Source organism: Dendrobium catenatum, unplaced genomic scaffold (assembly GCF_001605985.2).
Source record: "Dendrobium catenatum unplaced genomic scaffold, ASM160598v2 fragScaff_scaffold_231, whole genome shotgun sequence".
NCBI lineage: Eukaryota > Viridiplantae > Streptophyta > Magnoliopsida > Asparagales > Orchidaceae > Dendrobium > Dendrobium catenatum.
Genome location: NW_021318693.1, coordinates 1,801,536 through 1,873,624, shown reverse-complemented (window position 1 = coordinate 1,873,624; position 72,089 = coordinate 1,801,536). Strand labels below are relative to the sequence as shown.

Sequence of the window (72,089 nt, the reverse complement as noted above, 5' to 3'; positions counted from 1 at the left end):
AGATCAAATTAAATTGGTAATTGGCATAAGAAATCGATAAAGCCACTCCATTAAGTAATAATTTGAATGAAAATAACACAATTTGACCTATTCCAATCCTTATGTAAAAAAAGGGAGCATAAAAAAATTATTTATTTACATTTTTAATATTTATTTATATAACATTTAAATATTTATATATCAAAATTATTCAAAAATTAACACCGATGTATAATATGTTGGAATATCTGAATTCTTATTATTTTTTTTAATGGTGTAATAGAGATGTTATCACTATTAAAATGCATCATATAACCAAGATGGAATTCGATGCTTAGTTCCCATTGGCTGCCGCCATTCAAGCGTGGTCTAACTTCGGCGACTCTCTTCAAAATTTCTTGTTTCCTTAGAGCTCAACCTGATTCATCTTCGTCAAGAACTCCTACTCTTGCATTTCGAGCTCTAATTTCTTTAGCTAATAGCCTTATATATATATATATATATATATATATTCTCAACAAAAGTTTTAAACAAATATTCAAATTAAAATTATTTAAAAAATACATTTAAAATTTAATTAAAAAGGGGCTCCAAATGATGTCATATTCAAGAACACCATGTAACATGCACCCAGGGCGCAGGGCAGGACACTGGCGTTGCAGCCGACGGTAGGTGGCCGGCATGCTGGTGGGACTAAATTAGTCTTGGCCCAATTTTGGGCTCAAACAAGACTATTTCTACATATTTTGGGCTCCGAGACTATTTTTTGATGTTTACGACTCAATTTTTACACTAAGGGAGCATTTACAAATCTTTTGAACAATTTAAAATATTTTGGAGTAAAATACTTCAACATTACTAAATTAGTCTTGGCCCAATTTTGGGCTCAAACAAGACTATTTCTACATATTTTGGGCTCCGAGACTATTTTTTGATGTTTACGACTCAATTTTTACACTAAGGGAGCATTTACAAATCTTTTGAACAATTTAAAATATTTTGGAGTAAAATACTTCAACATTATTTACTCCAGTCGATGCCTAGACCTTTTGGAATACTTAAGTTATAGTTAATGATATTTTACTTAGTTCATGGTCACAAGGTGAGGTACATGATGATGTATGAGGAGCGGTCATGTCTAGTTATTATCTAAAAATTATAGTTTTATGTTAGAACATTTTGGAAAGCTCGTGTATAAATTTTTGGGCTTATGAGCTTCAATGTATGAAAAATAGGGGGGCAACTGATATGTTACTAAAAATCACCATGATCATGAATGAATCTCGAGACATAATTGAATTGAAAACTTTCAAAATTAAATTTGGATCCATCAAAACTCTAATATCAGGAAACTTATAGTTAAACTAAATGTCTTGACAAGATGAACCCAACGACACCAAAATCAATCCAATCTGAGCCCAAATGGGTGGGCTCAAATTAAGGGCTTAAAGTATATTTGAAAGCTTATGAGCATTAATTAGATGACCAAAGATATTCAAATTAAGCATGCTTATAGTTGAATCGAGTGGCTCGACGAGATGAATCCAATGAATTTATGATCACTCAATTCTGACTTCATCAAGGCACTTAAATGTTAAATAAACACTTTATGATCAAGGGAATCAATATGGATCATAGGATAAAGTGTTTTGGATTCTATCTCAAATTATCAAAATGCCCATACAAAAAAGCCTAAAAATAGAGCTCATTCTCCACATAAGAGGGGAGAAGAATAGAAAGATCTAGAGAGAGCTCACTTCCATTATTCAGCCCTCACCGTCGACGATCAGCACGAGTTATTTTCGTCAACAATTAGAATCACCACCAACGATCAACATTAGGAATCATCACCATCTCCAAAATACTAACAATATTTAACCCTATTGTTAGGCATATTTGTCCTCCTGTGGACATATGTTTCTTATTATCTCAATTGAATAAATCAACCTTTGTTGTAAGGTGTTAAGTGCCCCTTTGTGGACGCATGATTTATGTACTCTTCCTCAGAGAAAATCAGACATTTGTTTAAATCCCCTCTTCTTCAATGGTGAAGAATGAAGAATTCTTGTATCACTTACTATATAGTGGAACTTTCAACTAGGCCAAGCCACGAGATTTTTTCCCCTTCCAGGTTTTCCACATAAAATTTTTTTGGTCTTACTACTTTTATCTATGTGTGCTGAATTTTTAGTCGTAAAGGTCAAACAAGAAATAGTTATTAATTAAAAATTCATTTAAATATTACCTTTTAATTTTTTTTGCCCAAAAAATAAATAAATAAAACATCAAGCTTGAACATCACTAACATCCTAGGAATAATAGAGTCCAAAAGATTGAAAAAATGAAACCTTGAATAAAATGCTACCCCCCTCATTGAGTAAGATGAATAAAACAAAGAAAGCATAAAGACATACAATCACTATGTAGTAGTATAAGAAAGTAGAAAGAGTCTAATCACAAATGCTTATGAGAGAAAGTCTCACTATGACAAATAGATGGAAGGCATCTAAGATTTCAACAAGTAGAGATGCTATCTTGTACTTGCTCAAAATTTAGCTATTAGGTGGCTCATTCATATTCAATTGGAGTTAGAATAGAATCTATGGGTGCCTTTCCCATTATATCAACTCCTAGAAACTTTGGAGGTTTCAAAGTTGACTCTTTCATAACCCACTTCGGTAATCATATAACATTTAGTTCATTGATGCTATTTGACGACATTAACCTTCTCAATTAAGTATCATTTCATGTCGAAGAGATTTTTGGGGACTATTATTTGCAAGAGTTTACTGTTATCTTAGCTTAGGAAATCCTTACATCCATATCCAAGGAGATCGTTATTTATATATATGAAGGTGTAAGTAGAAAAAATTATTGGGACTCGTCTAATTGCTAAAATTTATAATTCAATACAGAGGTTATAACCTCCAAGAATTTCGATGGATTTCACAGTAGTGAAAGTGCAAAGCTTGATATTGTCTCATCTTTTTAGGCAATTAACATAGTAGAGACATGTGACATTAGGGCTCAAAATATCTCTAAATAACGAGAATACTAATATATTCGAGTATTGTCAATTCAGACTATAGTGAGTTACTTTTGTGATCTTGAATATTATATAGTATTTTGAAGACGATGAATAACACAATTATTATTAGTTATATTTTATTCAAAGTTTCATTGATGAAGAGCACCTGCTTTATTAAGAGCTATCTGGAATATTAAAGAGCATTTTCTAATCCCTAATAAGAGTGTGCTACTAATATGAAAGATGTTTTATCCAGTTCATGAATAGAGCTAATAAGCATCAAATACCACATAAAAGTTCTCATAAATTTTTTCAATCATAAAGAATATCTCCTCGAACGAACTAAAAATAGTAGCGTTTAAAAATTTTTGTGAGGGTCAGCTTTGACCTTACCTAAGAAATTACTAGATAGTAGATAGTGAAATCAATAGATGCTTGTGGCATATAGAATTCTAGATTTTAATAGGGTCCCTTTAGCTCATCTTAAGTTGCACAAAACCTTCAAACTTGAAACTAAATAAATAAATAAAAATCAAATGTGTTATCTACATAGATAATTTTAATAATTATATTATTTGTCCATTTGATTCTTTCATTGATGATTAGTCAAATTATTCAAATAAAAAACCTCTTCAAGAAAAGTTGTAATAGCATGACATATTGCAACCTCTCATTGTTAGGTTGAATTTTGGGTCAGTAGCCAAGAAAAATAATATTAATGATAATTAATGATATTTGGACAATTTCCTTCTCTCTTAGCTAGTATGATTTTACTCAATTATCATAATAATTTCAACTAAAAAATAAGTATTTCATGTCTTGGTAAATAAGTAAATAAAAAGAAAAAAATAATGACATAAACCATACATTAATCAAGATGGATATCAAAATTCTTATTTTTATGATATTATGAATCGTACTAATATCAACACAAATTTATTAAAATAATTAGCACTATAAGGCTTCGTTTGGGATAGCTTTCTTGCTGCCTTCTAAATCAGTTTTTTAATACAAAGTTTATTGAATTGAAAATTTTTGTACCAAAAAGCTACTTTAAAAAACATAAGAAAGTTGTTGGGACAGCTTTCTTATTGTTTTCTAAAGCAATTTTTTAGTTCAATTAATTTTTGTATTAAAAAATTATTTTAAAAAACAGTAAAAAAGCTCTCCCAGACGTAGCCTAAGTCAAATAATACTAAGAGTATCTCCTTTCATTAGAGTTGTGTCTCATTACATACTTGAATTTAAATGAACCAAATTGAATATTGACTTGTTTGTTAGTTTTTACTCATTATCATACTCATTTATTGTTTAGCAAATAGATGATTCAATTTCTTACCTAATACTTTATTTTACTTCTCGAGCCTATTTTTTTTATTTTATGACTTCAAAATAATGTATGTTATTAAAAATATAGATATGACGAAGATATTATAAAAATGATTAAATATATAACGATTTTATTAGTATTTGAACTAAATACTATCTAATTAATCATGATTATTGATACATCGTCAAAAAATTATCTTGATTGTGCACAAATCTCGAGGCTAAATCAAGTTGGAAACTTCCAAAACTAAAATTAGGAGCATCTGAACTTTGATTTCAGCAAACTTACAGTCAAACTGAGTGTCTCGAGAATATGAACCCAACGACACCAAATCCAACCCAATCTGAGCTCAAATGGGTCCAAATCAAGGGTTAGAAGCGTTGTTAGAAGATTCAAACAACAATTTGGATTACTAAACGGTTTTCAAACATAACATGCTTATAGTTGAATCGAGCGACTCGACGAGACAAATCCAACAAGCCTAAGATCACTAAATTCCGACATCACTAAGACATTCAAATGCCCATCAAATGGTTCATGATCAAGAGATTCAACATCGGCCGTCCATCAAACCACTTCCCATTTACCCTTGATCTCTCACCTATTTATGGGTAATGCCACTCCAAAAATCTATAAATAGACCTCTCATTTCTCTTAAAAGGGGATCCAAGCAAGAAGAAGAGGAGAAGAGAAGATAAAGATGAGAAGGAAGAAGCTCATCCTCGACCACCGCCTAATTTCGTCGGACCACCACCTGAGGCCCTCGCCTTCGCCGGACCACCACCTGAGGCCCTCGCCTTCGTTGGACCACTACCTAAGGCTCTCGCACTCGCTGGATAACCACCTTAGGCCCTCACCCTTGCTGGATCCCCACCTAAAGGCCTGAACTCCGCCAGACCAACGCTTGAGGCCCTAAACTCCGCCAAACCATCAACTGACGCCAGAATTCTGCCAAGTCGCTGTCGGACTACTAACTGACGCCCCAACTTCCAAGTGACGCCATATTTTACACTAGGCTTCAACCATACGGTTGACATTTGTAATCTGATCGCCCTCTGGGACGAGTCAGCCCACTTTAATCAACTCAAATTCTAGTGAAATCATTTCAACTGGGCTAGGCCCAGTGGTTTTTTCCCTTTCCAGGGTTTTCCATGTAAAAAATCTTGCGTTCTCTGTATGTGAGTTAGATATCCGTGAAACGCTAAGACGTAAAATTATAACTCTATCGCCGCGTATATTCTAACCCGCAACAATTATATAAATTCAATCATATCTAGCATATATTTGAAATATATCATTTGTTATTAACAAAACGGTTTGTTTGCATCAAATCATACGGGCTAATGCATAACACATTGGTTGAATTTTTTTTCTTTTTTCTTTTTTGAAAATTCTAATAATCCAAATTTGATCGTCGTCCGAAAAATAAAAATAACGTATAATCCTTCATGATTGTCAATATTTTGTGTAAGTTTGTCTAATTATAAAATGCTGATTGGCATATTATGTGAGTCTCGATTAGCATCAAGAAAATAATAAGTGGCTAGTATTTTCTTTTTTTTTAACTTATTTAAAGGGCTTATTAGGTTGTCTTTTATTTTTTATTTTTTATAGTTGTATATTCATATTTTTTTAAAAAAATTATTATTTATCTATTTATTTATTTATTTCTATTAATCTGAGAAGATGTTACACAATAATTTGAACCCGGCTTTCAATTATCATGCTTTGGTAACCTAATATTTGAAAAATAAATAAATAAATAAATAAATATATATATATATATATATAGTATTAAAATATAAAAGATTACAAATATCAAATGACAAATATTTGATAATAAAGAAATAAAAATTATATTCTTTTTTATTTAAATACTTATTATTTTTTATATTTTGTGATTTAAGCTTCATTGTCTAATTTAATTTCGTCTGCGAATATGCTAAAAATTTCTCCTTTGCGCTCTCTATTTAAACGTTAGCTCTTCGTCCTCTACATGGTGGTGAAGAAAGGGTCTAAATTCTTTTAGGCGAGCTTGCTCGACATTAATGGCGGAAGCATACTGGTCAAGGAGCATAAATAGCTCCGAACTCTGGAAAGGGGATGATAGCTTCTTTAGGTCTCTGAAGGTTGAAGACGACGAGGAGGCGCTGAAATGGGCTTCGCTCGAAGGGCACCCGACCTTGAACAGGATGAGGAAGGGGATCCTCAACAATGGTCAAGATGCCTCGGAGATCAACATCCAGAGTCTTGGGTTTCAAGAGAGAAAGAACTTGTTGGAGAGGTTGATGAGAGTTGCCGAGGAAGACCACGAGAGCTTTCTTCTCAAGCTCAAGAATCGAATCGACAAGTAAGATTTAAAGAAGCAGAGGTTTCATAAGAACAAAGAGATGAAATAAATGTTTAATAACGATTTGTTTTTTGAATGTGAAAAGACTCATAAGGTTGTTTGCACATTGTTCTGTATTTGAACATATTTTTATTTTATTTTTTTATAGGGAATAGACAGGAAATAAGTAGGATTATTCAAAATTTTATACATTTTTTTTGTTTGGAAAGCTTTTCGTTTACATCTTACAAGAATTTTTTTATCTGAACTCCAGAGTAGGAATTGAATTCCCGACAATTGAGGTGAGGTACGAGAACTTGAGTATTAGTGGTGAAGCTTATGTAGGCAGCAGAGGTTTGCCTTCCTTCTTCAGCTCACTTGTCAATACCGTGGAGGTATGAAGAAGGATTTAATTCTGTGTGTTCTTTGTAAATTTATAAGCGATTTCAGTGCTGAAACCGTTTTTCTTTGGTTATTAATTTTTTTCAGCCGTTGACAAATTATCTCCACATACTACCGAGAACGAAGAGACCTATAACAATCCTTAATGATATTAGTGGAATTATCAAACCGCGAAGGTCTCTTCCCTTATATCAACTCTTATAAGATCTATCATTCATTCAGTTTATTATCTGATTAATCACACAACTTTATAAAATAAATATAATCTCCAGGTTGACATTGCTTCTAGGTCCCCCAGCTTCAGGGAAGACCACATTGTTGTTGGCGCTTGCTGGAAAGCTAAGTTCTGACCTTAAGGTACTCAATCCTATCTTCTATTTTTATTCCTTTTTGTATTAACGTAATTTATTATTATTATTATTATTATTATTATTATTATTTAACAAGTGGATTTTATATGAACAAAATGATGCAGGTTTTGGGAAAAGTAACTTACAATGGCCATGAAATGGATGAATTTGTGCCACAGAGAACAGCAGCTTACATAAGTCAGCAAGATGTTCATATTGCAGAGATGACAGTGAGAGAAACACTTTCTTTTTCTGCGAGGCTTCAAGGAATCGGTTCACGGTATGGTAGGTACAATATCAATGCAGATAATTGGGAAAATGGGTTGTTCTTTAATACCTAAGTCACTTGTATTTATTTTTATGAATCTATACCACAGAGATGTTAACTGAGCTAGCAAGAAGAGAGAAGGCAGCAAACATCAAACCAGACCCTGACATAGATGCCTTCATGAAGGTTAGATAAACAGAAATGCCACTAATTGCTCGTCTTTACAACGGTTATCATCATCAAGAGCACCTTTATTCCAATGATATAGGCTCAACTTTATGAAAGCATCATGAATGACTTTTTTATTAGATTTAAATGAGAATTGACTCTTAATAGAACATAAATGGATTCACATAGCTGACCCTACAAGGTGAGATAAAGACTTGATGACGTTGTTGTCGTTGTGTATGAATTATTCTCTATTTATCCCTAACGAATGTTGCAGATCCATGTCAGAGTTAGAAATAGTCACATATGAATGAGAAATAAGAGTTGAGTTTTAAGTATAACACATGTTTGTTTAATCTTATGGGTTGATTGATGTCCCTCTAATAATGTAATGGGTTTTACTTGCATCACTGGTGTTTTCCCTTCTAACAAGGAGTATTAGAGTAAATTGTTCAGTTGAGATCAAATGTTCTATCTAGTTTATAGTTTTAAGTCACATTAGAGTGGCAAGTTTAGTCCCATATAAGTTATTTGAAAAATATATTGGTGTTAAGGCACATAAGAATATTTGGTTTAGTCTCATATCAAATAGTTGAAAAATATGTTAGTATTGTCAAATAGTTCACTCGTATCCATAGATTGAACCTCTTATATTAAAAATGAATATTACCACTTGTGTATCAAGCCCAACTTGAGTTCTCCTTTGGTTCTCACTCCAAAACAAGAGATGTCAAAGTTGCTGGTTCGGCTAAATTCAAGTGGTTCATTCAGTTTATGGCTCCCATGGATAATTAATGGCTTTTACATTGGTTGAAAAAAGATAAAGAGCAGGTAACTTTCATGATGGTTCATATGGTTAAATGGTTTCCTAGTGCATAATAATTGATGGTGTTAAAAAGCTTTCATTTGAGGGGTAATGATTACAAATGTGGAAAGGTCTCACATGAGTTGAAATTGTTTAGGTATGTGAGAGACTGAGAGTATTAGGTTTAATCTCCTATTAGATAGTTGAAAAATACATTGGTGTTGAAATACCAGCTAGTTGGCCTTTGACTATTGGTTTAAGTTTCTTTGGTTGAAAATGAGTTTAACCGATCAGATATTAGGCCCAACTTCGGTCCTCTTTTGGTTTGTACTCCTAAATTTTGACAACTTCTATCATAGTTGAGCAAAGTTGAAGATTTGATAACTTCAGATGAATGGGCTCCTTTTATATGACATTTGATGGTGATAAAAATATTTGTTTGAGATGATGCGATGAACCAGAAGTACTCTAATATGAGGGAGATAGTTGAGATTCATATAACAGTTAAAAATAGTTCCATCTTGTTAGTGAAATAAGAGTTCAATTCTTAATATCCTAACAGTAACCCTTGTTGATTGGCTTAGGATTTCAGGTTGATAGCTATGTCTTGGGCTCAACTTGGCCCCTCAATAATTCACCCTTCCAAAGTGTCAAAACTATTTCATGCGAACTCCCGCTAGTTCTATCAGTTAGCTAGATTATAGGATTTAGAAGAGTCTATTATACATGATGTTTTTTTTTTTATATATATAGTGGTTTTTCATAGGACTGTGAGTGCCATAATGAATGTACTCTGTTTTCTTATCTTCCACTTCTAACTTTCTCCGCTGCTCGAGGTTTGTGCATTGCTTATGAACATTAGTGTCCATAAATAAAATGAATGTATGGTTGACGCTTTCAGGTTCTGTTTTATTTTCTTGCAGGCAGCTGCAATGGAAGGGAAGAAGAATGGAGTAATTACAGATTATATACTAAAGGTAACTTCTTGTGGTTTTCATGAAGGCATATAAAACTTTCATTTAGGGTCAATTTGTTTCACTGAAAGCTATTAGAAGTGATTGGATTCCATTTCTATAAGTATGTCAAGCATTTGATTGATTGAAATTGAACAGAATTGAGTTTTGATTCTCAGACTTCAAAAAGGCATATGTGAGTTTCAATCTTGAGGACTAGTAAGTCACCTTTAATTTTACTTCTAAAAATAATTGAGTAATATTAAAATATTGAGCTGATGATTTATGATAAATAAAAATAAGAATAAAAAAATTTAATATGAGTGTGGATAAAAATGAAACCCATTGTTGCTCAAATAGAACAGAGCTGGGTTAATAAGTGAACCATCACAAATCAAATAAATACTCCTATAACTTAAATGTATCATAGTTCTCGAACTGAAATCCAAACACTTACAAGCAAAGAAACAAATTGCCCCTTAAAGGAACTTTGTCAAGTTTCTTAGATCTAACAAAAGAAATCAAAATGAGCTTCCCCTTTTTTGTCTTAAAACAACAGATTCTAGGACTGGATATTTGTGCTGACACCTTGCTAGGAGATGAAATGTTAAGGGGCGTCTCAGGTGGGCAAAAGAAGCGTGTCACCACAGGTAGAATAATCAAATTGATGCATAGCTGTTCTTGTTGTTTGACATATCAATTCAAAATTTCAATTAGTACACAAGTAATAAAGTTATATGACTGATATGAAATGTGTAAATAATCATATAGGTGAAATGATGGTTGGCCCAGCACAAGCATTATTTATGGATGAGATTTCAACTGGATTGGATAGCTCCACAACATTCCAAATAGTTAATGCGATACGGCAAGCGATCCACATTCTTGGTGGAACAGGAGTTATCTCCCTACTCCAACCAGCACCTGAGACATATGAGCTCTTCGATGACATCATTCTCTTATCAGATGGGCAGATAGTATATCAAGGACCCACTGCAAATGTGCTTGAATTCTTTGAGTTGATTGGCTTCAAATGCCCCAAGAGAAAAGGTGTTGCGGACTTCTTGCAAGAAGTATGTTACACCCAATAAGAATTCTTACAACTCTTAAATTCTTCTTCATAATCATCATCATTATCGAGTTGCAAATACTATGCGGGATCAGCTTTAGGAATCCTTAACCATTTACTGTTGTTGTTACACAAGGTGCTAACTCCAATCTAAGCAAAACTTTAGTATCCATAGCCAATGCACCTTTTGCCCTTCCCCCCATTTATTCAGATTGATCCTATGTACCTTGTCGAGGAACTGTCTACTCTCATTTTTCATTACCAAAATAGCCAGTCAATTTTGTATAATGTTGTCCTCAGTAAATACTATTCTTGCTGCCTGTCCAATGAAATCATTTTCCAATTCTCATATCAAAACACTTTAATTCCTATTTCCTACTTGATGCTAGTTAGTTTTCTTGTTAAATTCATAGGTGACATCCAGGAAAGACCAAGAGCAATATTGGGCAAAACCCAACAAACCTTACAGATTTGTTACTGTAAGGGAATTTGCAACTGCATTTCATTCATTTCATGTTGGGGAAAAGCTAGGAAGAGATATTTCTTTTCCATTTGACAGGAGAAAGAGCCATCCTGCTGCACTGACTACTTCAAAGTATGGTGTGAGAAAGATAGAACTTCTGAAAGCTTGTGCTGCAAGAGAATGGTTGCTAATGAAAAGGAACTCCTTTGTCTATGTATTCAGGGCATTTCAAGTGAGTTGAACATCACTTATGAAATGTCAAGTCATGAATTTTACACAATCATTTACGCTTTAACAACAACAACAAGCCTTTATTCACTACATGAATCATTTTTTTCTATTATGTCTTATTCAAAGTCAAATTCTCATTTTAATCTAATAAAGAAAAATCATTTCTAATGAATTTTGTTTTGCAGATCGCAATCATGGCATTAATTGTGATGACAATGTTCTTGAGAAGCAACATGCACCGTAACACTATAAAGGACGGATTGACTTATATGGGGCCTCTTTACTTTTCACTTGTCATTTCCATGTTTAATGGACTCTCTGAGATTACCTTGACTGTAGTCAAGCTACCTGTTTTCTTTAAACAAAGAGACTACCTCTTCTATCCTTCTTGGGCTTATGCTTTACCTTTATGGATTTTGAGGATTCCAGTCTCATTTTTGGAAGTCGCAATCTGGGTACTTCTCAATTACTTTGTCATTGGATTTGATCCAGCTGCAGCAAGGTGAGAATTGACTACATTTGCACGCTCAAATAAGTCTTATAGTTGAGAAGTAACACTTTGATACTCTTGCACAGATTCTTCAAGCAATATCTGCTGCTTGTTCTAGTCCATCAGTTGTCTTCTGGATTATTTCGTTTCATCGCCGTAATTGGTCGAACCCTTGTCATTGCAAACACAATAGCAGCTTTCACACTGCTTTTGATTGTAGTTTTGGGTGGATACATCTTGGCACATGGTAGGTTATTTCATTCAAGATATTGCCATTTAGTTTTAAAGGATTTATCAACAGGGATGACTGAAAATAAAGATTCTTAAAATTGATCCAAATAGTTATAACAAGGTTAATGATGATGAAACAACTAAGATTAAGTTGTAACATTCTAGATTAATCAATTTTGCCCTTTCTTTGGGCAGGTAATGTGAACAAATGGTGGGCATGGGGATTCTGGATGTCACCTCTCATGTACTCACAAAATGCTATTTTTGTGAATGAATTCTTGGGAAAGAGCTGGAGCCAAGTAAGATGATTTTTAATGAAAAATTTGACCGAGGATATCTAAAGCTAAATTTTGCTTAGACGGTTGGACAACTTTCCCAGAGTTGCAAGATATTAGCTTTTAGTCAGTAAAAAATAGCCATCTTCAATGATCTTGATTGATGTCTTATAAAATGGAAGGGATGTCTTGCAATTTGAAGATGCTTTTCACTTCTAGAAGAAATGTCTTGCATCTTAATTCTTTTTCCGTTTTGAACTGCAAAGCAAGTATAAAATCCGATAATAGGAGAAGAAAACAAATGAAAATGAACTTGATATCTAATTTTTCTATTGCAGATCATACCTGGAACAAATCAGACGCTTGGCTTCAGTACCTTGAAAGCTCGTGGAATGTTTGTAGAAGCAAAATGGTATTGGATTGGTGTCACAGCTTCAATTGGATATCTCATTCTTTTCAACTTTCTGTTCACTACTGCTCTCGCCTTTCTCAAATGTGAGGGATCTCTTAACATGTTTAAACCTCATAAACTTAAACTTAATCTTCCAATTATAGTCTAAAGTGTATTTTCTATAATTCGTGAAGCATCTAGCGGCAGTCACACTACTATATCTGAACAGCCTGTGAGGGAAAAACAAATGAATATTAAAGGAGCTAAAAAGGCAGATATTCATGGGAGGAAAACTAATCACCAAACTGCATCAATGTCACCTCCTACTGAAATGGAGCAAAGTTTCCTATATGATTCAGATAACTATAAAAAATCTGATGTTGGCCAAGCAACTGAAAGGAAAGGAATGGTGCTTCCATTTATACCAGTTTGCCTCACCTTTGACAATATAAGATACTCGGTTGATATGCCCATGGTAACATTTTGTGTCTAGTAACTAATAAATCTATACATGAGCTGTAAATCTCACTCTATTTGATGGAAATGCTGATTTCATATAAATTTATGCATATAGGAAATGAAAGTACATGGTATCGAGGATGATAAATTGGTGCTACTAAAGAGTGTGAGTGGTTCTTTCAGGTCTGGAGTTCTTACAGCTTTAATGGGTGTTAGTGGAGCAGGAAAGACTACTCTTATGGATGTATTGGCCGGTAGAAAATCAGGAGGATACATAGAGGGAAACATAACCATATCAGGGTATCCTAAGAAACAAGAAACTTTTGCTCGTGTGTCGGGTTACTGCGAACAAAATGACATCCACTCTCCTAATTTGACAGTTCATGAATCTCTTATTTATTCAGCTTGGCTTCGCCTATCTGCTGAAGTTGACCCTAAAAAAAGACAAGTAAGTTGACCTTAATTTTACTTTATTCTACCTTCTTATTTCCTTAGTTCATGTTAAATAAGTATTGGATATACAAAGCAGATTTTTATTAAAGAGGTCATGGAGTTAGTAGAGCTAACTCCATTGATGGAAGCATTAGTTGGATTGCCAGGTGTGAGTGGATTGTCCACTGAGCAACGTAAGAGATTAACCATTGCAGTTGAGCTAGTTGCTAATCCATCCATCATATTCATGGATGAGCCTACCTCCGGCCTTGATGCTAGATCAGCAGCTATTGTTATGAGAACGGTAAGAAATACAGTAGACACTGGAAGGACAGTTGTTTGCACAATTCACCAACCCAGTATTGATATATTTGAAGCTTTTGACGAGGTAAACAATAACTATATATGCAAATAAGTTTATTGAAGATGTTTTTTCCCCTGCTAAGATCATTTTATTTAGTCTAACCTTGTGCTTTATTCCTAAACTTTGCTTATTTCTAGCTCTTCCTCATGAAAAGAGGAGGTCAAGAGATATATGTTGGGCCATTAGGGAAAAATTCCTGCCACCTTATCACATATTTTGAGGTAATGTAACAAAATGGTTTATTTAAGTTATTTAAAATGAATACTAAAATAAGTATAATTTTTTAAAGAAAATCATTTGTACTTTCTAGGAAATTCGAGGAGTCAGTAAGATTAAAGATGGTTACAATCCAGCTACATGGATGTTGGAAGTGACTACAACAGCACAAGAGGATGATTTAGGAGTTGATTTGAACGAAATATACAAGAACTCAAACTTGTATCAGTAAGTGGCTAAGTTGCTTAATGCCTTAATTTTCCTCCAATAGATATCATTCCTATTTTAACTTCAGCAATGAAATTTGCGTAACAGGAGGAACAGAGCACTGATAAGAGAACTAAGTAAACCACGTCCTGGAACAGTTGATCTCTATTTTCCGACGACGTATTCACAATCTTTTTCAACTCAATGCATAGCTTGCCTTTGGAAACAACGCTTGTCATATTGGAGAAACCCTTCATATACTACATTGAGGTTTTTCTTCACTATTATGATAGCCTTCATGTTTGGAGGAATCTTCTGGGGTCTTGGCAAAAAAAGGTATATGACACTTTTGAACAGGAGTGTCAATTTTGGGTCACGGGTCGGGTTCGGGTCAAACCCAAAACTGACCCAATATTATTTAGGTCAACCCGAACCCAACCCGTTTTTGCGAACGGATCGGTTTTCCGGACACGAATCGGACTCGCTTCGGGTCCGGGTCAAACCGACACGAATCGAATGACCTAGTGCCAACAAAAAACTGCTAGTTTTCGGGTCCAAAAATGGGTCTATCTCCGCTTTTCGGTTCAAAAAAGGGTAAAAACGGGTCAATTTCGGATTGCTGGGTCAAAACGGGTCAATTTCGGATCAAAGGGTCAACCCGAACCCTACCTGATTTTTGAAACGAATCAAATATTTGAACCCGAACCCGACCCGTTTCGGGTTGACCCTAACCCGAAATTTTCAGGTCGGGTTCGAGTCGGGTTTTCAGGTCGTGTCAAATATTGACACCCCTACTTTTGAATAAGAATTGATATGAATACTTCTTTATACAAAGAGTTACATCAAAACCATTAATCTGACTTTCTATTTGAATGATTTTAGAGGAAAACCACAGGATTTATTCAATGCAATGGGTTCTATGTATGCTGCTGTTCTATTCATGGGTATATCATATTCTTCATCAATAAGGCCAGTTGTGTCTATTGAGCGAACAGTGTTCTATAGAGAAAAGGCAGCAGGAATGTACTCAGCATTTCCATATGCCTTTGGACAAGTAATTTTTACCTTACCACACAACTCTTCTCTTCTGTATTTGTCATCGAAGCTATATTTTATGTTTGTATGTTTCTTATAGTTTCTTTCTTCAAACAATATATAGGTTACAATTGAGTTCCCTTATGTCTTGGTTCAGACAATAGCATACTCTACCATAGTATATTCTATGATTGGCTTTGAATGGACTTCTGCTAAGTTCTTATGGTATCTCTTCTTCATGTACTTCACACTACTATACTTCACTTTCTATGGTATGCTGGCAGTTGGTGTGACCCGCAATGTCCAGGTAGCTGGTATAATTTCTTCTGCATTTTATAGCATATGGAACCTTTTCTCGGGATTTGTTATCCCGCGACCGGTAAGTCGAATCTCTATCCTTCATATCTCTCTCTCTCTCTCTGATGTTTTTACTCTTAATGATGGTTTTTTTATATGCAGAGGATGCCTTTTTGGTGGAGATGGTATTCCTGGGCTTGCCCTGTTGCATGGACATTGTATGGACTGCTCATATCACAGTATGGAGATGTCCATGAACCTTTAGAGACAAATGAAACAGTTGCAGAGTTTATGACAAGTTATTTTGGATATCGGCGCGATTTCTTAGGTTTCGTCGCATTTATGGTCATTGGATTTGCACTTTTCTTTGCTCTTTTATTTGCAACTGCAATCAAATTGCTGAATTTCCAAAAAAGATGAACACAACTTTTTCAGTGTAAATTTCTGTTGTCTGATAATCACTTTATGTAGCTTTGTTGTTCCTTCTGCTCTCAGCTTAGTTCTTTTTGTCTATTTACAAGAAGTTGTTAGTATTTATTTTCTCTTTTAATTTCTAATTTGTAATGAAAGAGAAATTGTATGAGTTTCAATTGAATAAGATTTTAAGTTTCTTATTCAATTGTTGCAGCCAGAACATAGTTCAATGAATGCTTAATAGCCTATGGTTCCTGCAGGAAACTGTTGTCAAAGGTAGAAGAAAGTATGTTCTGCTTGTCTATGCAAACTTTTTACTGTTGGTGCTTCCAGTAGAGGTGTTATCTGTTCCAGTAGTGAGCAAGAAGCTGATCAAACCATTTAGGCTTTGTTTGATTTGAAGTGAAACAAGAAGGAAATTAAATTCAAATAATTTGCAAATTAATTATTAATCTACCTTTAAAATTTTGAACCTTTCAATTCTCATTTTATGATAATGCAAAATAAATAAATAAAAAAAATTGTTCCATGCTAATTAAATTACTAGATAATTGACTGTTACTCACTAAATTATGATACATCCATTTACAATCATTTGGGATAACAGTTACATTAATTAAAAAAACCAATTAAGAATGACAATGTAGTGTATAATATCAACAATTATCTACATTATATTAGACAAAATTATATTCTTTTAATTAGTTCTCTCATTACTTCTGTTCATAGAATCTTCAATATATGGGATAGGCTGAACTGAAAGATTGCATTCATGTCTATTGTATATTATGATTGTTCTGAGGATATGATAGAAATATGTATATATATGTTTTGATGCTAAATAAAATGAAATATTGTTTACGTTTTATTATTTTTAGTATATGATGTTATTAGTGGCATTGGTATATAATAAGAAGTACATCCTCTAACCTCCCTCCTTCAACTATGTCTTTTGACTATTGTCTCTTGACCACGGTATTTTTTATCATCATCACCAGACTATAATCTTTGGCATCCATCCTCCAACTATGGATCTGCAACCACCGTCGCCCAACAATCTTTGTTACTCGACTACAGTTCTTCAACCTATAAATTGGTGTGTGTTGCATGCTAGGCCTACCGGGATTTTCACTGGCCTAAGGACAATGCTTCCTTGTCACAAAAAAAAAAAGTTATTCAACCTATAATAACCTGAAATAGGGGGAGATTGAACTAAATTGGTTCAACCAACCTAATTCTCATCATTTCTCGTGCCCTATTATGGAAATCTTATGCCTTAAAGGTAGGAATCAAGAGTTAGGGCATGGAATGTGCGAGAGGAAAAATTATTAGGTCAGGTGACCTGACGTAGCTCTACGTTCGGACGCCAATAACATGTCGCCACGTGCTATTACTTTTTATCGCGCGGCCCGACGACTTGACCCGGGATTGCTATGTTTGTGTATTGCTCGGTATTGCTCTAGGTATTGCACGATATTGCTAGGTATTGCTCTGTATTGCTTGACAATAATGAAAAATATCGCTCTGTGAAGACCAATACCGAGCAATACCGAGAAAATCTTGGTATTACTCGGTATTGGTCTTCACAGAATGGTATTTCTCATTATTGTCGAGCAAAATCGACCAATACCGAGCAAATACCGAGCAATACCTAGCAATACGCGAACATAGCAATCTCGGCTCCATTCCGGGTCGGGGTTGACGGGCCGCGCGGTAAATAGTGAGAACACATGGCACTATTTTATTGGGGTCTGAATGTAGAGCTATGTCAGGTGACTAGACCAAATAAAAGTTCGGTGAGGGAGAGAGAGAGAGAGAGAGAGAGAGCGGCGACAATAAAGAGAGCTGAAGGTCGATTCGTGCTGCTTTAAGCAAGATCGAGAGGACAGCTTGCGAGCTAGCTTTCTGCAATTTTTATTGAGGATTAAAGACTCTTTGCACACGTTGGAGAGGAAGAAACTGAAGCTAGGTTTCGATTTTGGTTGTGGATTAAGGATCGAAGTAGATAACAGCTGGATGAACACGATCTTGCAAGAGCTGCCTTGGCACTTTCAAAATGTTTTCCTCTTAGACCTCCTTGAATGCTAATACGAAGTACCCACTCGGAGGTGCGTGAGAGAGGATGATAACTATGGCAAAGCTAGCCTACTTTTATGACATGCAAGTGCTCCAGTCCACCGCCATCTTCGTCTTCTTCGAATAGGTGGAAGGCTGATTGGCGATGATCCTTATTCCACATCTTTCATCCTCGGGGTGGAAGGAGTCATTTGTAATTTTGGCTTTAGATTGGGGTGGAGGATGTAAGGTCTAAAGATGGAACTTTTATTATATCCAGTGAACGTACGCAGAGGAACCTTCGGTTTTAGGCAAAAAAGCGCATGTACCGAGTTTTTTGAAAAAACTCGGTACACCTCGGTACTCGGTACAGGTGCTTTTTTTGCCTAAAACCGAACGTTCCTCTGCGTACGTTCACTGGATAAAATAAAAGTTCCTAAAGATGGGGTGATTTTTTCATTTTTGAATACATTAATAATTCTCAAGATGATTATGAATCTAATCTAAAAGTGTGAAATCTTTTAAGTAAAAGAAGTTAAACTCCTAATTATCAAGGCGTCTTTTGGTGTAATGATTGTAATTTCATTAAAAAAAAACTCTGCAGTTAAGCATGCTCGTCTCGAAGAAATCCTAGGATGGGTAACCTCTTTGGAAGTTACACCAACAATATAAAATTGTGAGGCCAATAGATCAAAGCAAACAATATCTCGATAAATAAGAGTTTGGGCCGTAACAATTGGTATCAGAGCAATACACCAGCTGAAAGATGGGAACTAAGTGTCATACAAGATAAAGTGTTACGCTATAGGAGCCACATCTTGAATTCTATATGAGACAAAGTGCTACATGGTGGGAGTGGGGAGTCACAACTTGAACTTGTAGGTACCACCTATAGAATCATATATGCTTGGTGGATGATTCTGGGATAAAAATATTGACGAGGACGTCAGTTACTTAAGTGTGATAGATTATGAAACCCCTTAAGTAAAAGAAACTAAACTCTTAAACAACAAAATTTCTTTTGGTATAATGGTTAAATTTTCATTAAGAAACTTCGTAGTTAAGCGTGCTCATCCTGGAGAAATCTTGGGATGGGTGATCTCCTAGGAAATACAACAACATAACAAAACTGCGAGGCCCTTAGGCCAAAGCAGACAATATCTCGATAGTTAAGAATTTGAGCTATCAAAAATGGTATCAAAGTAATATACCAGCCGAAAGATGGGAACTAAGTATCATAAAAGACAAATTATGTCATATGAGCCACTCTTGAACCCTACGGGAGTCACAACTTGAACTTGTAAGGGTCACATTTAGAATCCTATCTGCATGGTGGCTAATTATGGGATAAGGATACTGACGTAAACATTAGTTATTTAAGTATGAGAGATTGTGAAACCTCTTAAGTAAAATAAACTAAAATTTTAAATATTGAGACATCTTTTGGTGTAATGGTGAAAATTTTATTAAAAAATTATGTAATTAAGCGTGCTCATCATGAAAAAATCTTAAGATGAGTGACCTCCTAAGAAATTACACCAATAGGATAAAACTATGAGGCCCTTCGGCCAAAGCGAATAATATTTCGATAGTTAATAGTTTGGGCTATCATACAAAGAGAGATGGGAAATCACCTTATAAGTTGATGGATACCGACGTGATCTCAATTCAAGGGTTTGTAGTGTACCATGTGTTGGCATGAGAGGAGCAACATTATGATCAGAATATTCAACTGCTTATGATTCATATTTATTAAATGACTTTTTATTAAGGGTTCAATGTGACAATAAAAAAACATGGAAAATTATTTTAAAATGAAAATTTAAATTTCTATTAGAACAGGAGTGCTTCGGTATTGTGCTTGTAGAGTTGCGGCACTAAGCTTGAGAGCACAATAATGTTAGAAATTATAACTGTGGTATTAGAGGCTTTATTTTATAGTAGTTTTGAATTCAACATGCAATGCTGCAGTCGTAGGGTATTAATCGTATTTATATATATATTTATTGTAAAATCCTAAGCACTAAAGTACCTCAATGCCACCACCACCCCCATTTGTTCTTGGCTTGCCATGGAAGAAGTGAGGGAAAGGGAGAGGAAGAGAAGAGAGGGAAGAGAGAGAAAGTCAGGTTTTGGTTATTTTTATCCATTACTTCAGTTGGAAAAAGTCTTCTGATTGTTGTAAGTAACACAAATCTCACTTTAATTTTTAATGATTTTGAGTTTGACGAATTTAATCTTTCTTAAATCAACAACAACAACAACAACATCAAGCCTTTATCCCACTACGTGGGGTCGGCTACATGAATCCTTTTTCTCCATTGTGTCCTATTAAAAGTCAAATTCTCGTTTAAATCTAATAAAGAAAGGTCATTCCTAATATCGCATATATGTATAAGTTAAAAGATTGTATATTTTCACAATCTTTCTTAAATCAATAAAAATATATTTTCTCTTGATTTATCACACTTTTAAAGTGTAACTTTTCGTATACGATATATATGAATTTGATGGACATTTTGATTGTAGTGTCATTAAATTTTATTGGGTAAAATGAAATTTATGATTTTTTTGAAAATATAAACTAGATTTTTTAGTATTGTATAGATTTAAATATTTCATGTTGCATTTTATATATTAAAGAGAGATTGATACAACTAATATGAAATCAATATAGTGTTTGCATGTAATCAAGGAAGGTTGGGTGTGAACATTATAATTAATATGGATTGAATATTAAAACGATAATACTTTATACATGAGATGGGCTGAAGACCTTTCATTTAAAGATGATTTGTGATGTTATTCTAGTTGTAGCTTGTAACAGATGACTGATTGCGTTGATGGGCAAAAGGTGTCGACTCTTAATAATTTATTGAAATGCACACGTAAGAATAATGATAAATATGATTTAATGATAATGATGATGATATAATGATACAATGAATACAAAATTAAATAATAAAATACCACATTAAAGTTGTATGTACAACTTTGTTGAATCATATGCTGATGCATACATACATACATTGATAGCATTGATCGATAAATTAGAAATGTGTTTGCATATATAGCATATAAATGGTTAAATGTACTGCTTTTATATAATATATAATGGATAAGATTGACAAGATTGATGATAATGATACATGTATGTTCATGATTTATAGTATAGATGTATTGGTCACTAGTTTATTAATTACTGATATATTTATGCTGTTGCACCTGTTGTTGATTTATGAATTTAAGCATGTTATTTTTTACCTGTTGTTATTGATCATATTGTATCATACCAGTGATAACTTACTATTGATGATATTGAATGCTATTGATTCTATTGATTGAGATGAGTGTACATATTGATTTCTTAAATCTTGTATTAAAAGTTTTAATAAGTTTTGAATTTTCGTTGGGCTTAGTTAGCTTATTATGTGTTTTTATTGATTTCAAGTCATGGAAGGGGCCATGACTTTATGCAGTGAGGTGGATTAAGATCTTCAAGTTTTCTCCTTTCTTTTATTTTTATTTTGTAATCAAGAGCTATTTATAAACTTATTAATTGTTAGTGATCTCCTGGCTATTATAAATGCGATCTTAAGGAATGAATATATTGAAATATTTTAATGTGTATGATATTTAAATACTTTTATTGGATATATATTGATTATTTATAGAATCTCTCGTATATGATTTAAAAAGATATATTAGATAATCCTTTCAATTTTGATTTTTTGGGGCATGACAAAGTGTGCCCTCCCTTATTAGGGGCACATGCATTACTTGATTGTATGTTCTAATTATTAATAATATATAGTAGAATGTGCTTATTCATTCATAATATTTCAACTGATCATCTTGACACGATTTGATAATTAGCTTTGTCATATTAATTGTTACACAAATTCCTAAAAAATTTTATGGATTTGGTTCTAAGTTTCTTTTTTTTTTTTTTTTTTGTGGATAATTATTTCTCATACAAATCATGAGTTATGTAATATAAATAATTTGGGCTTTGTTTTGTGATAAAATTTATTAAGATATATTAATGCAATACAAAATATATTATATATGCTTTTGTGTCTAACGCATTTAAGGTCGATATTCAACCTTTTTGGATACTGGCTAGCCAACCGACAAGTCCATAGAGGAATGACTCTATGAGAAATCAATGAATTTTCTTGTGATTGGTGCCTACCTTTCTCAATAGGGTATCACAGTAAATCTACTACAAATAACTATGCATTGATATAAAGAGAAAAAATGTTATTAAGGAGTCATTGTTGGATGTATAAATTATTGCATGCCTTTAAGTTAATGTGCATTGAATTTTAATGTGATGATTATTAGTTTGCATGCATAATTTTTATGAACTTTGCTCTGTATAAACTTTATTAAATGATTTATACATTCAATAATCTCATCTTTTATACCTTGTTTGCAATTATTGTGGCCCACTTTATTTATTTTTCAGTCATGACATTATCTTTGTGTTGACTAACAAAAAAAAAAATGAAACAAAGAAATTTGAAAGCAACCGCCTCCAAGCCGGCCCCATCTCACCAAAATGATACATCTCTTCGCGCAATAACCGTTGCTTCATGATAAAAAGAAAGGGAGAATCGAAGATGGTACTTACACTTTTGCTCTTGCTCATTCGGTTCCTTCATTTCTATTCGACTTCATTGCTTTGCTCGAGAGGGAGAGATCGCACGGATCACTCCTTTGGTTCCTTCATTGTTGTCCGACTTAGCTTGAAGGGAGGCGGAGATTGCACAGTCACTCCTTCCGCTCCCTCCTTGATGTTCGACTTCGCTTATCCGACCCCGACGTCCGACTCCCACGCTCGACCCGCACCCGACGCCGCCGTTCCGTCTTCTCGCAGCTCCCCGTTGCTATTCGGCGTCGTTTCTTCGGCCCCTTGCCGTCCGACCTCGCTGCTTCACGGGAGGAGTAGAGATTGCACAGGTCGCTCCTTCGGCTCCTTAGTGGCTGTCCGAACCCCTCTCCCCCCCATGCGTGACCTCCAAGCCATGCCTGATCGGGCTCTACCCGATCCCCTCCTCCCTCTCTTTGTTTATATATATAATTTATATTTATATATAAATAAATAAAAAAAACATAAATAAACATAATAATAATAATAAAAGACCTTTTTAAGCAAATGTCGAATACTCTAGCCGTTGTACCTTAGGTCCGACTGGGATGGTTTGAAATCGAAGACCTGTGCCGTTGAGTTTTAATCCGGGCAGATAGTTTTAAAATTGAATACCTCGCACAGTCGATCTTAGATTCGGTGAGATTGTTTAAAATCGAAGACCCTATGCCGTTGACCTTAGGTCTGGGTAGGAAGAAATTACGGCAATGCCGTCCCGATTTCTCCCTCGGTGGGGAGGTGATGCCAGGAGGCTGCCGAAATTTCAAAAAAAAAAGAACCTTTTGGAACAATTTTAGAGCAATTAAATTTGAATTTTTTTAATTAATCAATTAAAAATTGATTAAAATTATTCAATAAAAAATTGATTGATAAATTAATTAGATAGAATTCATTAGTTTTTTAAAATACGAGCAAATTAAATCTGAGAGCATTTGAAAATCCAAAAATTTTAAAATTATGTGAGCATTTTAAATGAAAATTCTGGATCCGAGAATTTTAAAATATGAGATCAAAACTTTAAAAAATTTTAGAACCGTTTGTATTCAAGATCTATCAGTTAAAAAATCGAGAATACTAGAATTTAATTGTTAGTTAGAGCAATTATAAAACAAATGCAATAAAAAGGAAGAGGAGGGAGAAAAGTTTTCACTAAATAACATATACAATGTTGCTTTCCAACTCTACAAACTTTCAAACACTCAACACAACTCTCAATTCAAACAAAAGCTCTCAAACTCTCCACAATACATAACTCTACACAACACATTATGCAAGCTCTCCAAAAGTCTCTCATGTACGAGCTCCTGTAACAAATAAATTAAATTAATTTAGCATTACAATTAAATCAACATTAAATTTAATGCTAAAGCAGAGAATACTGCAGTAAACTTCAGTACAATGATACAAAAAAAGTAATATATAAAATAGAAAGGAAAACTACTGTAGCAAAAGAACATTAGTGTTACAACGATAATTGACCAAACTAGTAAGTACAACTGCTAACAAACAACCAATTGAAAACCATAATGGTATAGTTTCAAACAACTATTGCCCACTCAAATAATCAACTTGAAATTCTTGGACAGCCTTATTTATAGGAACTTGGTTGTAAGACCCACTACACGGCAACTTTCATAGGAAAGTCGTAAGCCCGATCTTAGGGGAAAGTCTTAGGTAAAAAATTAACCTAACGCCAACCCCCATTTAAAACACCCGGCCACTTCTAATAGAAGTTATAAGTCCGACCTCCGAGGAAAATATTTAGGTGATAATACAATCCTAAACCCTCTCACTCGGGCATCCTAGCCTATAGGGTTAGGTTGTAAGACCCACCAATGGGCTGCCTTCAGTAAAGGTCGTAAGTCCCACTAATTCGGGCTACTTTCTAAGAAAGCTATAAGACCCACATTTAGGAGACTTGTTAAATGAATTGCAATGACCATAAAACCCAAATCTAATTAAAAAAAAAAATCAAAATTTAAATATATGGGCATCTTAGCTTATAGGGCTAAGTTGTAAGACCCGTTATCGGGCTACTTCTAAGTGAAGCCGTAAGTCCCATGTTTTAGAAAAGTTGTTAAATAAATAATAATAATCCTAAACCCCAAACAATCAATTCAAATCAATGGACAGCCTTGTTTATAAGAGCTTGGTTGTAAGACCCACTACCCGGCAAGTTTCGTAGGAAAACAGTAAGCCCGATCTTAGAGGAAAGTTTTAGGTAAAATTAACCTAACTCCTAACCCCCAATTAAAATTACCCGGCCACTTCTAATAGAAGTCATAAGTCCAACCTCTAAGGGAAATGTTTAGGTGATAATACAACCCTAAACCCCTCATTTGGGCATCATAGTCTATAGGGCTAGGTTGTAAGACCCATCACTCGACCACTTAGCTTAAAGTGCTAGGTCGTAAGACCCATCATTAGGCAACTTCTAAGTAAGAACTAAGACCTAATTCAAATCCAATTCAAGCCAAATTTAAACTTTTGAACATCTTATTCTATAGGATTAGGTTGTAAGACTCACTAATGGGCTACTTTCTACGAAAGTCATAAGTCCCAATTTAAATCAAATACTTAGGTTACTTTCTACGAAGGTAGTAAATCCCAATCTAAATATAAATCTCCGGGGAACTTCTAAGTGACCCACATTTTAGGAAAATTGTTAAATAAATAGAAATGATCCTCAACCCCTAATAATATAATTCAAATTATTGGGCATCTTAATCTAAATGATTAAATTATAAGACCCGCCTTTTTAGGCTATTTCCTAAGGAAAATCATAAGTCCTACCAATCAATTAAAATATTGGGCAGCCTTGTTTATAAGAGCTTTGTTATAAGACCCACTATCCGACAACTTTCGTAGGAAAGTAGTAAGTCCGATCTTAGGGGAACTTTTTAGGTAAAATTGACCTAACTCCTAACCCCCAATTAAAACCCCCGGCCACTTCTAATAGAAGTCATAAATCTGACCTCTAAGGAAAATGTTTAGGAGATAATAAGACCCTAGATTCCTCACTTAGGCATCCTAGTCTATAGGACTTGGTTGTAAGACCCACAACTTGGGCCACTTAGCTTAAAGTGCTAAGTCGTAAGACCCATCATTAGGTAACTTCTAAGGAAGTAATAAGACCTACCCATTTGAAATATTTGGGCTACTTTCAGTAAAGGTCGTAAGTCCCACTAATTCGGGCTACTTTCTACGAAAGCTATAAGACCCTCATTTAGGAGAATTTTTAAATGAATTGCAATGACCATAAAATCCAAATCTAATTAAAAAAAATCAAATTTAAAATCTCTGGGTAGCCTCGCTATAGAGTTAGGTTGTAATACCCATCTTTGGATAACTCATAAATAGAGCACTAAGCCCCATTCCAAATTAAATCCCCGGGCTACTTTCTACAAAAGTTGTAAGTCCCAACCTAAATTTAAATACCTGGGTTACTTCCTAAAGAAGCCATAAGACCCGCTCCAAATCATATTCCTGGACTACTTCTAGACGAAGTCATAAATCTCAAACTAAATAAATCTTTGGGTATTTTAATAGGTCTAAACCCCAAAACACCAAACAAAAAAATTAAAATTAAAACTCACATTTAACCACTTTAGTCTACTCGGGATCCCTGAGAGGAGGCAACCCATGAATGCTAATCAGATTCCCTATACACTATGGTCAATAATTGTTAGTGTTGGTAGTCTGAAATCTATGGTATACCCGGGACGACGGAACCATGGGATCTTGATCGGGTTTACCTCCATTTTCCCCATTATTGAGACTAAAACTTAACTAAATTTTTATTCATCCTTAATCGAGAGTTCTCTCTTATGTAGTAAGAGGGGTAATTAACTATGAGTGCTTGCGCTCATAGGAAGTAAATGCCCTAGATCTAATTAAACACTGATACTATCCTCATGGAAAATCTGGTTAATTTTAATCTAACTTAAGGGAAATGGAATCCTACAGCTGCAAAGAGGGATTCGTGCATTCGTGCCATTTTTCTTGAGCCAACCCTTTTGCTCATATTTATGCCAATGCTTATTTTTAAAATTTTACTCATAAGGGTTTGATCTATTGAGTTTGTTTCTTGAAAACTTATACCTTTCATTTCATGGTTTCAGGTTAATATTTGTACAACTTCTGGAGGAGCTTTTGGTTCATGCTTGATGTTCATCTTGAGAGTTATTTAAGGTAAAATTATGTAATCAACTTAAGAGTATAACTTGATTTCATTTATATTTTGATTGATATTTGGTAGGTGTTTTGGGGTTAGTGCTTTGATAATTTTATTGGTGGATACAAATTATCGAAGTCTTATAATTCCATCGATTTATAATTAATTTATAAATTTTGTTCAACTTGCACCTTACCATGATTCTTATGATTTTCTTATAGGCCTAGTGGCGGGGGGTGACAAAGTAGTATTAGAGCCTAGGTTTGATCTTTTAGCCTTAATCCTAATAAGGGTATTCTATGGCTAAGATTTTAACTCATCAATATTAACGTTACTTAGAAGGTGTCGATAATAATGTTTGAGAATTTGAGGATTAGTATTTTCATACTCTTAGTGTTGATTTTGCGATCCAACTTAATGGATGCTTCCTGTGATTAATAGGTTATGTGTTGAGAATGCCTAGGTTTTTTCAATTTAATAATATGGAAATTTTGGAGGATTTGTGTTTGAGACTTAATGAAATTGGAGATTTACCACTAGGGATGCAATTTTTGTATATTAGAAATTTTAAATGCCATCAATTTTCTTTGGACTTAAGTTAATACATAGAGAAAGTAAATGCCATCAGTGCCTATTCACTTAATCACTTACAATCGCTCCCAACATCAGCATTGAGATTTATGTTAGTTTATTTTAATCTTTAGTCTACTCTTCTAAAAGAAGTACGATTAAACATAACAACAACAACAACAACAATAACAACATCAAGTCTTCGTCCCACTACGTGGGGTCGGCTACATGAATTTTTTTCTCTATTGTATCTTATTAAAAGTCAAATTCTCGTCTAAATCTAGTAAAGAATGATCATTTCTAATATTTTCCAAGTGAACAATATTTTTAAGGCAACTCTTATGCCACCGAGTTCTTTTAAATTCAGACACACAATATGTTATATACAATATATATTTATTACATTGAATCAATGTCTTTTCCTACTGAAAGATATTATTTGTAACTGATGATGAACACTAGTGGAATCATTTCAACCACTATGATTTTTCCCTTTCTTGAAATTTCCATATAAAAAACTATGATGTTTCTTACAGTTCTAGCACTATTATTTTATATGTGTTAGATCCTTACATAAAACTAAAATGTCAATTTAGTCTAGCATTGTAATTATTCTAACACGTGGTAAGATTTATATCAAACTATAAGATAAAATGTTTAGTATTATAAGATAAATATTTGAAAATAAAAGAAATTTAAATATAAATTAAAATAATGTTAAAATTTAAAAAATTTTAATATATTCTAATTTTAATTATTTTACCTTGAGTGGACTTAGGGCATCTTCAACCGAAAATCTCATTTTTTCACTCTAAAATGTCGTGAAACTAAAAAATGTCGTGATTCATCTCCAATCGAACTCAATTTTGCCCCCTTTTGCAAATATAACGATCGTTCACTTCTTTCGCGTGTTTCTTCAACAAGTTCGGTAGAGACAGAAAAATGGTGAAGATGAACAGTGCAACTTCAATATTGACGTCACACTATTCACGCGCAGCCAAATAACAAAAGATTTACCATTTGGTTGGAGCTCACGAGCGACGTCATTTTTTTTTGGGAAAAATTGGGGCAAAGCCCGTATATTAATCACCAAGGTTACAATAATTAAAAATTACAAGTATAGAAAAACTATACCAAGACCAGAAGATAAAGTCAGAATACAGGAAAAAAGGAAGAAAATCCTAAGGACTCAGGATAACGGTCTACATCTCATAGACATCAAATTCATCATCATAATAGCCACAAACCACGAAAGCCACAATGACACTGGTTGCCTAAGTTGCAGGGCCTTCACAGTGCCCGAAAAACGCCATCCTAGTTGCCAAAAGACCCTCCTAGGAGGCGTAAGAGATGTAGACCTGCACATCATTGTCCCAAAATACTGCAACTGCAAAATTCCAGCAAAGAAGAAGTTGGGCAGAATTCTCCATGCAAAAATATTAATCAGAAAGAAGCCTGGACGGTCAAAGAAAACGGCCAACAGGTTCCCAGAAATAAACTCCAAAAAACTTTATATCAAATTAACAATGGTCATTGTAATAGTTCCGCATCGGCTAGCCCAGAATTTCCAAAAACAATGATTTGATCTTCTCCAAACACTTCCAGTTTCTAACTTTTGCACGAATAGCATGAATGATAACATTTTTTAAATCAGTGGGACTTCTCCATTCACCAGAAAACCTCATGTTATTTCTTTCTCACCATAGAAAGTAAACCAAAGCAACCAGTGTAAGGAAGCAGAAATTTCATTCATTTCTGCCATGAATTCTCAAATTCCCCAAGTAATCATATGCTTGTAGAATATTTGGTCTAAGATAGAAAGTGGCCATGGAGGGAAAAAGGCCGGTAAGGATAGAAAAAGAGAAATCACATTCAAAAAATACATGAGAATGCGTTTCTAAATGTCCAGAGCAAAAACCACATCCAAAATCCACCGTAATACCTCTCAGAATGATATTATCAGCCGTCTTTAACTTCCCTAACAGAGTCATCCAAGCAAAGCAAGAAAAACGTAAAGCATAACCTTTATGCCAAATGTACTTACTCCAAACCACATCCTCCAAATTACTGTGAAGTAGAGATATAAAATTACGGGAAGAAGGCTTAGGAGAGCCATCCCAATAAAGCACCGGTTGCACCTCCTCAATAACAGTGTTCAAAATAATAGATTTGACATTAACAGGAACACATTCAGGAATAGTCCAATTGTTATGATGAATGAAGTCTTTAACCCAAGAATGAGCTAAACTAGGGGAATAAAACCTATCAGCAACCGGCTTGTTATCACACCACGGGTCCCATAAGAAAGAAAGATTACAGTTTCGGTGCACAGAGAAAGAAATCGCAGAGTTGATGCAAGCAGCAGTGCGGCAAAAAAGTTTCCAAATTTGAGAAGCTGAGGTCGGGGGCAACTTCCAAATGCTTAGTTTCTAACTTCCAGTTTCTAACTTTTACGGAGCGACGTCATTCAAATGCTTAGAATTAGGTTGTAGATGCCCTTAGGGCATCTCCAACCGAAAAACTTCATTTTTCACGGCAAAGTAACGCAAAACTCCAAAATGGCGCGGTGATGCTCCAATCGAACGTCATTTTAGGTGTTTTTGAGAAGGTAACGATCGCTTTCCCTTTCGCACGTTTTTCCGGTTGAGAGCAAAAAATGGCGTGAGTGAACAGTGCGACGCCAATATTGACGTCGCACTGTTCACCTGCGATTAAATGGAGGAAATTTTCACGTTCGGTTGGAGCGACGGAACGACTTCATACACTCGTTTAGCGTTCGGTTGGAGATGACCTTAGATGATAAAAAGCGTGTCTGGCCTCGCTATATAAAAGGCGTGGTTGGGCGTAACGTGGCTCCATCATGATGCCGCCACGCGAGCGAAAGAATGCGGGAGCGCTGCTTTGTGCCTCTTCGGGCACGAGAACTGCCGCATTTCCGTATCATTGCCTTCCCACACTACCATGAGAGTAATCTCCTCTGCTACTTTGCTTCTATGCCGATCGCTCTCTGGTGGAACCCTAGGCCGCCGATCTTGCACGCTTCAGTCAACTCGAGCTCGTTGCTACTGCGATCGATCTCATTCCTCCGCAGAAAGGCGAAATCCAGGTGAATCATGAATGTATCATTCTTCCCACTCAAGTTCAGATTGGCTCTTGAAATTTATGATGGCTTCTTGTTTTCTTTTGCTTCATGTATCCAGTCGATATTTATTTTCGAGGCGAAGGTAAGCGTAAGCAGCAGTGGTGCTGCAGTTGTTGTGTTGCGTGCGCAGTGTTGATACTTGATTTCTTATGAATACTAAAACATCGGTATCATACTGCACGGTTTGATATTTTTGGCTTGTGGTGTACAATTCGAAAATTTGTTTAGCTGTAGCATGTGATTTTGTTCCTGCCTGCGGCTGGTCAAATGAGAATTTTTTTGGCTCCGTTTATTTCAAGACGATAAATTGGAAGTTTTCGAGGCTACCAAATGCTTTGGAAATTAAAAAGAGATTATTTTGTACAGAGGATGCGAGGAGAAAATTGCTGGTTAATTATAAGGATATCTAGGTTGATGAACGCAGAGTATTCTTGCAGAAGTTCCTTTAATTTGGGAAGCAATGTGTTTATTTAGATTAAAAGTGTTTATAGCAGCTTGACTACACATAGTTTATAAAGCGTTCTATGGTTATTTATCACTCCAACTGAATGCTGTCCATTACACCTTTGAAAGAAAATCATTATGATTCCAATTGCATATCTATTACTCGACAATTTAGTTATAGATATTCTGTTTTTGGATCCATGTGCTTTCCAGTTCTTGCTCCTGCAACAGAAGAAATAAGATGCAACAGTTCTAACTTAAATGTACTACTCACACAATATAAAATTATTCCATTCCATTTTATGCAGCTAGCCAAACTATGATTAGAGGGGCATCTTAAGAAATCAAAGTAACCTTTTTTATGTGCTGACAAGCTTGGAGCACTGTTATATGACAACAGAAAACTGTATATGATACTAAAAAAAGTGCATTATGAGCTCGTACAAGCAGAATATTATAGCTATAAACTGACATTGAAGGAAGTTATCTTTTCTTTATTTTTGGGAAGCCATGGGTTCCTCCTCATTGATACTTATTTTACATTATCTTTTTTTTTTCTTTATTGTCTTTAGCTTTCTATGGCGCCTTTTTATTCCTTTGAAATATTCTTCAAAAGAATTTTCTTGATCAAATAGTTTTGAGGGAGACATTTCCGTGTTATTTTATGACGAGAAAATAAACAGCTGCTTGGACGTTAATTTTTTTCTTTTGCATCGCATGCGAACTAAGAATTTTGTAGCAAGGACTGCACAAACCTTTTAATGTGGAATAGGCTTGGAAGATACTATTGCTTCCTTAATGTAGTTATCCTGGTTGGATATTGTTAAAATATGAAGGGAAAAAACTGCATATGTTCATGTTCACAAATGATAGAAAGTGTAAACAATTTATATCTTAAGTTGTATGTTTAGCAATATTTGCTAAAGTGCAAGCTCTTTCATGGCAATAGCTAGCAGCTTTGCATGGAAGGACTTGCTTAAAAGAGGTAGGTGGAAGTGTATTTGTGGCCTTATATGGAATGCATAGGCATGTTTGGCAGGGGTCAAGCGGTGAAGCATCTGTTTATCTTGTAGGGAGCAGCTAGCAGGTTATCAAGCATCTTCAAGAGGCAACAAGCTGCAATCTGGTGGTTTGAAGGGAGCTAGAGTGTGCTAGCATGGCTAGTAGAAGAGAGGTTATTGAATTGAATTATGTGAGCAGTAAGGGGCTATCCGACATCTAATCGAACGTCGATGCAGTGGCCCTTACACACTTGTCGTGATTTTTAGGCCATACAATGTGTCACTTTCAGGGAACGACCTAGCATTAAAACAATGTACTAAATGATTCATGTCATGATTATTTTGACAAGTTTTACGCTGGTTGTGGACTACCTAATGTTGCTCTTCACTTTTCTCATTCAGGACTTGAGACCTGACAACAACACTGTTAAGCCCGTGGAATATCTCTAAGCCTAAAAATTTAGGATTTGGGAACATATATTGAGAAAAACTTACCACTTCGCTTGAGAAAGATAAAGGAAGAAAAATCTAAGCTTTTCGGTGTTGATGAAACCTACTATACTGGATATACTAGCCCCTATGTGCGCTCGACAATTGGCTTAGCACGTGCGGCTTCCTGCTTGCAATTGACTTCTCTAATGCACGCGTAGTGCGTTCAGCCTCGCTCGTACACTTATGTACTTCACCTTTGCCCTAGCAAATTCACGCTGCTTGCTTGTTCGCCCTCTATTTTTAAGAGGAGCATATGTCGTTGCAACTTGTAATAATCAAACAACACCTATGGGGACAAGTGTCGATTTGGATATGTATTAAGATGTATGTTTATAATAGTTGTTATTAATTTTTATTTAAATCCTTTTAATTTATATATTAATTGATAATAATTGTTATTATTAGTATTATTATTATTATTTTAAATTAATTTAATTCTAAGTTATTACACTTCTTCTATCGTACCTGTTGTTAGACGGTTTCCATGCTTCCTTTCAATGTCTAAAAAATTGGCACAAATATAGCTTGAAGCTGGCCTGGAATAATTTGTTTTCAACTTTTCATTGTTACTTTTAAGTTAGTTCGTTATCAAGTCATGCATAGCATTTCATCCTTCACTTTACTTGGCAATTTGTAATTGCAAAACATTTGTTTTTTTGGTATAATTTATTCCATTTTAATTATTGTAGTTTTAACCTTTTTTTTTTCTTTGTTTCCTTCTGTTTGTAACTATGAATATGGTACGAGAAGTTGAATCTAAATACTGTATGTTTTAAATATGATCTTAAACTTATTTCTCAAGTTAATGCTTCTTATTTTCAATGTTATGCTCGCGAAAGGTCCACTTGTTCTTTACAAGAGTATGGTTGAAGATGGGAAGCTTCAGCATGACACTTTTCAAGAAAAGGTAGCTATGGAATTTGAAGATCTACTTCTCAGACTGGAGCATTATGAAAAGGAGATGGAAGAGTATCATGTAAGTTTCTAGAGTAGCCGTAAGGGATTGTATATTCTCTAAAACTTAGTAAATCTAGAGCTATTTGTTTTGGTATTAAAATTTGTATTTGATGCAGAAAAAGCTTGCTAACTGGGAAAATGTTAGAGAGAATGAGAGTCGCAGGCTTATGTTGGAAGAAGCTGAACTTAGGCATAAAGATGGTGAATGGACAAGATCAAATTACAGAGAAAGTTGGTTTTTGGAGAGATGGATGCTAAGGTGGACTATGTTGAACTTCTAGGATTTTTCACCCTGTTTCTTCATTGCACCTTTTTTCAAGCGAATATATGTGAAGTTATAGTATGTTTTAATGTCTTTAATATGGAATACTCACTTGACAATGATTTCTGCACAGTTTGAGACGGTGGGGTTATCTATCATTATTTGTAAAATCATCAATTTTAATTTAAGATATTCACATTTAATTTCTGAATTTTATGTTAAAATTTTGAATATTCTGCAAATATATAAATTATCATATCCATCACTGAAAAAAAACTAACATAAAAGAGCATGAAACTGAAACCAAAGTCCAATTTTAAAATCATGCCCGATTTTATCCAATTTATTTTATTGTTTTTGCTGCAGGCCAACTGCATCCTTATGACCTTGAAAAACCGTAGAAATGGTACCAATTTGCATTGCCAAAATCATTATGTTTTCTCCTGCTTCTATGATTCGAAAAAAAAATGGTATCATAGCAATTTTTATTTGAAAAGGAATTGCCATTCATCGTGGACTTGCATTTTTATTCTCTGTTATTTTTTTCGTACGGCTGATAAATTATTTTTGTTGTTAAGGATTATAACAGCAAAGGGCTGCCTTTTCTAAATGCCCTTTGATTTAATATTTTTGATTGCCCAAATCAGCACTATTAATGTAAATTTGAGAATTATATCTGGACGCAGCAGTTTTCCATTTTATGAACATTTAAAAATGTGAACAAATTCTGTAATTTTTTATAAAAAATTAATGACTTACGTTGTCAAACTTAAATGGAAACCTTGGAGGGAGACATGATCATGTGCTTGAGAGGTATATTTATATTTGGAATTCAACTTTTGATCTTCAGAAGGATTTGGCGAAACCCTCTAATAGAAGATCAGGTCTATACAGTTTCAGCTTGGTTATTCTGATTTAGTTATCGTTTTTAAGGTCTCTAGAGAGGTATAATTATGTGTAAAATTCTTTTCACTTGAATCCTACCAGACGGGATCTGCTTGAATTTCTTCTGCCGTCAAATGCCACTCGTTTTTTTTAGGTTTTTTTTTTTGTCTTTCTGAAGAAAGGTTCGTATCATTAACTCTGTGTTCTTTTAGCTACAATTTTGTAGATTTCGTTAAAATTTATGCTTAATGGCTCAGGAGGAGAAGAGGGAATCCAGAACCTGGAGTTGGAAGAATGGTCTCATATCTTAATCGGGAGAGGAAGATTGATTCACTAGCCGGAGAACGGCCTGTTCTTCCTCAAGCTCCGAAAGGAATTTATTTGTATGGAAATGTTGGGAGTGGTGCGTTATCATTCTGACACATTGAAACATGCACGATAGGCTTTAAAGATCTGATAGCATATTTCTTATGCTCAGGAGTTGGATTTCATCTTATAAATTACATCAGATGTAGATTTTTCTGTTTGAACATATAATTTTATCTAACGAGATTTAGTTTATAAACTCTATGTAGGATTGCTTTACGATTAATTTTGATATTAGACTCTTTTTTTTTTTCTGCTTTTATTATTTAAAACAATCACACTGTCCTATCTTTTCAATACTAAGGCAGATTCGATAATCACTATGTATGACAGCTGTTGTGATTATCTTAGTTTGCTGCACTATGCAGGTAAGACAATGCTGATGGACATGTTTTACTCGGCAACTGAAGGGATTGTAAAACATCGGCGGAGGTTTCATTTTCATGAGGTTGATGCCTTGACATATATATTTTTAATAAAATAAATCTGATTGTGGGCATGCCATCTTTTACTAATTCAGTTTATTTTGAATCTGTTCACTTCACTGGGTATTGAAAGGATTGTGAGCAATTAAGGATGCATCAGCTGAGGATCTCACTCAAATTGAGAAGTGAATTAATTCTAGGCTATTTGTATCCCCATTTCATCATCCAATTTATTTGAGGTCAATTTTAAGATTCCTTCTTCCACCATTCATTCATTTTGAATGACAGAGATAGTATTTACTTTAGCTTACACAATTCCTTTGTTTTTCCTACCAAAAATAATTATATATCCTTTTCTAATTTGTATATATTATATTCTCAAGAGCGTCCAAATCGTGTACAGCCTTATCTTAAATCTTTGCTACTTCCACTTTTCTTGTTAGATAATCTTTTTGTTTCGGCATTCTTCCGAATTTTTCTACATATCCTTCATAATTATATTAATCCTGCATTCCTTAGTTTCTAAATATTTTATCTATTATTCTAATTATTCACTTCATAATAGATTTCACCTATCATAATAATGTCATCTACAAATAGCATACACTGAAATATATCTCCTTCGTATAAGAACCAAAATAACTAATAAAAAAGATCATGCATTTTAATGCAATCCTTGATTTTATCTTAGATTCGTGAGAAATGTTTTTAGTCCCTGAACAATGACTTGTAATACTAGACATTTTCTTATTAAATTTATGAAACTTTGATATGCTTCTTGATCTACATCAAGAAGGGGGAAGACGTCTTTTGAGTAGGTGTGGACTCCTTAAAGAAGAAGAGAGACTAGAAAGGGAGAAACTAGAAATCTTATTTCATGAATTCAATTATAGCATTTAAGGTTTATTTGTAGTGTTTACATAAACTAGTTATTATTAAAGGTTTAGACCAGCTAGTTTCATATAAGTAAAATAAAAAAACTAAAACTCGGTTTGGGATTGGTTTGTTAACGGTTTAGACCACAAGTTGTTGTAGCCGATCGGTTGTTGTAGTGCTCCCAATCTTTTTAAGATTTGCTTCACTCTTCTTCTATGATAGACTTTAAATACTTTCTTATGTTGATATCGATTTTCTGAATTGTTCATCCATTTTTGACATTGTTGTTGTACTATCTTTGAATTCAATAGAATATATTGTTGTTTGACACTCCCATCACTGTGAAAAATAAACTTATCCTCAAGGTTGAGAAATTGAAAAGAAATAGAAAGAATTTTTGTGCATAACCCTTGGTACCAAGTAGCTGCAAGTTCTTCAAGATGAAAGGAAGCTATGCTAGCGTGATGATAATCTAGAGTGTGAAAAATAACCTTATCCTCAAGGTTGAGAGATAGAAAAGAAACATAAAGAATTTTTGTGCATAACCCTTGGTACCAAGTAGCCGCAAGTTCTTCAAGATGAAATGAAGCTATGCTAGCGTGATGATAATCTGGAGTGTTTTGAAAATCAAAGTTTTCTTGTGCTTTAAAGGTCCATGTTTCAACGTCGAATCCATTAAAGTGAGTAAGTTCAATTTTCATTGATTTAAGAGAAAGAGTGATGTGAAACCATGCACGTAAAGAATAACTGTTTAGGGATGCTAATATTTGATTACTAAAGCTTTACTAGTTATAGACTTCTTGTTCTCCCAAATTAGGCTTTTAGAATTATCAATTAGAAATTATGTAAGGCATGCGGTTACAACTAGATTAACAAGAGGCTTACAATTTAACAACATTAAATAAAGAAAGTAATGTTACGGCGAAAACACTAATCCACGGTTTAACAAAGAGATTTGCTCACCTTGAGTCCCTCACTCACACTAGTGGTGGAAATACTTTAGTGGAGGAAGATTGAGAACAAGCTTAACGATGCCACTAGAAGACAAATGATGCCCAAGGTGTAGTTCGTTGGAGAGGTGGCCGGCTGCGGGGAATCCACGAGTTGACTAGTGAGTATCCAACGCCCGATAGGAATGTGCTCTTTGATGGAGGGTACCAACGTGAAAATGATGCGATTTAAATAATCTCCCACGGAAGCATCCATGTCTAGATTCACGTCGAAGAAATGAGATTTGAGAATGTTTGTTCGTCCTTGATCATTATATAAGAAGCCATGGTCGACTTCTGGATCGGCCATGCATAGCGTTGGTGGCGGTTGGAGAAGAATATGCTTGAGATTTGTGAGGATGATGGGAGATGACTTGGGGAGGGTGAGGGGCGGCTAGGGTTAGGATTTCTTTTGGGTTAAGCCATGTGGTTTGGGGTAGAAGGTCAGAGGAAAAATTTGAAGTCTAAATTTCAAATTTTCATTAGAGAGGGAGAGCCAATTTGAAATTAAAATCAACCCAATTGAGGGTTAATGGGGTCGGCGGTTACTAGGGAATTTAGGGAGGGATTAAATGTTGCCTAGGTGGCAAAGTGGAGAGAGAGGGGGGGGGGTCAGTGAGGATTTAAATTTTGTGTCTAGGCTCAATGTAAGTGGGGCCCACTTGATTGAATAAGTTATTAAGTCAAATTCTGAATTAAATTCAAATTTGATTAGAGTTCAATAGTTTCCTAATTGGGTTTATCATTTAGGGAGGGATTTGAAATTCAAATTTCAAATTGAATTTCAACTAGGAAACTTCCTAAATGAAAATTAGAAAATTCAAATTCGAAGGCATGGCCTTGGGTTGGCCGGCGGGTGGGACTCAATGGGGGCCGGCGGAATGGGGGCCAGCGGCTTGTTGTTGGCTCAGGTGGAAGGGGGGTGGGGGATTTGGGTCGGGCGAGTGATGGAGGGCGGGATCCGGCGGCTAAGGGAAGAGGGAGGTGGCTAAGAGAAACGGGAAGAAAAGAAAGAAAATAAAAAGAACCAAGAGCTCCCACGAATGGGGCTGTTGGGTAGTCTGTGTGAGCCTCTCCAAGGCTACTCCTCTCCTCTACAACTCACAAAGAGATCATGAGCAAAAGCTGAAATTTTTTTCATATCAATAATCATCATCCCCGAATACAATAGAAATGACACATATATATATATAGGTCTCACCAAAAAGAAAAGAAACAAAAACTAAAATGCCCTCGGGGCTACAACATCAAATGACCACCCATAAGGGTAAAACAGTAAAATCTGAAAATAAAATAAACTACTACATAAAATGACTCAAAAATATAAGCTCCTGATCGTAGCCGTCGATCTCCGGTGTCTCCAATGGTACACGTGTCGAAATCTCTGACTGATGTCCTCATCAAAGAGAAACTTGTAGGAGATAGTGGCAGCTATGGAAAATGGATTTGATCGGTGGAACCAAGGATGCCATTGGAGGAGGAATGATCTTTATGGAGTGGAGAAGGTGGGCAGTCAATGCACAATCTATCAAGTTTTTTTTGTCAAAAGAGTGCATGAAAGCTTGAAATTGTTGAAGTGATGAGCCATTGGAGGCAAATTGACATTTTCTTGTTGTAGAGATTTTTGGATTTTGGAGAATCATAATTCTTTGTTGATTTGCATTGTTCGGAGAGCTTCTACCAAATCTACATTTTTCATCTTGACGTGTCTTTGGTGGCTGCTGAAAGGGAATAAAAGATGTGGTTCTTGATAACAAGAATCAATACCTGATGCGCCCTTGAAAGAATCTGAAGGTTTGATTCAGTTTGCAGTGGAAAGAAATGGAAATCAGCAGCTTGTAGACTGTAGGATAGGAGAGACAGAGGTTCCCAGCTTCTTGAATTGGTCGATGTTTGGCCGGGTGGAGGGCCGGCTGTTCTTGTAAACTGCAGGTATTCAATTTTAGATGGCTGCAGTTCAATTGACAAGCAGCAAGAGAGTGATATGGCGAGAAATTTGGTGTTTTCTGAAGCTAAAAAATGTGGAATGTATGGTTCTTGAGGCTGAAGGATTTGTGGCTGGTGGAAGGTGATTGTTCTTGAAATTCTTGCAGCTGTTTGGAGATTCAAACATGTAGAAATTTGAAAACTGCACTAGTTCTGGATGCAAGATTCAGGGCTGGTCTTTGTGGGGGCTGTTTGTGCTGTGACTGTTGCTGAAGGGCTCACAAAAAAAAAAAAAAAAAGCGTTAGAGATGTTGTGGCTTGTTAAAATCTACTGTGAAAACAAAAAAAAAGAAGTATAAGAATTTTCACATCATATCTGCACACTTTGCAGATCCCCGAAATCCCAGATAAAATCATACATATCTCATATCCGTCGAAGACATCCGCGAATTCCGCTGCAACCGCTATTGCTTCTCGGATATCCTGCGGCTCTTCTTTCGAACGACCTTTGCCATCTCCGTTAAAATGAGAACGAGGCTAAGATGTTCGCTTCTTCATCGCTCTCCACATTCAAAAATCCCGCAGCCCCATCTGACTTCTTCTCTTCGAAAGTTCCTGTTGCTGGTTCGATCTCCCCCATCTCATCGCTTCCAACCACTGAAGCCGTTCGTATCTTCCAAACCATTAGACCCTGCAATCTGGATCCCAAATCGAAATTCTAGCCCCATTCGATCTTACCTTTTGTCGAGATCCTCTGGCGTCCACTTGATCCTTCCACCAAAGCCGCAAGATCCAAGCCTCAATCTTTCAATTCTCTCGGTCCAGAGAGAGAGAGAGAGGGAAGGCTTTCTCCCTACCTAGACGTAGATCCGTTCGACCCCTCCATCTGAGTCTTCTTCTTCTTGATCTCCACACGACACCTCCACATGACCACAAGCCCTCCGACCTCCTGTATTGAACACCTTCATGTCGTCGAGCTTCATAAGTCGAAAGCCCCAAACTCATCTCCTGCTCTTCTTAGTCTCCTAGCTGCAAGAGAAGAGCCTTCAAAATCCCATACCCTGCTTTCTTCCTCTTCTCCATCACCGAACCCTCAGCCGACTCGCTTTGGCCTGATACCTCAAGCCAGACAAACTCTTCTTCCAACCTTCCGCCTTTACCTCCTATACCCGAACCCGAACCCAATTAAAAGATCTCTCCCTTCATAGCAAAACCTACTCAAAAGCCCACTTAAACTAAGCCCAAACATCCCATTGCACTCCAGCATCCCATTTAAGCTTATCTTCATAAAAAATTTTGATTGGTATGTTTTTTTTTTATTGAGTTTAGTTAATGTAATTACTTATCTATTCTTATTAAATAATGCTAATAGAAGTTGTATTATCATTATCATTAATATATATTGATGTAGAACAGAGGGGGTCGGCCAAAAGAGGGGAAAAAGGGAAGGCGTCCACATACGGTGAATGTGTCCACATACGTTGATGTGTCCATATACGATGAATGTGGACTTAAGGTATTTCCAAAGTTGAATTATTAAGATAAGGAAAGGGGGATTATGACAGATCTTTAATTAAATTTAAATCGGGAGAAATAAGGAAAGCCTCCTAATATAATTCATCCTAAAGAAAGAATTTCAAATTCAAATTAATTTAAATTTGAATTTAAAAACTTTCCAAACTTAAGATGCATATAATAAGGAATGCCTTTAATAATCAATTTGAAAAGTGGAGGGAAAGAGGAAATAGGAAGGGGGTAGGGCCGGCGGCTAGCATGATTATGGGTGAATGATATGAGGGGTTAAAGGTGACTATATTTAGAATCTTAAAATAGGAAAGTGGATTTAAATATACTCATATTTAAAAAAAAAAATTTACATGATTTGAGGGACTTTCCTAAAATTGTTTTCCTCATTTAGGAAGTAAAATTCAAATTCAATTGAATATGAATTTAAATAGTTTCTAAAATTAAATGGAGCTAATTTAGGAAAGGATTTGAATGCTAGATTTTGAATCTTGGAGCCAAGGGATGGATGATGGCCAGCGGCTTTGGGAAGGGGATTGGGCCGGCGGTTGGGTGTCTTTTGGCCTAGGGTTTGGGTGGAGTTTTCATCCAATAGGAGAAAGAGAGATGGGGAAGTGGCGGCTAGGAAAATAATGAGAATAATAAAAAAAGAAGACAAAACCGCGAGCCTTGGACTCTTCCAAAGGTTGACGAGTGATATGTTGCCCTTCTCCAAGGGACTTCAAGCCACGAGCCCAGACCCATCATGCGGTTGGTGAAAACTCTGATTACTTCCCATAGGAATCTCACTAACGTCCTCCCAAAAGAACACAAGTGCAGAACACAAATTTTATTATAATTCCATCATACCCTAAGTAAAAAAAGGAGTTTTTTTTCCTCTTGTGCATTTACACTGCCAACTCTACCATCGGTCCACTTGCAAAGGTAAAATTTTCTAACTCAGAAAAATCCTGCTCTCAAGTCTTGCGACGGGCTGGCAAACCTCCCGACGCGCTCACGTAGCACAGGGGAAGGGAAACCGGTGTGACGCTTGCGACGAGATGGGTAATCCCCGAAGCGCTCATGTAGCGTGAGGGGGACGAAAATTAAGTACCCATACGTGGGGAAATGACTGTGCTCTTTTCAACAGGTGCTCGGAGACCCTTAAATGCTAATGTGGCGTAGCGGGGATTGAAGAAAATGCAGCCACGATGTCTACGGACATCTACCTGAAGCGCTCATGTGGCGTGGAAGGGAAGGCTAGTCTTCCAAAAATTTTCCTAAACGGGGGAGACGCTGGGAGGCTAACGAAATTTGGCTGAAGATTCAAGGATTTGGACAAAAAGAAGAGGACCTGGACTAGAACTTGAACTTGATTGAATAAGAGGACTTAAGTGAACTCAAACATTAAATAGTCTTGAACCTAATTAAAATGAAATTGAAATGAACTTGATTGAACTTGCAATGACACAGGGGACTTGAACAAACTATAAAGGACATGAACTTGACTTGAATATGATGATGAAGACTTACAAGCTTGCACATTGACTTCAATGAACTAAGCTAGAACTTGTGACTACAGAGGGAATTGAACTCATAATGACAAAGATCCTAACCTTAACTTGGCAAATGTAAGATCAAAGTGAAGTTGTGAAAAATCATGATCATTCAAATACATCCAAATGAATATCATGCAAGTCATTTAAAGATGATAATGATCGATGCGTATGTCACTAACATGAACAAAGAAGTGTCAATTTGCTTACAAGCAGCAATACGAACTTCCAATGAATATGGAAATTATATCAGTTAAGGTGTAAACACCAACAAGCAACAATGTTCATATCAATCAACTAATGAGCTGTTACATGATATGTTTGTTAGCAAGGCATAAAGGTGGTGGTTGACATACAGTGAGGATGAGAACCTAAGACTAGTCATAATACTATCCACCATCCTACTAATATATGCAAGAGGGTTGTGAGGGATGCAATGATACAAGTAGATACAGGAGATATGCAACAAATGTAATAACTTTTCCACTACATCAATGCATAAGCACCACAAAGAAGAAATGTTCGAAGAGTGCATACCAAGTTCAAGTTGAAGTATGGCCCTCCCATAGCCAACACAAGTCAACATGCAAACCAATGTATTGAACTCTTACAAGTGAGGGGGGACTGGTATGCAATGAGCACAATGACTTAATGTATATGTTGAGACAGATGATTACAATATATATAACACATAACCTATAAGCCAAGACATCAGAACATATTGAGTGTAAATACTTGCAAGAAATGGTGGATGATCCAAAGCATTCAAATGAACATCCATCGATGAACATAAAGCTTATGCCATAAAAAGAATTACAAATGCCACACACTTGTCATGAATCAACTGACAATTCAATGATCAATATGCAAGTGAACATGCAAGAATCCTTAGTGGATAAAGGACCCCAGGGACAATTTATTTGTAAGTAAAGATCATAATGAGAGGAATGATGGCTAGCTCACAAGCAATATCATAAGATCTACATCCTTTGCAATTTACTTACCAAAGTGATAGCAGAAGGCCCGCAATTCGCACAACACATTGTCTACAATTGAGAATAATATATTTGTAACACGTACAAGTTCCTATGAGTTATTGTAGTAAAACTTCTCATTCACACAACAGTCAACCTACGAGCGATAGTTGCTATAAGAATTAGAAGAGGCACAAGCAAATATACCAAATCTCAGTAAGCTATGGTGATTAGCATGCAATAATTGCATAAATGTGCTCACATTCAATATGTTGAGAGAGATAGATGACAATTGTGAGCTCCTACGAGTTAATGTAGGAAATCTCTCCCATATGCAAAGTACATACGAATTGTTTTAGCTAGGATACCGTAACATCTCTATACAGCTAACAACCATCTAATGGAAGACAAATACACTCAAGTGGTATGCAACTAAGGTTGCGATATCTTTACAATTGAGGTCATTTCACTTGTAGACAAATACAAACATTCCCTTTGAACTCCGACGATCGATGAAATTATTTGTGGATAACACCAGTGGATATGTAGTAAGTGCAATAAATCCTCTGTGGATACAAGTAAACATGTTCTTAAAAAAAATGTTCTTTGCAAGCAAAGATATAAGGCTACAACTAATCCAAATTCCTATGAGCCGTCGTAGGAAGTCTTTCATGTATGCAAAGTGCCATCTACGAGCATTAGAAGACATGCAAGTAGATGTGACAGTTCATCAATCAACAACACATAAGGAAATCAAGAACATATACAAACACCTACAAGCTCTGTAGTATAAGATAATAGATGTCACATCATCCTTGTAGTCAACCCCTATATAATGTCAATCAAATATGCTGATCATTTGCAAGCAAAGACGAATGACATACAACAAATGCAGGCTCCTACGAACAAAAGCAGGAGATTCGTTAGTGCACGATGATCTACTTATAGAAAGCAATAAATAGTGCATGACATTCTACCTTTATACAGCGGGCAAATGACCCTAGTACGACATCACGCCACGGATACGCAACATTCATGCAAGTGGACAAAAGTCGTTTACAAATATTTCAAAGTGCTCCCGCACATGCACCGCAATTTATATACACATAGGTACACAAAAGAGGTAAATATAATCAAACACCCACATGGGCCCCGACGAGCTTGTTATGGTTTACACATGACGTCTAGGGATGCTGTGTGGGTCAATAAGTGAATTCAAGTTTGAACCCAATCTTTCTATGTGGATCAATAAAAGTCAACAGGATTCAAACCATCAAACAAATATACGGTTGCGGCGACCGATTATTTGTCTTAATACATTCATATTAGGCCTTCAAGGCCTATAATAATGAGAATTCACTAATAAAGGCACAAAGCTTATAACGAACCCGATCCCCTATCGGAAAGTTAATAGGGTCGACAATGTTTAGTCAATGAAAATGACTCCACACCTCGTTGATGGCCATGTTGAATGAAAATCTCAACTGGAGGGGTTAATTTTAAATATTTCAAAATTCCACACAAATACCACAAAGTCGAAAATCCAAAAATCTTAAACTCCAAGATATTTAAAATTGAAATAATCTATCAAACTACTTAAAGAAAAATCCATCCACCCTCAGCAACAATTTTTCATGGTGGACAAATTGAAATGTACTTCAACTCATAGCTCCTAGTCGAAAATATCAGTAGGATTCATTCTCAAACAATCTCCTGCCAGTAAGGACGTGATACGTGTCCTCCCCTATCGAAAAGTTAATAGGGTCGACAAGGTTTAGTCAATGAAAATGACTTCACACCCCGTTGATGGCTGTGTTGAATAAAAATCTCAACCGGAGGGGTTAATTTTAAATATTTCAAAATTCCACACGAATACCACAAAGTCCAAAATCCAAAAATCCTAAACTCCAAGATATTTAAAATTGAAATAATCTATCAAACTATTTAAAGAAAAATCCATCAACCCTCCGCAACAATTTGTCAGGGTGGACAAATTGAAATGTACTTCAGCTCACAAGGAGCTAATGCCTAGTCGAAATATCAGTATGATTCATTCTCAAACAATCTTCTGCCAGTAATGATGTGATACGTGTCATCTGATCGGTGGTTTTGCCTCTAAATGACACCGCAGGATAAACGGTTATGACTCGGGGCCCTCTGAACCGAGTGGTTTTGCCCCCAAATGACATCACTAATACCAGTTATGGCCAGAGCCAGTACGTTCCTTAGTGACATCAAATTCTTGAGATATGAATCAATAAAATATGATTTATAGGGCACAAAGCCCTCTGTTAGCTAAGATGGATTCAAATTTGTTCCCTTAGACAAACACTCATCCCATGTTTACAAGGTACCCTTGGACGAAGCAACCCATGGCTGCCGACAAGGATCATTCTGTTAGGTTGGGTCGACTACTCCCTCTGACTAAGTAGACCAGGGACCACGATGGCCCGGGACGCAGAACCATGGAATCTTGATCGGGTCCATTATCCATTCCCCCACCATCTGTTTTAAGTGAAAGATGGTGAAATTTTTAATTTTAAATATAAAATCTTCACATTTCTAAATATCCTCATGCCCATGCTGCTACTATATGACATATAACGCGTATTTCTACGTATCTGATTGACGACTAGCCTTAATCGAAAGTTCTCTCTCGTTATCGAGAGGGGTAATTAACTATAGGGGGCTTGCGTCTATAGGAGCCCCTATAGGAAGCTAGAACTCAGATCATAAAGTCCTAGCAAAATGAGGGCGAAATCTCTGGGTACTATCTTATATACAAATCCATCTGCCTTCCAAAATTTACCCCATAGCATAATTCTGTTATAAAAAAAAAGCAAGTGGAGGCCGGGGCCGAATTTTCGGAGCCCACATGGCTGAAGGAATCTAGCTTCTGGTGAGTCTGAAGGCAGCACGTCTGTTTTCTATTTAGCAAGGCGATAGATGACTTGCTAGTTGCAAGGAGAAATCTAGGGAAAAGATCGTAGGGCTTATTTTAACCATGCTAAACATGCTTCTTTCTCTTACAATGTGTCTAGATTCTTTGTTCTTTTTAGTTATTCCTTCTCTTTTCCTCCAATTGTTAAAAGCTTATGTTGCATCATATAGCCTAAGGGCTAAAACATTTGATACTAGTGGAATACTTCATCCCCTAGACGACGTCGACAACAACATCAACATCAAAACTTTATCCCACTGTGGGGTGGGCTACGTGAATCTTTTTTCTCTATTGTGTCCTATTAAGATTCAAATTCTTATTTAAATTAATAAGAAAAGTCATTTCTAGTACTTTCTAACCAAGTCATTTTAGGTCTACTTCTACCTTTCTTAATATATGCTGGATCTAATACATCTACTATTCCCAAACCATCTAAGGATACTCTCTCTAATATTATCTGCCATTGGAGCTATCGAACCTTTTAACACATATGCTCATTTTGCACTCTATCTCTAAGTATACAACCACTAATCCACCCGAGCATTCTCATTTTACAACACAACTTAATTTTGTGCTTCTCTTTTAATCGCCAACATTCTACACCATAAAACATTGCAGGTCTCACCAGCACCTTATATAATTTTATATTTACTTTGAGGGGTGTTTTTTTATCACATAGCCGGCCTGATGCATTCCTCCACGTTAACCATCTAACTTGAATTCTACTAATAATATTGTTGAGGTAATATATATATATATATATATATAGAAAGCATAGAGACACCTCCTTTTATGAAATGACACAACTTTTTGGTTAAAAAAGGGGTAGGGAGGGACTAACGTAATTTCTCTCCGCTCTTGTGCTCGCACTCTCCTGTTCCGACATGAAAATGAGGCATCCCTTTGCTCTAGCATGTGATAGCAGGTCTGTGGGTCGACTCCACTCGCAACCTGCTCGGTCCTGCATACCTCCCTCCACCCCACCCCCACATGCATGCCCATCGTGCCCACATGCCCAATGCGACATGCGCGTCCTGTGCTATTGACTCACCTCAGGCCCGTACTTGCTTCGCATGCGGCCTGCCCGCACAATCCTTGCACTCTCGCACGACTAGCACACTATGCCTGCGCTTAAAGGCACCCCCCAAAGGCCTACGACCCACATACCCAGCTTGCTTGACCTGTGCATTTGACCCGAGCATTTTGTCGACCCGATCCCCCCCAAGCTTGCTCCCATGATTTGCTTTTGCACGATTTGCTTCGGCCTCATCCTATCTTGTTTTTTGTCTCCTGTGAGTCTTTGACAGAAGAGTGTTTGAAAAAAAAAAAAGAAAATAGAAAGAAAAGAAATAATACTAATAATAATAATAGGTGTCGAAGACCCGTCGTTATATCTTTGATTCGGTTGAGAGAAGAATAAAAAGAAGACCTGCGCCGTTTTATCTTAGATTTAATCTGGAAGCACTTATATATAAGTTCTCGTGCCATCATATTCTAGATCTGGCCAGGAAGAACCAACGGCAAGTGTTGTCCCAACCTTCCTTCGCGGGGAGGGGACATCAGGAGGCTACTGAATTTTTGAGGAAAGATGCTAAGAGAATTTGAGCTTATCTTTTGAATAATTAAAAGGGAAGAGCCACTTAAAAAATTAGGAGGAGCCACTTTATTGCACATTAATTAATTAACATTTTTAAATGTGATTAATTTAAAACTTTAATTAATTAATAAAGAAAACACTTTAATTAATTAAATTTTCCTTTAATTAATTAATTAAATCTAAAAAAACAAATTAAAAATATTAAGAAATGTGGGGAGGATGGGGAAAGTGTTTGCACTAAATGCTTTAATACAACTGTCCAACCAAATGCTCTAATAAAATCCAACATATATCATCTAAATGCTCAAATACAGTCCAAAATACATCAAACTATAACATCAAGCAAGCAATAAAAGCTAAAATTGTCAATTTGTTGGCATCTATTGTGGGCTTTAGTACCTGCAGGCAAACAAACAAAATGCAAATCGGCTACAACAAAACAATGCTAAAAAAAAAAGAACGCGCTAAAAGCAAAACAATCGTGCTGAGTTTGAAGAAAAGTGCAAAAAACTATGCAGCTCTAATAGGTAGCTTCAAAATGGAGCAGTAAAACCTAAACTAATTGATTTTTTAGGGGAACTTTAAAGTGAGGGGAACTTTTAAGTGAAGTAAAAAACCCTAAAAGCTAAAATTACATGCAACTTTTAATAGAAGCAGTAAGACTTACCCCAAATTAAAATTATAGACAACTTTCAATGGAAGCAAAAACTTTTAAGATAAGTGATAAACCCTAAATTAATCAACAGGTTGCTTCCAAAAGAAACATTAAGTTCTATCCCAAATCAAAACTATAGGCTACTTCTAAATAGAAGCAATAAGACATATTTCTAATAAAAAAACGAAGAGGCAACTTCCAATGGAAGCAATGAGACCTATCCCTAAGGCAAATTAATAGATAACTTCAAAGAGAAGCAGTAAGACCTATTGCAATAATTTATTAGAGAAACTTCTAAGTGAAGTAATGGACCTTAAACCTAAAAACTAAAATTAGAGACAACTTTTAATAGAAGCAATAAAACCCATCCCAAATCAAAACTACAAGCAATTTTCAATGGAAGCAGTAAGACTTACTGTTTGAGAAACTTCTAAGTGAAGTAATAATTCCTAAATCAAATCTACAGGCAACTCCTAAGCGAAACTGTAAGCCCCATTCTAAATCAAATCTACGGGCAACTTCTACACAGAGCCGTAAGTCCCATCCTAAATCAAATCTACATACAACTTCTAAGTGGAGTCGTAAGCTCCATCTTAAATCAAATCTACAGGCAACTCTTAAGAGGAGTTGTAAGACTCATCCTAAATCAAAATAACGGGCAACTCCTAAGTGGAGCTGTAAGCCACATCCTAAATCAAATCGACAGGCAACTCCTAAGCGGAGTCGTAAGCCCCATCCTAAATCAAATTAACGGGCAACTCCTAAGTAGAGCCGTAAGCCCATCCTAAATCAATATACAGGTAACTTCTAAGCGGAGCTGTAAGCCTCATCATAAATCAAATCTACGGGAAACTCCTAAGCGGAGCTTTAAGTCTCATCCTAAATCCAATCTATGGGCAAATAGTTCCATCCCAAGCAAAATTACTAGGCAACTCCTAAAAGGACCAATGAACCCCCAACTAAATAAACTAACAGTCATTCTAATATATATAAGCCCCAAACTTAAATTATAACCAACTATTTGGGATCCCTGAGAGGAGGCAACACATGACTGCTAATCAAATTTTATGGATACTACAATCAATGATTCGTCAACATTGATAGACCGAAACCTACAGTATTTCCGGGATGACGGAACCATGGGATTCCCATTTCCCATCCCCCTCAATTGAGACTAAAACACCTAAAATTTTGAAGCTATGCTAGTTATTAATCCTTAATCGAGAGTTACCCCTACGAAGTAGAGTGAATAATTAACTATGCGGGTTTGCGCTCATAGGAAGTAAGGACAGATCTAAATACACCTCGATACAATTCTTGGGAGAAATCTAGTTAATTAAAATCAATATGCCTTTAGGAGAATGGAATCCTAAGCCTAGAATAGGTTCATGCCAAGCGCTATTTTTCTTGAGCGAACAAATATCCCCATCTATTTCACCACTACTTTGAACAATAGACTCGAGATATTTAAAACATGTACTCTTTTTAATGAATTGATCGCCCAAAGGATATTCATCTCCCTAATTGTGTTAAAAATTGAAAGAAAACTTGATATTTAATCCCATCATGTACATTAGTACAACTATTTTGCAACTAAGTCACAACCTTACCACTCATGGATAAAAAATCATAAATTTTTTTGCAAGACTATAATTAAGAGTGGGAGAAAAGGAAAATTCAAATAGGAAAAATATGCACAACCTTAAAAGTTTGTTAACATTCCAAAGAAATTATTTCTATGAACGTTTTATCTAAATCGTTATTAATCTGTTGTAGAGCTCTAACTGAAACAGCATGCTTCCTGGTTCCTGGGTTCAGATCACATATTTGAGTTCCGTCCGCGGCATTCCTTAAATTGAATAATCATCAGTTTCTTGTGTGAAAGTGATTTGAAATGTCCTTTTTTCTTTGTAACTAGTCTTGTGCCTACTTATCTATAACTGTCATTATGTTAATGTAATAAAATATTTGAGATTGTTTTTTATCTTAAAAAAACAGTTAATTAATGTCACATTTCTTCTTGTCATGATATTAATGCTTGCTTTTTTATTACTCCCAACCAAAGCAATATTGATGATGATGTTTTTATGGTTTATGTAATTGAACTGCTATTTTTTTAGGCAATGCTTGAGATACATGAGCATATGCATAATGCATGGAAGAACAAAATTAAAGACAAATCTCTACATTCCCGTATGTTCACCTGGATACATAACCTTCCATTTGATTCAAAAGTAAAGGAATGGTTAATTGGAGAAGAGAGATATAAGCAAGAGACTCGGGAGAAGCATATACTCCATGCTGTAGCTGATAAGTTTCTCGTTGACAGACAATCAGCTAAAAGTGGGGCAACAATTCTTTGCTTTGATGAGATTCAGGTACATCATGGAATTATATTACTTTATAAAAATCACGTTTTTCTCTTTTTTGTACGTATTATTGTCTAAGTCATGTATCACATATAAAGAAACCAGATAGAAATCTCCTCCCCTCTCCCTTTCTTTCTCTTGGCCATACTTGGTGCCATAGAGTTGACATTTTAAATTGTGGGTCCTAAATTTTGCCTTAAGCAGAACATATTTTACACAGACTTAGTCGTACGCCATTTCAGGAATTTTTACTATATATATTTTTGGATGCCATAGGTTTTGTCTTTATAAAGCGAGAAAAAGGGGATGCATTGCCTCAGACATTTATGATAAATTAGAGTTATGATTCTTCAATTAACCGTGGTGAAATATATAGCTATGGCAACATGGTGTAGCAATCAATTAAGTGAATCTGTATGAAATTCTTGTGTGTTTTTTTTTTTTTTTTTTTTTTTTTTTTTTTTTTTTTTTTTTTGCGTTGATTTTCACTTTTGTGTTTTTATTTTCTTTTTTGCTCTCTGTGTTTGCATAAATTTCACCTATTTCCCAACATATCCATTTGTATTTCCCCTCCTCTTCCTGTTCTCAGCCATACTTGGTCTTATAGATTTGCCAGACCATAATCACTCCTAAATTTTCCACTCATACTAATCCTGCATTCGAGTCTGCATGTTCTGACATCAGTTCTTCTTTAATAGATGAATTTTCACAAAATATTTTCGTCATATCTACTTATTCTCTGTTGGAAATCCAACTTTGGGTATGAAAGAAAAGAAAAAACCCAGTTAAAATCTCTGATAATCTTAGCTCTGTATCTTTGCTCTGTGTTGTGTCTATTAGTTATTCAAGCCTTGTACATTTCAAATTGTTTTGTGCTCTACAGACTGTTGATGTTTTTGCTATAGTGGCATTATCTGGAATCCTAAGCAGCTTACTAAGTAGCGGGACGATTCTTGTTGCTACCAGTAATAGGGCTCCTGAAGACTTGAATCAGGTGAGCCTCACATGAAGATAATCTTACAGATAATACTTTATCTATTCCCACATATATTGGTTTTCTTCTCCTGGTGATTGTTTCAAGATCATATTAAAAAATACTTATCTTTGGCTACTGGCACTTTTAGTAAATGTAGAATAGTTAGTTATGCCCCCACTCTTGGGGTTTTCAAAAGTACTTTAGAGTTCTAACTTCAATTTTTGAGCTAACTTTGTTCCCTTCAGATTCCAAAGGTACTCCAATAGGCTTGGTAAATTTATGGAAGTATGTCAAATGTATTGGCATTAGCCAATAATGATCAAGTAAGGCCCTCCAAACCAAATGGGGTATGATTGGGAAGGGAATGAAAGATTTATGAATGCCTAAATTTGTATTAGGAAAGATCTACAAAGATAAGGAAATTTCTTTCTATCACCTTAAGCATGAAGAGTTTTGAAAACTCTTGAAAGAGAGATTTAGTAGTATTTTGTGAACTCCTAAGGGGTTCTAGGGCATTGTGTTATCTCTAGAAAGTTTTGATTTGATCAAAAGTATTTTGGCTACTTCTAAAGGAGCTTAAGGATATCTTACTATCTCCCAAAAGTTAAAGGACAAAATTTTAAAGTAATATCAATTAAAAGTTTTTTTTGTCAAAAAGAATAAACAATAAATAAATTTAAAAGTGATGTTGGTCGTTACCTTAGGCAACGACTGACTATTGAGCTGGCGGCAGGCTGATTTGACGGGCGAGCTGGTAGGCTAAGTTTGCTGATCGAAAACGGCATCAATTCATTAGTTGTGCTAATGACTGGCTACTTTTTTAGTTTTATTTAGTTTAAAGTATGACTTATAAATATATAATTTTGTTTAAATTTATATATATTCATAAAAACTGAAAATAAATAAATAAAAAATCCAACAACTGGTTAGTTTTTTCTCTGATATCATTTAAAAATAAACCATTAAAATTTTAGTTTAATTAAAGAGAAAAGGGATAACGACTTGATTTTTTTTTTTTTTTGCAAAAAATAAAAAAATATGTCAAATAATTTTTAATTTAACTATTTGTTTTTCTCTTTTTTTAGTTTTCTTTTTTTTTATTATCTAATTCCCTTTTTTTATAATTATATATAAATTTAAATTAAACTATATATTTATAAATTTACTTTAAAGTAAATAAAACTTAAAAATTAACTAGTCAGTAGCTCAGCTAATGACATGATGAGGTCTGCCAACTCAGTCCGGCAACTCAGCTCGTCATCCCAAATTAGCCTACCACCAGCTATCCAACCAGTTCAATTACCAATCGTTACCTAAGGCAATGATTGGCATCACTTTTAAATTTATTATTTTTTAATTCATTTTGACGAAAATAATTTTTCAATGATATCATTTTAAAAAATTTCCAAAAGTTAAGGGCATTTTGGCTACCGCCTATATGTCTATATGATCAAGGATATTTTGAATATCACTTGAAAGAGATTAGGAATATTTGGTGTCTCCAAAAAAGTTTTAGGGATATCTTACTAGCTCTTAAAAGTTAGGGGTATTTTGGCTACCACCTAAATGTTCAAGGATTTTTTTTATTCCACTTGAAAATGATTAGAAACATATGGTGTTTCCTAAAGAGTCTTAGGGATATCTTACATCTCCTAAAAGTTAAGGGCATTTTGTCTACCACCTTAGGGTTTAAGGATATTTTGACTATCACTTGAAAAGAATTAGGGACATTTAGTGTCTCCTAAAGGGTTTTGGGGATATCTTATTGTATGTTAAAAGTAAGGGGTATTTTGGCTACTAAAATCTTAGCGACATTTAGGCTATGATCATCTGTTTGGGCTAAATAAAAGCTTAATGTTTGAGAATATGAAAGGGTATTTTAGCTATCAATAAAATCTAACTTGGCATAAATATATTGATGTTCAATTTGAGTTGAACTAAATGTAAAAGACTAAGCTAGAAGAGACCTTGGAAGGTTTGAGTTCTTCCTAGGCTTCCAAGTTTCTAAGAAACCCCTATTTGAGAACCATGAATTTAGTATTTGGTACTAAGATTGGTTTTTTTTTTCTTTTGGAGAGAAGATTTTTTATTTGGACTTTAGGCCAAATTTTGGTAATCTGGACCCAGTTGACAACTGAATGAAAGGAGCATTTCTATTTGAGAGAAAATTCACTTATTGATGTAGTTAGAAATTTGGATACAATCAATTGTGGTATTTTGTACGATAATATCCATTGATAGACAAAATAGGACATACTCCATTATAATCAATCAGCTAATAAGACCCTCCTTGATAGGTTTTTTTAATCACAAATGGACCTTTCCACATAGGCTCGAACTTACCACCTTTTTTTACAATAAACTAAAATCATTATGCAAAGACTACGACTAAGTCACCAATCTTGAAAGTTTTAGGATGGACCAATTTGTCATGAGAGCTTGAACCATACCTATTTGATACAACTAAAAATTTTGTTGAGCATGAAAATGCTTCTAATCTAAGCCATCAAGTTTTTCCAACCTTAGTTGACGATTTTGTTCACTTTTAATATAATGGTTGATTGCAACTCTAAGAGGTGGAAGTTGTACTTTCAAAGAGAGATCGACTTGTGCTCCATGAACTAAAGAAAATGAGGTTGATTGAATTGGGGCCTTGTATGTGATATGGTAGGCCACAAGGCTTCAACCAATTTGTCATGTCATTGATTTTTATTCTCGTTTAAAATTTTCTTAAATAATTGAATAAAATTTATGGTCTCCTAGAATAGGAGCAATCAAAATTGTGGTCCTGACAAAGTTAACCTGTATGTAAATTAAAAACAGTAAGTTTACTGATTTGGAGTTGAAATATTAGGTTAAAATTTTGCTTAGAATAGATGAAGAAACAAGATTGAACCTTGAATCTAATCACCTTACTTACACTTGAATGGTGCTTTCTCTTGCATTCACCATCGCAATTCTGATCTTCCTCATTGTTCTCTTCGATTTGTTCTTCTTTTAATTTTCTCATCTCTTTTTTTTACTCCATTTCTCTTTTTATCTTCATCTATCTTTCTCCTTTTCTCTATTTGTCTTTGTCTCTCACTCACTCTCTATTTCTCACACGTGTTCACTCTCCTTGATCTCCCCTCTCTGCTCGCCCGACCTCCTTGCATCTTTGTGTGAGGCAAAATTGGTTGGTTGGTTCCTTTGAATCGACGCATCCGGATGAACAAAATTATCTTATTTGGCTTTTACATCATTAGCATTTAACTACAGGGGACTTGATGACAGCCAAATTACAGAAACCCATACTTGAATAAATACCTAAAATAAAATTACAATTTGCACAATAATGAAAATTGAACACAAATGAACGAACAGGGAACCCATAGTGGACAAAGAACTTCAAGCATGACTTGCTTACAAGCGGTGATGAAATTGTAGAGGATATATCCTATGTATAGGCTATGATATGAAACTTTTAAACAATAATAGCTGACTTGCAATATTAATCTCAATTATGCTTGCAAGTGAATATAAATAATCACATTGAATGGCATAAGTAAGAAGGACATGCACCGAATGTGATGGATCTCCTACAAATATAAATAAGGGAATTGCAATAAACAAAGCATATTGTCTATGGAAAAAGGCAAAATATTTGCAATGAATGCAAGCACTTGCAAACAAGAGTAGAGGACTTGTTTTGCACACAGTAATCTGCCTACGAATTGAAATAGCAGAATCACGAGGAATGTGGCTTCTCCACAAGTGAAAAGCATAAACTTGCGATACTCACGACACCTTGCCTACGAGTTGAGGTGGTATGCGTAGGGTAGAGCGCATGAACTTTTGATGCACATAGTAGTCCTACTTGAAAGCAATATTGGAAGACTTGAACTTAGTGCAGCTTGTTGTAATACACACAATAGCCTTACCCATAAGCAATTTTGGAGGATGTTATACTGAACACAGTTCACATATTTGTGATAGCTGGTGGCTTTGAATGCCTACTACCTGCCCACAAATAGTGTTAATGAAATATGCATTGCACAACAGTCCACCTATGAGAAGCAACAAACAACTCGTAGCATAAACACTATAGTTCACCTGTAGGTAGAAGAGGGGAATTTGTAGTGAAAACTACATTTCATCTGTAAACAGAAGTGGAAAATTTGTAGTGAAAACTACAATTCACCTGTAAGCAGAAGCAGAAAATTCGCAGTGCCAAGTTATCATAGGTGACAACGGGAAATTCGTTGAGAACAATATAGCTCACTTACAAAGCAAACATCATCTACGAGTTGTGCTAAGTGATAATTTGAATGAGTCAAACATGAACTAAATGATTTCTCTCCTATATGCAACAACCGAAAACTAATACGCTTTCACGCCATCGGATCTGCAATACTTGTACAAGCGGATATAAGGCATTTGTAGGCCCTTAAATGAAATCTTGCGCACTTTTTAACGATAATCATTTGTGCAATTGGTTAGATTTAAATATTTCAAAATACCCCCTCATGCATCGTAATATAATTTACCAAATTGAAATGCATCGTCTCGAGGAACGTGTCACTGCTTTGAGTGCAGTAGTCTCGAGAAGCGTATGACAGCCCCAATTGCTGCCTCAAGAAGTGCGTCATTATCTTGGAAACATATGATATTCCGACAATGTGCATTTATGCATACTAATGTGTTCAAAGCATTACACAAATATTTTGGAAAGCCAACAATTGTACAATACAAACTCATCTTGAATGCATGTTATTCCAAAAATGCATTGTGCATTAAGTTACATATAGATAGATTAGGCATATATCTAACATGCAAACACCCTGTGAATATATAATTTGCAAAATGCAAAATGCATTATGTAAACGCATCATCTAACATGCAAAAAGGCACTGTGCATATTAGCGCATTATGTCGACATGCAAATAAATTATATGTTACGTTAATGCATTAAGTCATCATGCAACATACGAAAAATATCATGCAAGCACATTAAGTAGTGCGAAAATGCATTGTTAATACACATCTATACATGTAAACATACAAATACATGTGCAAGTATGTCAACATGCAAATGAATACATGAGTGTGTATGTGAATTTGCAGATATGTCATAAACATCCATAACATTACATACATATAGCCACCATATAAATACATTATGGGAAATGCACTCAAAAGCATGTACCCACATGGGCCCCGACGATGTGATATATATATTATATATAAACATGTGATCCCTAAGGATGCTACGCGTGTCAAAAGTGAATTTAAGTTCAAGTCGGATCTTCTTCTTTGAATGAACCTGAGTTGACATGACTTAAACCATCGAACAAATACATGGTCGCATCGCCAATCAGAGTATTTTATTTTATACATCATATTAGACATTCAAGGTCTCTTACAAAGAAAATTCACATGTTAAAATGAATACCCCGATTTCTGATATCTACATGATAACTTCAAAAATTAAGAACTGGACCTGATCCTCTGTTTGCAAGCAAATAGAGTTGGAAAGGACCAATTAATGAAATAACAATACCTATATATAAACACCGATAATGACAATGTTGAATTTAAATCTCAACTGGAGGGGTTGATTCTTCAAAATCTATCAAATATCTAAAGTTCTGCATCTATTAATAATATTAATATTTAAAAATTAAAAGTTAATTATCTAATAACTCAAAGCAAAATCTATCCACTCTCCGCAACAGTTTGTCGAGATGGATAAATTTGAATATAACTTCAGCTCATAAAGAGCGAATGCCTAGTTAAGAATATCATTCAAATTCAGTGTCAAATTATCTCCTGCCAGTAAGGACGTGACACATGTCCTCTAACTGGTGGTTTCGTCGCCAAATGACACCATTGGTAAATGTTTATGACCGGGGCATTCTGATCTGGTGGTTTTGCTGCTAAATGATACAACTAAATTACGGTCATGGCCAAAACATATATGTTCCCCAACGACTCTAAATTTTTGAATAATAATCAATAGGATATATAATTGATAAGGCACAAAGCCCTTTGTTAGCTAAGTCAGGCTCAAATTTGTCACCGTAGGCAAATATTCACCCCAAGTCTACAAGATACCCTTGGACGAAGCAACCCATGGCTACCGATAATGATCCTTCGGCCAAGTTGGGTCGACTATTTCCTCTGGCTAAATAAACTAGGGACCATGATGGCCTGGGACGATGGAACCATGAGATCTTGATCGAGTCTATCATAATCCCCCCACCATCCACTTTAAGTGCACGGTGGTAAAATTTCTATTTTCAAATATCAAAATCAGCTACTACTATATGTTGGATGCTATATATCTATTTAACGACTAGCCTTAATCGAAAGTCCTCTCTCATTGTCGGGAGGGGTAATTAATTACAGGGGCTTGCGCCTATAGGAAAATTGAACTCATATCATAAAGTCCTAATGAAATGATGGTGAAATCTCTAGGTATTGTCTTATCTAAAACTCAATCTGTCTTTCTCAAAATTTACCCTGGAACTTAAGCTTGTTAAAATTCTCCTCGACTGCCACACAAAAGAAAGAGAGGGTGCGAATTTGCGGAGCTCACAGTTACACAATTGTTTATACTCGTAACCTTTATATCTTCTTCACATGAAAATGTGCGTCCAGAATTGTCCTTTAACCAATCTTCAAACAAGAAAGCTTCATAGAAGTGGAAAAGATATTCACTTCAGTTGTTTCTTGAAGTAACTTTGCCGGTTACAAGAATAGACCTTCACAATTGGTCATCTGATATTTTAGCTTTTTTGTCTCATAAACTTATGGAATTCTTTATGTAAGAATAATAATGTTGCTTGGAATTGTAGCACTCAATATAATGATTTGAGAATAAAATATTTACAATTTTTTAGGCTAATGATAATAATGATGACTAACATTAATTTTATTCAAATTTTAGGATGGTATGCAGAAGGAGATCTTTCAGAAACTTGTATCTAAATTGGATGAATGCTGCCAGAAAATCAGTGTTGGAAGTGAGATCGATTATCGTCGCCTAATGCCTTCTGAAAATAGCAATCAGGTAAGCTTGTTTTAAATCATAGGGTGATTTTTTGTGAAGGTATGAACAGGTTGGACATGTTTGTTCTAGCCCAAAACAAGATTGAAATAGAAGCCAACTAGAATCAAATTTGGCACTAAATTTAGTCAGCTTTTTGCTTTGATTTGCTTAAATTTGTCTAGTTGATCTGTAGTTTTGGTATGTTCTAAAATAATCATAAATATCATCTGTTGACTAGCTACCGAACAATAATGCTAGCTTTGTTCTTCATTGTTTTGCTTCACTATATGTTTCTCAAATATAAAGCTTTAACCTAAACTTTTTCCACTTATTTGGCTCTTATAGGCACTGCTTTTAAATATCAGAAAAATTCCGGGACTATTTATGTATGTTATTGAGGTGTTTTACGTGTTTGGGATGAGATGTAATCCCATTGTATGTTTGATCAATATCAGTAAATATTTCAGTACTCCTATTTGTTCCTTCTTGAAAAATAGACATTTTCCCATTGACCTTTTAAAGTTGCAATAATATCTTTTGTACAACATCATATACTTCTCTGTGTGATTATCCATGTATTGAATTGTTACATTGACAAAAAGAGAATGTCAGGCGTGACAGATAGATGAGTCTTCCAACCAATTAGTGGTATCTGCAATGACACATTTATAAGAGAGAATCTACCGCTAGCCTCAATTCAAAGTGTTCTCCCTCACAGAAGAGAGAATTATTCTTTGGTGCTTGCACCCTTGGAAAACTTTCGAACTAAGAAACAAATTCTTCATTAGAACGCAAAGCGTATGGGTAGTGTTATCTCCAATATTTTAAAAATATATTCTAAAAATGACATTACTCAATCTCGCAATGGCAGGGGCACTGCTTTTTAGGGCCCACAGAAGGGTGGAAGTTTAAGCTTGTGTGGTTTTCAAAGTCCACAGCTAAAACTAGCTTGGATCTGTCATGCTCATTGTGTTGGTCTTTATTTGTTATACTCATTGTTTGAAACTGTTTGTGCAAATTAGCTTGATGTTACCCTCTTGCTTTCCTTAAAAATTTTGTTAAATATTATTGTGCCTTTTGTATATAGTTGGGATTCTTGAAATTTCTGTAGCTATTAATAGGTTTATTTCTACGCGACCACCTGGGCTCTGTCAATGCCTCATGTTCTTTCTGTGTTTTCAAATATGTGCTAATTTCAGGTTCGGTATTTCTGGCCATTGAATTCTGATAATTGCAGAGAATTTGATAAAATATGGAAAGAAGTTATTTCCCAATCTGGAGTAAAGCCCACTTTCAATGCCATCTCTGTAATGTTTGGAAGGTGAGGCATCTAAACCTCTTATTTTTTTCAACTAAATAGAATCCTTATCGGAACACGTTCATGTGTCAACTATCAGAGTTCTGATGGTGCCTGAAAGCTGCAGTGGAATAGCGAGGTTCAACTTTGACTATCTGTGTGGGCGTGCGGTAATGTACTTAATGCTCCTTTTACTTGATATTTTGATAAACTTCAATCTCCTTAATTATAGTGATATATGGATCTACAATCTTTTTGTTTCTCCATAATTCTAGTTTTAAGTTGGGCATTCATTGGAATGCCCAACTTAAAACTGAAATACATTCAGAAGGCAGGAAATACATTACATTGAGAGCAACTTTTGGTATCGCTATGTTTCATTGTTAAAGATTTGTGAAAAAAAAAAAGAATTTTTATCTCATGTATTACTCAACATGAATGAACTGCAACTCCAATTGCCTGTTTAACGTGTGGCTAGGAATATTTATATATTTTTAATCTTTTTTTCTTAATTAAATATTTGTTGGCCATTAAAAGAGAAGCATAATATTAAGTTAAGTGTTGCAGAGATGAGGATGCTCAGGTGGATGAGTGGATTTATCCTTAGAGATAGGATACGAAATGAGCATATACGTGAAAAGGTTGAAGTAGCTCCAGTAGAAGATAAGATTAGAGAGACTCACCTTAGATGGTTTGGTCACATAAAACGGTGGCCTTCCGATGACCCGGTTAGAAAAGTAGAGGTGTTAGATTTGACTTATGTTAAGAAAGCTAGAGGTCGACCTAAAAAGACTTGGTTAGAAAATATTAGAAATGATATTTTTTATTGGATTTAAACGAGAATTTGACTTATAGCAAGATACAATGGAGAAAAAAGATTCATGTAGCCGACCCCACGTAGTGGGACAAAGGCTTAACGTTGTTGTTGTTTCTTAATTAAATATTTAATCATTATGATTTTTCTATTTTTTTAGTAATTCAATAGTAGAACTATAAGTCGCACAATTTTTATCAATTAATACGGTGGGAGTCCTGTGACCCACATTCTTTTCCATTCTCACTGATAAACCTGATTGAAATAAATCTTGGAATCAAAATATAAACTTTTCAGATGAAAGTATTAGTTAACTCAAGCAAGTTTTAGTAAACCCCTTAAAAATATGATTTTAGTAAATTTAAGATGTGGATTTAATCTTGAAAAGTATTTGAAATGATCAATGTTAAAATCATTTAGATAAAGGTATAATTTATTTCAGAATAAATATGATCAAATAATTTTTATATCTGATTATTTTTATTTTGCCTATAGCAATCTTAACTAATATGACAAATAATCATTATTTAAGTTTCTATTTAATTAATAATAATAATCATGATTTAGACATATTAAATTAAATAATAAGGCAAAAATATAAACCAATCACTTGAACGGTCAGCCAGTACCAATGAAAATAAAAAAGAAAAAACAAAGTACTTTGGCATGTATAGTTAAAATAATAATGTATAGGTAAAAAAAACAACTTACTTTAGCATTACTTTGCTCTGTCATCATTTGAGTGGAGGAGCTAGTCGCTTGTTGTGGGCGACTAAGGCTACTCTTAAAAACCTTTTTTGTGATTTTTTAATTAATTAATTTCTCAATAATACTTACTTTAAAATTTTGTCCTTGGACGACTAGGATGGGAAAAAGATATGGGCTGAAGCAGGATTAGGCAGAGGATAAGAATATGATAGGTTATATATATATAATTACATAAAGTAATATTTCAAATATAACATTTAAACGTAAATTGCTCTTGCGTAAAACTTCTCAACGATTATGCATCTCGATTTTTGTTTTATCGACTCGAAACTTGTGTTGATTTTGGACTTTCGCTCGTGTGATGACCAAGGAAATATGAGTGTCTATTTTGGGTAATTTTGACATTTTTAATGTAACAGCGAAGTCTATTTCTCAAAAGGTCGACGTCATCCAACATTCGAGTCCATAGTCCATCGATTTCAATTGACTTTGCTCAGAGTAATTGCGCGAGGCATCCCTTGTGTAATTTTATATTTTCATCACAACGACATGTGTTTTAGGATCGAATGTGTTTTGGCTAGTTTGCATAGCGGTGCACCCACCTAAGGTTGCTTTTCATCATTATTTGATCGAGTCGTGCACAAGCAGCTCCTATTTGGTAAATTTGACATCTTTAATGCATTGATGTGGCACATTTTGCAATTGAATGATGTTTGAGTGGTCTACCTCTTCAACGAGCATGATCGGGGCGCTTTGATTTTCATTTAGAGTAGCGTCATGTTCGTTGGTTGTCATTCACGTCGTACTTGATCGCATTAACTTTTGGAGTATAGGTGGAGGTCAACAGAAAGCATATTGTGAGTCATATTAACCACATTAAGAAACTCTAAACCTTAGTCATCTTGCATCTACTTTCTACTGTCGTAAACTCTTTGGACTTCATCAACAACAAGTCAACAACAACAAACCTTTATGCCACTATGTGGGGTCAGCTGCATGAATCCTTTTTCTCCATTGTGTCCTGTTAATGGTCAAATTCTCATCTAAATCTAATAAAGAAAGGTCATTTCTAATATTTTCTAACCAAGTCTTTTTAGGACTTCATCATCAAGAATGATTATTCCTTAATATGAATTTCTTGCATTTCTAGTGTTCATCTACATTTCTCTAGCTCTTGTCACAACATAAACTCGATCATGATGAAAAGCAAATAAATGGTAGACTAAGTCTAAAAGTAAAATTATATTTTTGCATTGATTTAGTGGACTTGAATGGAAAGATGATAGCTATGGATAGATTGATTAGACAAAGGATAAATATTGTATGTTTGCAAGAAATTAAATTAAAGGAATATTCGTGTAGTTTTTATAGATCTTGAGAAGATATATGATCGAGTATCATATTAATTGATTTGTTGTACATTAAAGGTGTGTCAAAGATATATTGAAATTAATAAAAATATGTGAACACTAACTATTCGTAGAACTATTTGTAGAGTGACTAAGTCTATATATAGTAGGATTGCATCAACAATCATCATTGAGTTCATATATTTTTCAATATTATTTTAAAGACTAAAATGATGTTAGATGAATACATAAAATATGATAATTCCAATTTTTAAGAATAAAAGTGATGCACAACTGTGTGCGAATTGTTGAGGGATTAAGTTAAGTGTCATACTTTAAAACTTTGGGAGAGAGGTATTAAGCATAGGTTATGTCATGATACTAACAACAAAATATCTTATGAGTGTTAGGTGATAAGAGAATACCATGGAAACTTAAAGGCAAAATTTATAGAATTGTAGTTATGCTGACGTGTTGTATGCATCGAAGTGTTAGATGGCAAAAAATGTCATTGATAGCTAAGTTGAATGTAGTGAAATTGAGAATGTTTGGATGAAAACTTGTAAAATAGACTAAGGTGGTTTGGAAATGTGCGATGAGTTATAGAAAATGCACCTATTAGGCATATAAATAAATTAGAGTTAGAGGATTATAATGGAGAATGGATAGACCTAAGATAATGTGGATATATGTTGTTCAAATTAATTTACAAAGAATAAATTTAACACCTCAGACTATACTTAACAAAAACAAATAGAAACTAAGTAAACATAAAGCTGACCAAATAGTTGGGGTGAGGATGATGTTGTTGTTATTTCTATGCTTAATGATAATGAAGATGACTATGCCCTAACTGGAGCAGAAGTTCGTAAATTCCCCACTCAACTTTAAGAGTTTTTATTGATGCATGCTGGAATATGAACATTGTGGCATTTTTTGTGGTTCATGAGAGATATTTTAGGAGTCTTAACTGCTTATTTTGTAGAAACAGACTTAGTAGGTAATTACATGCTGTCTGTTAATGTCTATGCAACTTAAGCAAGCAATGCAAACTTCTGCTTTCATTGAAGGGTAGAAAACAGTCATCAAATACTTATACATTTAGTGTGAAGATTGGGATTTTGCAGTATCAACAATGTTTTTCAGTTGTAACATTAACTGGTTAAAGAAATTTATTTCTATTTTTTTGTTAAGATCTTTTTCCTTGAATTTTATTGGGTATTGTAGCTTATTCAAATCTTTATGCTTAGACTGGTGCAGCAGACTACATTGCGATTGCTAGGAATTACCACACAATTTTCATTTCCGATATTCCTATGATGAGCATGAGGATTAGAGACAAGGTACAAATTTTCTTGTTTATGTTAACATTTTTAATTCAAGGTAAGTTATAATTACTTTAAGAACAAATAAATATAGTGATAATTGAATTGTTTTTCCTATCACTTCATGTTTTATGTATCTCAAGGTTGCTACTAGCCTGTTCTAATTGAGCAGGAGGTCTTACAAGACACCAGCACTGCCCTGTTATTGCTATTCCAATTTTCTCATCTTCTGCTGCCTGATAACTTATTTCTTATTCAGCTTTGACTTTAATCCCCAGGCTAGAAGGTTTATTACACTCATTGATGAGCTATATAACCACCACTGCTGCCTTTTCTGTTTAGCAGATGCCTCGATTGAGGATCTGTTTGAAGGAACTGATGAGGGAACACTTTTTGATCTGGAGAGGTAATTATGAACTTGTACGTTTGTGCAAAGATGCATTAAAAAAATCACTAATGTGCATGGCCCTCACCTTTCTAGAGTAAATCATGAGCTTGTATGTCTGTGGAAAGATGCATTCCCTGGGAACGTACTTCTTCTTCTCAATTTTTCTAATTCAAGTACTGGAACCTTCTTCTAAGTTCAGCACTTTTTATTTATTTTTGTTCTTAGAATTCAGATATGGCCATTAAAGTGCACTTTATTGATACTGTATGGATTGCTTTAACTTTCTCTCTGTTGTCGACCAATCTTCTCTAACATAAACTAAGTGCATTTCCACTCTTGTAGCAAAAGGTGTGTTGCTCGACTTGTAATTTTCATGTCAAGGTATTTGGCTAGAAAAGTAATTCGATATGATAAATGTGGGCATAAATTGTAAGCAGTATACATTAGCAAAAATTAGGGCTTTAACTATAAGATTAAATCAGCTCTCTCTACCCAAGAGATTGATCACCTTCAAATGTAAGATTGAAAGCATTCATTCTCCTTAACATCATTAAAATTAGTATTAAAAAAAATTTCAAGGATTTGTAAGATCATTTGATTGTTAGTCAATTGCATCAAAATCATTATAAGAGATGACTAAGATTGCATTGGAAGATAATTAAGATTTTAAAGTGTTTAGAATTTCAGCTAGCTTAGAATCAAATGTAGTCGTACTTAATGATATGTTGCATGTGTTGAATGATTTTGATTAGTTAATTGATGTAAACAAATTAGAGCAAGGCACAAAGAGAGATCAACAAAGAGAAACAAATCTTACTTTTATAAAATTAAGACATAACTTATAACTAATATTGTTCATAACAAAAAATTAAGCAAAATCTAAATGCATCATTAATACATTGGTCAAGTATAGACTTTTTGAAGTGATTCTATTTGTTGTTCTTTTATTTTAATATGCTTTTTGAATAGATAAATATTTGTGAAAATTAATGAAATTTGAGTCATGCATTACTTATATTGTATGATGGTAGATTCAAAGATAAAATTAGGAAAAATATAGGCATTCTCCTCTTAGAAAGAGAAAAGTATAAGTATAAGATGTTTATATTTATATATTGAACAAATTATGCTAATAAATTTTAAAATCTAAAATAAGAATTTAAAAGCCTTACTTAAAGATTCATCAAATAGTATGCTGTTTAATTGGATCATTTTGCCTATGGCCCCAAGTAAATTTCCAGAACAGTAAGGTGAAACCTAATTTATATTCTGAACTTAAATATACTATAATAATATCCAAATTATTATAGACAACTAATATGGATATATTTTAAGAAGGTATAAGACGTTTATACGACAACATAATGTATTAAATGATTCATGTCATGCTTGTTCGATAAGTTTTACGTTGGTTTTCGACTATCTAATGCAACTCTCTCCTTTTCTTACCCAGGAAGTGAGACCTGACAATGCCAATGTTCAATAAATTTGTATGCTTCTTTGCAATTTTTTGTGTGATGCAGGATCAATATTCCAACTTAAAAATAAAATTAACAATGCTAAAACTTTAAATAGCTTAACCATTTATTTTAGAAAGGTATAAAATTTTCTTCTTTTTGAAACAAATTGTGAGCCTTTAAATTTATTTAGTAAAATTTACATTGATAAATGATGCGTTGAGACATGATTTGAACAGATTAGTTAACATAAATGATTAATTTATTGTTACTTAAGAGGAGAAATGAAAATCATTGAACAGATTTTCAAATTTAAAGGGATATTAATATAGGTTTGTCTGGGTGAACTTTGTTGTAGTTTCCAGTTTGAGACCGAGACTGAAGGTGTGAGACTACGGAGAGATGTTTTAACTGCAGGTAGTGTTGGCTTGGGACCTACCTCTACAGGAATTGCTTCTTTAATGTCGGGCCAGGAAGAAATGTTTGCCTTCCGTAGAGCTGTAAGTACCCACTCTCTTTTTTTGTTCATTCCTCCTATTCATCAATTATCTTGTAAGCCCGTCCATTAAGTATTTTGTGTGATGACTTTTCGTTCGGCATTGTCATAAGCAATTGTATAAGTTTGTTTACTCTATGGTAAGAAAGTGTATATATTATTATCCATGCCACTTTCCATTGATTTTGTCAAGGATGTTCAGAACATCTGTGCGCTGTATTTATTCTGCTCCGCACCAAACCTTCCACCTTCCTTCAATTCTACCACTTTTATTCCTTACTCTTTTTATTAATCTATTTAATGGCTGCTGACCACTACCCCACTAACCTAACTCCTAATAACTGCTCACGGTATGCTAAAAAAAAAAACAGCCGGAACTCCCTCTCCCAGTTCAAATTATTGGGTTCGGACGCCAGACTCTGTCCAGAGCCCAATGAAAATGCGTCACATCGCCCCTACTCAGTACTGAGCTGTATCAATCAGTACCGAGCTCAATATTGCTCAGTACCAAGCTCAATATTGCTCGGTACAGTTCAGCACCGAACTCAGTATTGCACAATACCGAGCTTAGTATTGCTCGGTACTGGATAACGTGGCTGCACTTGATTGATCTCCGAACGGAAAGCTGTGTCCGGTGTCTGAACCCAATAATTTCCCTGACTCTGATACTTACGGGCTCTCTCGACTTCTCTGTGCTGAAGACCCGCAGGATCAGCCCTCACTCTTTGTTCATTTGAAGGAACCGCACACAAGAGACACTCGAACTCCCTCCCTCTCGATCTCTCGGTGCCGCACACAAGGAGCAGAATAGAAACCTCCCTCACCTCTCTCTGTTTGCACGTGCCTCACCTACAATGATTACGGCCATGATTACAATGACACATGAAAGTGTATAATAAAAGGGATTATTGTAGAATTAAGTGTAACCTAATTAACCTACATGGTCGTAAAGATATGCCGAATGATTTTATATTGATCGTGGAATAATCTCTAGCTAATAATTTAATCCTTAAGTCGATTAAAGAAATATGTATATTTGCATTGGAAATGCAAGCCTATGATAAATCCCTATGATTGCAAGTAACTTGAGAAGGTAACAATGAAGGAGAAATAAGAGATTTAGTGGTTACCTCACAATTGAAAGGGAAGGAGAAGATGTTTTGCTATCATAGGTTCTTGATCTTGGAGCAAGAAAAAACAGGAGATTCTAGGTTGAGTGCCTTCACTTAACTGCGAGGGGAAGAGTTGAAGAGGGAGAACAGAAAGCTGTTTGGCGGCCGCTATGAGAAGAAACAAGTGTAGGATTGTGATGCCCTAACCCTCAAATCGAGCGGAGAGCGAGAGAGGGCGAGGTTTACATGGAAGGATTTCAATTTTTTATATTCTTTCTTCACCTGTAAGATGCATCCCATATCCACCACGATTCATATATGAAAATCATAGTATTTTAATTTGAAGCTCGCACATCCTTAGCTTTTTTAACAGATTATAGCTATCTTTACAGGTCTCCAGATTGATCGAAATGCAAAAGCCGCTTTACATCGAAGGTGTTCATATCTTACATCCCATGTATCAGCAGCAGCATGGACATCTATAAAGTAGGCATCAATCCTCCTGTTATCAACAATATATTTCTGCTCATTTGCTTTATATCTGCAGCCATCATTTGCAGCTATTGATTCCTCACTGTTCTACCGAAAGTCTTATTCATTCATTCATATATATAGGCAAAGAATAAGAGGTATTTATCTTTTGTATTGTATTGTATGAGCTTAAATTCACCCAACTTTTGTGCGAAGTGGGGAACTCTTCATACAATTTTATCTTATAATGGAAATGAAATTGATAGGGGAAGAACACCCAAATTGGAAACCAAAAGTTGAGTCTCAAAAAAAAAAAAAGTGAAATCTTGACAAAAAAAGGGTTGGGATATTTGATATTGAAAGATTTCTGATGTATTTTACTCCTTGTAAAGCGAATTCAATAGCTTTAATGCCTATCATGAACGTCATCTTCGATCACTTCGCACAAAAACAAAAACAAAAAAAGAATCAGAAATAGCTCAGAAAACATGCTTGAAAAACTAGCTCCATGGAAAGTTTAGGGTACTGGTGGACACCATTATAAACATAGAGCATCACCTTGGATAAGAAGCACATTGTTGTGGCCTAGAGCTTGGGAAGGATTGAGTGTGATGAAGCCATGAGATGCCTTTAACACTAGGGGTGCCAAATCGCATCGTGGATAGTAGGACAGGTCTGTGGTTTCGTGTCGGGTCAGGTCAACCTAAAAATCTGATGTGTTGGATTAAGGTTGACATTTCTGACCTGTTTGTAAAAATAGGATGGTTCAGGTCGTGTCAAATAATGACGGGTCAATATCAGGATCGACCCGAACCCGGCCTGCAACCCTAAAATTTTTGTTTTTTCATATTTCAACTATAATTTTTGTTTCACCATTGCTTCTAAAATTTTTTTTACTAAAAAGTTGCTTTCTAGAATAACTTTAATTATTTTTTTTTCCCGCAACAGTTTTATAAAGCGGTTAAAAGGTTGCTTCAAAAGAAATCTATGTTGATATGATGGTGTTGAATGATGGAATATCAATTGTGAATCAATCAATTGATAATATGATTGTCAACAATTTTTTGTCTATTATTGATGCTTTTTTTTTCCTAGTTGGTGATAGGAGCTTTTTGTAGTGTGAAGAGTTCATATGTAAAATTCATAAAGAACGTTCAATGCTTGAGATATGTAGGTTTCCTGCAGAATTAGAATTTCAAAATAAATTCATAAACAAAATTTGTATTTAATTGAAAACTGTGATAAAAATGTGCTGGGCGATTGTTTAATGAGCAACCCAAAATGAAAAGTAATGATTAGATTTTTTTCTTAGGACAGCTGTAGCGGTTTGTAAATATATTTATAAATGTGTTATGAAGAAAATTGTTTTTTTTTTAAGTTATTTTAGAAAGTAAATTTTTAGTACAGTAATTTTTAAAAAAACTGCTAAAATATAGTTATCAAATAAAAATTATGGTTGTAGTATGAAAATTAAAATAACAAAAAAATGATTTCAAATAAAGCTTAAATTTTTACTTTGTTTGGAATAATTTTTTTATTGTTTTCTAAAATAAATTTTTGTACCAAAATTTTTAGTTCAGGACATTTTTTTATAGAAAGTTTTGTTAAAAAACAATAAGAAAATTGTTTCAAATGAAACCTATAAATAAAAATTAAAAAAATAAGTGAACTTATTCTTATTAAAATTTTACTTATAATAGATCTTAAAAGGCTCTGAATTTTACTAATATAAATGCAAATGCCATGTGCATTTAAATAAAATTTTAAAAATATAAAATAAAATTATAAACATTTTATGATATGCTATATCAAAGATGTAAAATTTTATATCAATATGAAATATAAAATTTGCAAAAATATAGATGATTTATATTTTTATTATACTTGAATTAAGATAAATTTAAATAAGATTATATATATATATACAATTTAGGTTTATAATACACTTTAGATTTATTTCATTTATCTTTGCTCAAAATGCTAATAAATATCCTCTTAAAGAAAAAACGACATGTTTTAAAATGATTTATAATGCCATAAAAAAGGAAAAAAATTAATAATAATTGCAAATTTCAATGGCAATAAGAAGTTTAAAATAATGTTAGAAGGCATTGACGAAAAATGTACAATAGGTTAAATAAGATCTTAGAAAGTTCAAAAATAACTACATCAAAATTTTTTTTCATAATAATAAGCCAAATATCATAGTAAATAACAACGTCGTTATTGAAGTTCTTCATTAAGTTGTATATGCTATATAAACTATATAAAAATTTATAAAATTAAAATATCTTGATTATCACAACAATCATACGCCTACCAACAAGTCAGGAAAGATAGCAATTTTTAAATGAACATAAAAGGAAAAATACAATAAGAATTATTATAGAGTGAGAAACGATTAGATATTATCACCCTATAAAGGCATCCTTTTATATGCATGGTAGGATTCTAAAGCATCACACAAATAAGAAAAGACTTTATATTTTGTAAATTTTAATCAAGTTTGAAGTTATGTGGTCGCTTAGCCTTCTTCATCTTTCTAAAAATAACATATATCCTACAAAATTTAAGAAAAAGTTTAAGTGCATTAGGAATTTAAGATAGATGTGTAATTGAAAATGAGGATAAATTATAAAACATTTTGCATGAAATTGTAGGAACACAATACTTAGCAAGATTAGCTCCCTTATCATTTAAGACAAGCACAGATCTGATTAATTGATATTAAAAGTTACCATTTAAATGATGTGAAATTATCTAATATTCATAGAAGATTATAATATATAACTTACTAACAAAATATTAAAATATAATAAGACAAAAAATAATATCTTATACTTACCCAACTTAAAGGGGAATTGAAGCTGATCCATTAAATTTGTCCGGTTCTATAATTTTTAGCTTGTGTCCAAACATTATATTACACTTGCTTAAAAATGATAAAGTAGAAAATGGCCTTACAAAATCATGATTATTAATATGAGGTGGTATGCAGTCATCAGATTTATAGATATTAATAATACAGCTAACATGTACACAATTAATAAGCAGAACATGCAACGTAATTAATCGTCTTATCATAATTTTGAAGAGATTTTGAATAGGATCAACAATCACATTATGAAGGATGCCAGGAGGGATCCTGTTATTTTTCTGTAATTAAATTTATTGTTAGTTTTATATTTATTTTAAATGAATAAAGGAAATAATCAATAAGTTTAAATTACAATCGCATAGTTATAACAACATCCGAATTCTATTGTTACCGTCTTTTGCCACGCATCTTTATTTTTTGGCTTGAATTTTATCATTGATAAATAATAAGATAAGATAAAATTATAAAGAAATGACAAAAAATATAAACATAAAACAGATTATATATAATCTGATAAAAAGAAACCATGATATTTAAGTGCAAATAATTAAGTGGAATTATAGAAATATAATATTTTAAATAATTGAATAATGTTTAACAATTCTATGATAAATGAGCATGCTTAAAAAATATGGTATTCAATTAATTTAAAATCATGAATAATATCATTAAAAGCATATTAAACACCTTAATAAAAAAAACTCAATTTATTCTTAATGACACAATCATTTATATATATATATATATGTGTGTGTGTGTGTGGAATTATTGTTATTTTTTATATTGAAA

General features: G+C 34.5%; 2 protein-coding genes across 11 annotated transcripts; both read left to right on the top strand.

Annotated features, from left to right (window-relative positions):
• Window positions 1-6,385: 6,385 nt before the first annotated feature.
• On the top strand, window positions 6,386-16,258 carry LOC110104216 (ABC transporter G family member 44). Its single transcript, XM_020833224.2, has 23 exons — window positions 6,386-6,687; window positions 6,941-7,061; window positions 7,156-7,244; window positions 7,341-7,425; window positions 7,544-7,703; window positions 7,796-7,872; window positions 9,583-9,636; window positions 10,172-10,262; window positions 10,384-10,685; window positions 11,095-11,376; window positions 11,561-11,877; window positions 11,952-12,112; window positions 12,292-12,395; window positions 12,710-12,866; window positions 12,957-13,237; window positions 13,337-13,669; window positions 13,751-14,041; window positions 14,155-14,238; window positions 14,328-14,461; window positions 14,549-14,776; window positions 15,323-15,494; window positions 15,600-15,854; window positions 15,935-16,258. Exons 1-23 carry the CDS (start codon window positions 6,386-6,388, stop codon window positions 16,190-16,192), a joined length of 4,338 nt encoding a protein of 1,445 aa, XP_020688883.1. The 3' UTR covers window positions 16,193-16,258.
• A 14,244-nt stretch (window positions 16,259-30,502) lies between these two features.
• On the top strand, window positions 30,503-68,836 carry LOC110104215 (putative ATPase N2B). Of its 10 annotated transcripts, XM_020833217.2 has the most exons (15): window positions 30,503-30,745; window positions 33,558-33,694; window positions 33,792-33,934; window positions 35,080-35,225; window positions 35,557-35,636; window positions 50,751-51,008; window positions 51,883-51,993; window positions 58,904-59,026; window positions 60,205-60,326; window positions 60,403-60,472; window positions 64,424-64,516; window positions 64,777-64,904; window positions 66,702-66,843; window positions 68,344-68,437; window positions 68,512-68,836. In XM_020833217.2, the coding sequence occupies exons 1-14, from the start codon at window positions 30,601-30,603 to the stop codon at window positions 68,434-68,436; spliced, it is 1,791 nt and encodes a 596-aa protein (XP_020688876.1). In that variant the 5' UTR covers window positions 30,503-30,600; the 3' UTR covers window position 68,437; window positions 68,512-68,836. The 10 variants fall into 10 exon arrangements, 6 of the variants coding, with proteins under 6 accessions (XP_020688876.1, XP_028548938.1, XP_020688875.1 ...); XR_002304026.2 differs by lacking the exon at window positions 66,702-66,843; XR_003700101.1 differs by lacking the exon at window positions 68,512-68,836 and having other exon boundaries at window positions 64,844-64,904.
• The last annotated feature ends 3,253 nt before the right edge of the window (window positions 68,837-72,089 follow it).

Coding starts and splice junctions, on each gene's coding strand:
- LOC110104216 (XM_020833224.2), top strand. CDS start 6,386: ATGGCGGAAGCATACTGGTCAAGGAGCATAAATAGCTCCGAACTCTGG. Junction 9,637..10,171: donor TTACAGATTATATACTAAAG/GTAACTTCTTGT, acceptor TTAAAACAACAG/ATTCTAGGACTGGATATTTG. Junction 14,777..15,322: donor TGGGGTCTTGGCAAAAAAAG/GTATATGACACT, acceptor GAATGATTTTAG/AGGAAAACCACAGGATTTAT.
- LOC110104215 (XM_020833217.2), top strand. CDS start 30,601: ATGAGAGTAATCTCCTCTGCTACTTTGCTTCTATGCCGATCGCTCTCT. Junction 30,746..33,557: donor CGCAGAAAGGCGAAATCCAG/GTGAATCATGAA, acceptor TGCTCGCGAAAG/GTCCACTTGTTCTTTACAAG. Junction 51,009..51,882: donor TTTGCTTTGATGAGATTCAG/GTACATCATGGA, acceptor TGTGCTCTACAG/ACTGTTGATGTTTTTGCTAT.